General features: G+C 37.0%; 10 protein-coding genes across 11 annotated transcripts; 6 read left to right on the top strand and 4 right to left on the bottom strand.

Moving 5' to 3' along the window:
* Positions 2,708 to 6,510, top strand: LOC18776129 (probable protein S-acyltransferase 14). Its single transcript, XM_007209340.2, has 7 exons — positions 2,708 to 3,376; positions 4,091 to 4,310; positions 4,410 to 4,501; positions 4,623 to 4,746; positions 4,850 to 4,935; positions 5,025 to 5,090; positions 5,805 to 6,510. Exons 1-7 carry the CDS (start codon positions 3,188 to 3,190, stop codon positions 5,931 to 5,933), a joined length of 906 nt encoding a protein of 301 aa, XP_007209402.1. The 5' UTR covers positions 2,708 to 3,187; the 3' UTR covers positions 5,934 to 6,510.
* LOC18776429 (dnaJ homolog subfamily B member 6) lies at positions 8,063 to 11,241 on the top strand. The gene is made up of 7 exons (XM_007209200.2): positions 8,063 to 8,260; positions 8,782 to 9,299; positions 9,401 to 9,570; positions 9,650 to 9,730; positions 9,851 to 9,926; positions 10,027 to 10,119; positions 10,723 to 11,241. The coding sequence occupies exons 2-7, from the start codon at positions 8,801 to 8,803 to the stop codon at positions 10,917 to 10,919; spliced, it is 1,116 nt and encodes a 371-aa protein (XP_007209262.1). The 5' UTR covers positions 8,063 to 8,260; positions 8,782 to 8,800; the 3' UTR covers positions 10,920 to 11,241.
* Positions 11,539 to 14,223, top strand: LOC18776440 (peptidyl-tRNA hydrolase ICT1, mitochondrial). Its single transcript, XM_007209516.2, has 8 exons — positions 11,539 to 12,087; positions 12,357 to 12,416; positions 12,515 to 12,597; positions 13,094 to 13,158; positions 13,246 to 13,279; positions 13,435 to 13,505; positions 13,658 to 13,802; positions 13,920 to 14,223. Exons 1-7 carry the CDS (start codon positions 11,823 to 11,825, stop codon positions 13,746 to 13,748), a joined length of 669 nt encoding a protein of 222 aa, XP_007209578.1. The 5' UTR covers positions 11,539 to 11,822; the 3' UTR covers positions 13,749 to 13,802; positions 13,920 to 14,223.
* LOC18777997 lies at positions 14,392 to 15,683 on the bottom strand. The gene is made up of 2 exons (XM_007209528.2): positions 15,290 to 15,683; positions 14,392 to 15,172 (listed from the first exon to the last, which is right to left on the bottom strand). Exons 1-2 carry the CDS (start codon positions 15,347 to 15,349, stop codon positions 14,582 to 14,584), a joined length of 651 nt encoding a protein of 216 aa, XP_007209590.1. The 5' UTR covers positions 15,350 to 15,683; the 3' UTR covers positions 14,392 to 14,581.
* On the top strand, positions 20,479 to 23,272 carry LOC18777127 (putative transferase At4g12130, mitochondrial). Of its 2 annotated transcripts, none has more exons than XM_020563824.1 (5): positions 20,479 to 21,348; positions 21,947 to 22,200; positions 22,299 to 22,397; positions 22,678 to 22,836; positions 22,916 to 23,266. In XM_020563824.1, exons 1-5 carry the CDS (start codon positions 20,897 to 20,899, stop codon positions 23,155 to 23,157), a joined length of 1,206 nt encoding a protein of 401 aa, XP_020419413.1. In that variant the 5' UTR covers positions 20,479 to 20,896; the 3' UTR covers positions 23,158 to 23,266. The 2 variants fall into 2 exon arrangements, with proteins under 2 accessions (XP_020419413.1, XP_007211189.1); XM_007211127.2 differs by having other exon boundaries at positions 20,487 to 21,348; positions 22,913 to 23,272.
* Positions 23,393 to 27,294, bottom strand: LOC18776901 (probable LRR receptor-like serine/threonine-protein kinase At1g34110). The gene is made up of 4 exons (XM_007210244.2): positions 26,358 to 27,294; positions 25,651 to 25,911; positions 24,640 to 25,515; positions 23,393 to 24,309 (listed from the first exon to the last, which is right to left on the bottom strand). The coding sequence occupies exons 1-4, from the start codon at positions 26,785 to 26,787 to the stop codon at positions 23,828 to 23,830; spliced, it is 2,049 nt and encodes a 682-aa protein (XP_007210306.1). The 5' UTR covers positions 26,788 to 27,294; the 3' UTR covers positions 23,393 to 23,827.
* On the top strand, positions 36,314 to 37,258 carry LOC18776067 (probable calcium-binding protein CML13). Its single transcript, XM_007210016.2, has one exon. The coding sequence runs from the start codon at positions 36,572 to 36,574 to the stop codon at positions 37,013 to 37,015; it is 444 nt and encodes a 147-aa protein (XP_007210078.2). The 5' UTR covers positions 36,314 to 36,571; the 3' UTR covers positions 37,016 to 37,258.
* Positions 38,582 to 44,438, bottom strand: LOC18776144 (maspardin). Its single transcript, XM_007209132.2, has 8 exons — positions 44,128 to 44,438; positions 43,585 to 43,710; positions 42,660 to 42,758; positions 41,573 to 41,715; positions 40,495 to 40,603; positions 40,248 to 40,355; positions 39,455 to 39,595; positions 38,582 to 39,331 (listed from the first exon to the last, which is right to left on the bottom strand). The coding sequence occupies exons 1-8, from the start codon at positions 44,197 to 44,199 to the stop codon at positions 38,891 to 38,893; spliced, it is 1,239 nt and encodes a 412-aa protein (XP_007209194.1). The 5' UTR covers positions 44,200 to 44,438; the 3' UTR covers positions 38,582 to 38,890.
* On the top strand, positions 45,368 to 46,908 carry LOC18776041. Its single transcript, XM_007209216.2, has one exon. The coding sequence runs from the start codon at positions 45,610 to 45,612 to the stop codon at positions 46,699 to 46,701; it is 1,092 nt and encodes a 363-aa protein (XP_007209278.1). The 5' UTR covers positions 45,368 to 45,609; the 3' UTR covers positions 46,702 to 46,908.
* LOC18777305 (UDP-glucuronate 4-epimerase 3) lies at positions 48,920 to 51,191 on the bottom strand. Its single transcript, XM_020564614.1, has one exon. It carries the CDS (start codon positions 50,613 to 50,615, stop codon positions 49,305 to 49,307), a length of 1,311 nt encoding a protein of 436 aa, XP_020420203.1. The 5' UTR covers positions 50,616 to 51,191; the 3' UTR covers positions 48,920 to 49,304.

Below are 54,137 nucleotides of genomic sequence, written 5' to 3'. Positions count from 1 at the left end.
TGACTTTTCTTTGCATTTACTAATGCGTGTTCCGCATTAAAATTTATAATTCAATACTGGTGCAATCAATATGTAAATTGATTAAGGGAATAGTTAATGATCACATACTCGTTCTTCCTCTTCTCTATTCATGACATTCTCGATTTACAACTTTTTCATTGCAAATAAGTAAACATGAAATTAGGTTTTCGAATGGTAAAGCTTTTGTTTATGTACATAGGCTTCTAGTACAAATTGTTGTGAATTTAGGTTTTCCAATAGTAAGATGCATGAGAGGAAGGTAACTATGATATTCACAAACGGGAAAGATAAAAGTGTGAAACCATCTGGCGGGTCAAGATCAGAGAGCTCAGAAATATGGGAATGTGGGGAAAGTATTTTAAGAGAAGTTATGAAACAGCTAAAAAAGAAGACTCAATCAGAGTCGTGTATTTAAGACGATGTCTTTTGCAAGGTGTCAACATTTATTGCTACGTTAATTTCCCTCCTCTCAAGTCTCAGAACCCCAGCTACCCTCATTTATTGGGTTTTTTGATTTGATGGAGGCGAGGCAGGCGAGGCAGATGAGATTGGATTTTCTTTTTTTGGGTCTGAACGGACGAGATTTGGGTGAGCATGTGAAGTTAATAAATGAGACAGTGCGGCTGAGAGAAGTCATCGCCAAGTGGAGTGGTCCATGCATACGATAAGAAGGAGACTCATTCTCTCTCCCATTTGTGCCATCAAAGTTAGCCGCTGACTCGTGTCATCTATATGGTCTATCAACCTATAGCTGTAAAGAACCACGCGCAGGTAAACTCCACTCTCTTTCTTTATCTCAACCGTATTTAACACTCATTTAAATGAAGAAGGATCTCAAGTTCGACACTCCAAGAGAAATTCTCCTTTATTTAGTTGAATTTAACCCCAATATGGAGGTTTGTTGAAGTTAAGATGCCTTGGAGCCTTAAAGATTTCACCTTGATCTCTAAAGGCATATCATGTTTACTTAATTGGAAAGGGTGAGAGGAATGAGCTACCATTCTTGATTACTCCTTTGTTTACTTGCATATTGTGAATGAAAAATGACGCAAGACTCACATATAATTATGATTTTGATTCTTGATATAAGGGCAATTGCATTTCGAATGAGGGAGGTAGTATTGAGCATGGATGAATCGGAATGGACATTTTTTTATACCTAAATTACCCTAATATATTTTATGAAAACACCCCAAAAAAGAAAAAGTTGCTACCATTTTCTTGAACCTAAATATATTTAACTTAATCCTATATATTTAGATATAGAAGGAGTAATAATTAAACTTATAAAACATTGTTATTTTTATGAATATTAAATTGTATTTATCATTACCATATAAAAAGTTGTTTAAATTTTTTTGTTTTCGTCATAAAAGGTTTATTATTAGATTGCACAAATTTTGTCATTTGTGCTATGTAAATGTTTTTTTTTAAAACAAAAACTTATCATTGGAAAAATTGTGTAAGTAGTTGAAGAATTTGAATTTATTTTGTAAGGGCATTTTGGTAATCAAATTGGTTTTGATTCTGATTCTGATTCTTAACAATAATAAATGGTTTTAATGAGAATCGGTTTTGTTTTTATTTTGATTCCTGACAATTAGTAAACAACTTAATTGGAATGCTCGACTCTGATTCTTGAATACTCCAATTCATATTTATCTCGCTTTCTAATTAGTAAACATACTCTAAAAGTTATTGATAGAGACATAATTTAAAGACCACCATTATAGATGCTCTAAATTAATAGACGAAGGATGGTCTGATCCAACAACTCTTACCACAATTCTTAGATCTTCTTTTTTGATTCATGTGAGGACCAAATAGATGATGTAGGGCTCAATCCATAATCTTAGGTGTGGGAGGAAGCACTTTATTACTAACTAGACCTATAATAAGTGTCATCACAAGGGTGAAAGATACCTCTGTCATTTACTCATTTTGAACAACTTAGATTGAAATAGGAGTACGTTGTCTAACTTCTAATTTGTCCACACAACTGACATTCGTTCTCTTCTTCTAATCTAACTAATGCTTTCTCGTTCTATATAGCACACATTATCTTTTACTATGTTTTTACTTAATTGAGGGACGAAGAATTCAAATTTGAAACATCTATCAACTTTGAAAAGAAAAATTCTATTCAACTAAAAGAGCTAATTCGTTCTCTTTTACTACTTTAATTGCATCATTTTTGCACATGAAAGTGTGTACATGCACAGCCCCGCAATTTATTTATGATAATTCTAATTCAATTGATTAAATTACCCTTTGGAATTCTTAAAATATCCATCTAACCATTTAATTTAATTTTTTTTAATATGGTAACCATGGTCGCATAGTGTTGTTGGCCATGACAAAAACTAACACATTAGGCTGTGATAATTAAGCATGAACCAAAAACCATTCAAACTGATCAAATTTAATCAATTTGAGCAATTTGTCCAGTGTTTTATTTTAAAAAACTAGTAATATTGGACTGAAAGAAACCAAATCGCAAGTAATTTGGTTCGATTCAGTTTGATCTATTTGAAAACCATATGAACCGAATTAAATCATCAATATTATTATTATTTAAAACTATGCATTTTTATTAGTTATCACAATTTACAAGTTTATTTCATTTTGACACACTAATTAATTGTCTTGAGTGATAAAAAAACTCACTCAGGTTGGGAAGTGAACATCAATTTCAAAGTTGGGCTTGATGGATGACGAGAAGTGAACATCAAATTCTTTTTGTTATTTTAAGTAATCTTATTTGAGGACAATATCATAATTAAAAGTGGATGTGTTTGCTAATTATTCATCGTCTAATACACGTTTGCCCTGTCAACCAAGAAACCCATAATTCCTTCTTTTAAAAAAAAAAAATTTATAATAATTCTGTCCAAAGGAAAAAAAAAAAAACCAAACGAAAAGGAAAAAAAAACAAACAATAACAAATGTCCCTCCTTCTCAACGTGTTGAATTAGTCTCCCAACCCTTTGAATTCATCGTCAAATTTGAATCAAATTTCGTCAACGTTCCGTCTAAATCCCTATGGGGAACTGGAATTCCAATTCCCCAAACTCGTAGGAATTTTTTTATTTTAATTTTTTTTCTGATTTCCATGGTTTGATTCGTCTGTAAGGTCATACAAGGATCAGGAGGAGCAGCAGCAGCAATGGCGTGGAACGCGTTCAAGCTCTGTACGGCTCTGCGTGCACTCGGCTACATCATGGTCCTCGTGGTTCTCGTCATAGTCGGGCTCACCTACTACGCCGTCGTTTTGGCCAATTATTTGCCTGCTATCTTTGGCGGAGGCCTCAGTGCCGTCATTGCCTTCCCTCTCTTGATCTTGTTCCATTTTCTGGTAATTCCCATTCCCCTAAAGTTTTTATCTTTTTAAATTTTATGTTTAATTCAATTTGATTGGTTGTTAAATGCTCAAAATTTTCTCTTTCTAGAAATTATATGCTTACATAAATTCACATACGCATAGGTGATATGCAGATATTTGTAGTTGTATATTGAGCTAGAAAATAAACAGAAAGTAAAATGCTTTGAAATTTGTTATTGATGTTTTTGAGCCAAAGACAAGCACTTGGGTAACAAAGCTAGTGACTTGAGTTTTCAACTCTCAACAAGCTGGGTACTTGGCATTTATTGGACATTTTCTTTGCCACTTTGAATTAGAGGGAATGTTATTTCTAAAGGTGAAGTTATTAGGAGAAGAGCGAATCATGAATGTGAGGGTTGTGCTCGTAATTAAGAGGATTGTAGTTTGTACATTGCTCTTATCTTAATAATTTTTTTGCTGTGGCAATAAAGCTTTCCTTTGGGAAATGTTATCGCTGGAGATTTTGAATTGCTCTGGGAAATCTTATTGATGCATGTGAGTGTCGTAAATTGCTCTGGTGGGAGTAACAATTTAAACGCTGTCCATTTTATTTGGAACAAGCAACTGTAATTGGAGCTTTTAGAATTTCTTTTCCTGTTTCAAGATTTTGAATTTTCCCATTTTAAACACTTCAAATTAAGAAGGGTGACAAATTTAACATTGAAAGTATTGAGTTTGGTTATGTAGTTGGTGATGCTGTTGTGGAGCTACTTTAATGTTGTTCTAAATGATCCTGGGGTTGTTCCACCGAATTGGAGGCCTGCAAATGATGAGGAGGGAGGTGACGGAGCCCCATTGGTGGGATCGGACCAATCTACCCTGGTCAGTGACCCAGCAAATCAAAAAGTACGGTTCTGTCGGAAGTGCAACCACTTTAAACCACCTCGATGTCATCATTGTTCTGTTTGTGAGTACTTTTGAATCAAAGTTCCCTCTTTTGAATATGTATATCTGGTGGTATACAAAGAATGGAAGGTTCATTGTTTCATTTATGCATTGGTCTTAGGTGGGAGGTGCATATTGAAAATGGACCATCATTGTGTGTGGGTGGTCAACTGTGTTGGGGCATTGAATTACAAGTACTTCCTTCTCTTCTTGGTATGTTAGCGCACTATGTTGAGCATACACTTCTGTTGACTGGCAAGATAAGCGGTATTTACTCAAACTAAACTAGAGCTGATTTGATGAATGACTTGCTATGTTTGTTATATTTTTGCAGTTTTACACATTTCTTGAGACAACTCTCGTCACTTTATCATTATTCAAGTATTTTATGGCATTTTTTACTGAAGAAGAGGTAATTGGAACACTGGGCACTGTTGCAGCCAGTTTTATCACATTTGGTAAGTTTTTAGATGGCCAGTTTGATTTTTCCATTTTTCTTTTCTGAGAAAAAGAATCTTGGTATCATCTGTATTTTCAAATATCTGTAATTTCCATTTTCAGTTTTGAACTTCGCATTTGCTTTGAGCGTTTTTGGCTTCATGATCATGCACCTATCACTGGTAGCGTCCAATACCACCACTATTGAGGTGATGGCTTTTGTTATACTTTAAAAAAAAAAATATTACTAATAGCTGGCCTTACTGTATCTCTCACATGAGATTCTTGATTGCTTCAGGCATATGAGAAGAAAGCCACTCCTAAATGGCAGTATGACCTTGGTCGGAAGAAAAACTTTGAACAGGTTTACTTTTTGTTCTGTCTATTTTGGTTTTCTGTGTGGGCAGGTGTGTGTTAAGTAAATACTATAACTATCGCATTCTCATATTTTGATTGTTTTGCTAGATTCTTTGCCTTGCCTAAGCTTTTCTTAAGAAAATCAATTCTTAGAAGGAAAACATTAATAAGAAAAGTAGCGCCATATCCTCATGTTTAAGGTTAGAATGTAAGCTGGTACCTTCAGCTCATTTAACAGATATTACTGATGCAACTCCATATGCTCCTGCTGTAATTAGTTCCAACACTCATCTCCTCATGCTAAAGGTAGCCCTATCCTGGCAAAATAACCCAACTTATACAGCATTATAATAATGCAATATCTGAACCTGGCTTATGTCCATGAGGATGAATGAATTCCCCCTGTACCCACCTCCCTTTTCTAGGTGTATTCTATGCCTTGAAAACATGAAATCAGATCATTTTTGCAGATCCAACCCCCATAAATCACTTCAAAACCTTCATAGATGACCAGAGCTGAAAGTATACTTTGCTTGTGGTGGAAGTAGTGCTGATTTATTTTGTTCTTTAATTATATACAATATACTTTCGGTAAGCTTGTGATTAAATTGGAAAGTTATATTACAACCTAGCTGATCTAGTTGAAGTTCTGATGCAAGATGTAATGCACAGAATAATACGCTGTTGCTTGTTCTGGTGAATTCACCATTTATTTTGTTAGGTGTTTGGGACGGATAAGTGGTACTGGTTCATCCCTGCATATTCGGAGGAGGACTTAAGACAGATACCAGCTCTTCAGGGTATTGATTATCCAACAAGACCTGAGTTGAATGCACTCCAGCCGATATAAGTATTCATGGCGGCAAAAGGACAAGTTTGCAGTTCAAGTTTTGCAGCTCATCAATTCTGCATTAACCTGCATGCACAGGCATGAACTCAGGTCAGGCTTTTGCTTGGGAGACATCATAGCTGGAGTTTTGAAGGATCGACCCAGTTGGCGAATTTTCCTTGTATATGAATGCAGAATGTCATTTATAGGTGATGTCTAACGTTGTCAACGTCAATAGTTCATTTATACCCGCTATAGAAGCTGGGGTTTGCAAAGGTGCGTGGATTTGTCGGTCATTATACATTTTTTATAGAGATGCAATGTGTTAATATCAGAAGGAATGTGAGCATTTTATCATACAACTTGTTTTGTGACTTATGTCTTCGTTCCCAAGTTTTGTTTGCCTTTGCAGGCTTGTTGATCCTGTAAAATTTTGAAGTACCCCTGATTTGGGAAGATCGTACAGAAAAAGCTCTAGTTTTACTTGTGGTCATTGTTTTGTTAAACTTCTGTTTCCTTAACTTTACGTCTAAGATGTTTCAAATTCGGCATTTATTATCAATTAAAAAGGCATTGATTATGCTTAATATTATCGATACATGTTTCAAGTCTTGTGATTAGAGTACGGCTATATCACATTGTTAAAGTCTAGCAAGTAACGGGCAAGCCAACTATGGTGCCATTAAGTGTTAAAATATGATACCTTCAAAAATTAACCTAGCTATTGGTTGGCACCTCTCTTTCCAAATTCCAATGTTGAAAAATATCTCAAGTTTGAATCCCTACACTCTTTGATAAAAGGAAAAAAAAAAAACACTAGTACTTGACATCGGTGAATAAAAATTCGGGTAATAAATTTGACGTTAATAGGAAGAGCACCAGATTGTGTTACTAATTCACGTGTTATAATATTAATGTCCAATTTAGTTGATATTTCGTAGACCTACGGGAACGGGATAACATTTTCTTTCTTAAAGAAGACGTATGGTATAATATTAATAAATAAATACATGTATTATAACAAAAATGAGTTAAAAGCACCAAATAACAATCATAAGGCTATCTCTAGTCATGGTTAGGAGTGGACACTAAAACTCGCGCATCGAAAATCCGAGTCGAACAGCACCGAATCAAACCGGAAAAAAATCGAGTTGACCAAAAAGTCAACAACCGGTCAAAAACCAAATTGGACCAGTTTTGGATCCGGTTCCATATCTTCAAAAATCGGACTAGGCCGAACTGAACTGCTCAAATTTTAAAAAAAGTATAATTTTAATATATATTTATATTTAATGCTATATTTTTAATTTCACAAAAAAAAAACTAATATTTATCCAAGTTCAATTTCAAAATATCTTTTTTTCTAACTTTAATATTTATTTTTATATGAAATTGAATAATTTGTTAATTTTCAAGTAAAAAAAAAATATTTAAGTTGAGAATTGTATTTAAAAACAATTAATTTTTTTTAAAAAATAATTCGGTTCAAAATCGGACCAGCATCGGTTCAACTCGAATCAGACAGTTTTTGAAATTTTTTTATTAAAACAAGACCGAACCAAGCCAGATAAATAGTACCAAATCGGTTTTAATTTGAGGCAAAAATCTGTCCAACCCGAACCATGCCCACCCCTAGTCATGGTAGCCCATGATTATAATTTTGGGAGATTCATTATTATACCCAATATAGGAGCTCAAATTATAAATAAATAAAAAAAACTTATATAAAATGGACTTTAGAAATGCACCTAAACTCCATTTACAACATAACAAAGAGGCCTTCAACTTCTTATAAATTACAAAACTACCATCGATTTCTTAAAACAAGTCAAACCCCAACTGTCTTGGGTTTGTTTATAGAAATTAAATGGTGTAGGGTTATCTATATCATTAGTATTAATAATGAGTATATGACTAAATATCTCTATAATTTTAGCCCTCCAAAATATTTTTTTTTTAAAAATAGTATAGGGCTAAATTTTTCTATCTTCATATTTTATTATTTTGAGAAAATAGGTATAAAAAAAAAAATTCATTCTAATCCTTGGGGCCCCGCCAAAAAAAAAATTCAAGCCATGGCCTAGCGACACGTATCATGGAGCCAACAGTGATGTACAGACGTCTGATGACTATACTAGGACTTTCGATCAAATTGAACTCTCAATTTCTCTGTCTGTCTCTTTCTGTCTCTCTTCCCCCTTTGGAGAGTCGGTTAAACTAAACGCAACAACGCCCTTAACTTTGTGGCACCTGGAAAACCCTTTCATCAAAGCGTTTCGTGCTGAGGCGATTAGGGTTTTCTCTGGTTCCGATTCAGTTCGCTCCAAATTTCTATTTTCTTTTCTGAGGTACTCCCTTTTTCTTTTTTTTCGTTTGATTGCAGAAAAAACGAAAAAAAGCAAAAGAAGAAAAGATTCTATTTTATGATCATTGAATTGATGTGTAATAATTTGTTGTAGATTGTGATCGTTTTGTTTTGGTTTGATTCTTACATGAATATAGGGATTTACTTTGCTATAGTTGCAGGAAAAAGTTTCTAGGATTGGTTTTTATTGGGAAATGTTATTGCAACGTATGATTTTTCGTGTTTTTCTTATTGCGTGGCTATTAGTAACATAGTTTCGAATAAAAAAACGATGCATGATCTTTTGATTATGCAAATTTTTATACCATGATTGAGAAATTGTCTGCATCAATCAGTGGTGATTTGGTCTTCTATTTGCTGTCTAAACCACGTGCTTCTTGGACTCTTAGTTGTAAATTCGTTATAGTTTAATTCTGAATTTCAAGTTTTATGTCTGTAGAGTGTGGAAGGTACTTCTTACCATATATCTGTTAAAGTTTTGGTTTGCCTATTTTTATTTTTCAGGGGTTGTAGTGGTTAGAAGATGCAGGGGGGCAGAGGCGGTCCAGGTGGTAGGGGTCCTTTCTCTGATTTCAATGATCCGTTTGCTGGTTTTGGGGGGTTTGGTGGATTTGGGGGTCAGAGGAGTTTGATTTCTAACCTTTTTGGAGGAAGGGATCCATTTGATGACCCTTTCTTCACTCGCCCATTTGGAGGTATGTCCCCGTTGGGAGGTATGGCCCCGTTGGGAGGTATGTCCCCGTTTGGAGGTATGCCCCCGTTTGGAGGTATGCCCCCATTTGGAGGGATGTTGGAGTCGAGTTTTTTTGGTCCAGGTGGAGGCAATTTTCCAGATATGCAGCCAACTGGGTTCATTGAGCATCAGGCTCCAGAGCCTAAGAGACCAAGGGGCCCAATCATTGAGGAAATAGACTCTGATCATGAAAATGAAGATGCTGATAATGAGAAAAAAGAAAATCCTCGAAAACGCAGTGGACCGAGCAATGAACCTTATGTTGAGGATCCTGATGATGAAGTTGAAGGTAAGATGTTTTAAATAGTTGGTTGCTATTGACCTTGGTAATTACTGAATGTTTTTGTCTGAGTTTAAATAATTAGGAATGCTTTTCCCCCTTTTGTGCAGAGAAGAGCAGCAAGCATTTGCAGCATAGGGACAACTATAACCAGTATAATGCTATGCAATCCCAGCCTCAAGCTCAGAGCTTCACATTTCAGAGCTCCAGTGTCTCTTATGGTGGTGCCAATGGTGCATATTATACTTCATCCAAGACAAGAAGGATGGGGAGTGATGGGGTAAGTAATTGTGAAAGGTTTTCAATTTTTTTCCTTTCACAGTAGTCGTGTTTCTAATTTGCACTTGTTGTGTGAGCAGTTGGCTTTTGAAGAAAGTAAGGAAGCTGATACTACTTCTGGGAAGGCAACACACAGGGTATCTAAGGGGCTCCGCAATAAGGTATTTTTTGGGTTCCATCTAGTCTTGTTGCTGATGTGTCTTTTACCTTTTGGATTCGAATCTTGGATCATCAATTTCATGATGTCAGTAGAAAACTTACATTTAGTATTCTCCTTTTAGGGCCATTCAATTACTAGGAAGCTCAAAACAGACGGTAAGGTGGATACAATGCAGACCTTGCACAATCTTAACGAAGGTATGTAAACTTTATATGCAATGCTGTGCTTGTGCAAGAAGCTTTATAGAGTTGTTTTGGTATATAAACTAACTTGGAGCATCTGATTGGGAAATTTTAGATGAGATTTCCGGTTTTGAAGAAGCATGGAAAGGAACTGCTAAAAAACGTTTGCCTGGATGGACTGATAAATTTGGTGGTTACGAAAATCTAGGTGAGTTTGTAATGTTGACTTTTGACTCTGATATGAAAAATGGGTAAATATCATTTTTGCAGTTTGGTGTGTATATGAACCTTCTTCTGTTGACTGTATGTACCATTAAGTTGCAGATAATTCATTTTTGGTTCCTTGATGAATTCTTAAAAAGTTCTTGAGGCTTTTTCAGTGCCCGTGTGTCTATTTATATCTGTGTTTTGCAAGAGTTTCTTGTCTGCCTCATTTCTTTTAGGAACCTTAACTAATTTTAGGATAATGAGAGTGGTGGTTGTGCTTATGCTACAGAATGCATACTGGGGCGTGAACGTATTTGTAGGAGAGCATATACAGCTAGTGTGTTAGGTTTTATTGAATGTCGTGCCCTTTGGTGTGATACTTATTGGTAAATGCAGAAGTATGTTCTGCTGAACTGTACTTGGAAAACTGCCCACTTTGTTTAGATAACTGTGAGGTTGTATGCTTGAACTGAATGGATGTCAAGGTTAAGAATGAAAATTTCAACACATTATCTTGTCAAGGATGCCAACATCACAAATGAAGCAATGATTGACATTTTTGATGATTTTAATTCTTTGTGTTTTATGATTTGGTTGGTTCCAGGAGCTAGCAGCAGTGGACGTGAGGAGGCTAGTCGGGGAGGTTGGGCGCTTCCTTCCAACGAGAGTTCACAGAACCCTGGAAATATGATGTCAGCTGCCAAAGAGAAGGCAGGATCTTCTCGCTCGAACCAGTCTGGTAGGATGAGAGCAGATGTTAGGGACAAGAATGGTTATTCCCGTGGGAAAGCAAGAGATTAGAGCTAGCGCAACGGGGCTTATTATGTCTGTCTTCCGATCCTTGTTTTTACCTCCTAGTAGCATATTTTGAGCTCATAGCGGCAGGACGTCAGCTGGTAGTAGTGTGCTCTTGTATACTGTTTATTTTTAATTGATGCCATTTGAAATGGGATGATGGTTCTGTAGGCTTTAATATCCATCGAATGCCCTTGAATCTTGATTAAACGGGGACTTAACTGTCGCGGATTCTTGTAGTAATGCGAGCTGAGGTTTTGTCGCCAATTTTTGATGCATTTTAACGTCAATTCTTTAATGGCATCAAATTCCTGACTTCCCACGTTTACTATAATTTGCAAAAGTTGAGACTTTCGTCCGCCAAAGGTTTGTTGATCTACTAAGAGAATGACAATGAATTCTACATTTTTTTCTTTTATATTTTGGTAGGGTTTGAAAAATTATTATATGCTCTTTACAGTTTGGCTTTACATGCACGCTCAAATTCCAAAAACACCAAGTCAGTAATAAACATTTTCAATGTAAAAATTGAGAGCCTAACTATTTTACATTAGAATCATGGGGATCGAACTCGAGGGCAAGGAGCGGATACACTAACTTAGCAAACATTTCCCTATAGTATATGTATATAATTCCGTACTCAGTTTGGACTGATGATTTAGAGCCTCACTAAGACCCAATAATGTTATTAGTATTATTATTTTTCTAATGACGTGCTCTAAATTCCTTTTATAAAAAAAAAAATTAAAAATGAAGTGCTCTAAACCACAAAAACCCAGACCCAATATTTAATCCATTGGAACCCAAAGACAAAAGGCTGACCAGAAAAAAAAAAACAAAACAAAAAAAAAAAACAAAATCCGATAATTTAAATTTAAAACGTATTTTAGGGTTCCTTTTACAGCGAAAATGGCGGTTCTTAGAACGACAACGAACATGATTCTCACACACATCCTTCAACCATACCTGTCATTTCCTCCATCAATCCGTACGACTCTGATTCGCTCCTCCAATGGCGGAATCAGAATCGGCAGTGTCCGGTGCGCCGCGTCGAATTCGGGAAGTGGCGGGAACAAGGTGTCGGCTCGGCTCTCTCAGGTCAACCAACTCTTGCAAGCAGCCGAGGAGCGAGCTCTCTCCGCTGACACCCAGCCCCCTCCTAAGATCACTTTAGGTCTCTCACTCACTCTAAATATTTTTCCAAATTTGCATAATTTTTAAAAAATAAATTTATAGCATTATAGTAGTGACTCACTAGATTGAGGTACTGTAGATTATATCATAATTTCTTCCTTGATTCGTTTAATTAAGGAGTTCATGGTACAAAATTACTAGTGTAAAGCAGAAGGTTTGCATTTTCTGTGTTGTTGTGTTATATTTTAGCGTTCACATAAATGATGGATTTATTTGATCAAATTTTTTTTTTTCCATATATATATGAAGACCATGTAACTGTGAGTTTTGCAAGAAGTGGGGGACCTGGAGGTCAGAATGTCAACAAAGGTTTGTACATGTCTTTCTGTCTTCGTTGTGGGTTGGATTTTTTCTTCTTTTAACTTGTTAATGCCAAATTGTTGCCAATTTTGCTATTGATTTTACAGTGAATACCAAGGTGGACATGCGCTTCAATTTACAAAAGGCGTATTGGCTAAGCGAATGGATCAGGGAGAGGATTTTGCAAATGGTTTGTAGCTGTCATTTCTTATGGCCTTTTGTTCTTGATGAATAAGAAAAGCAAGAATTTCTGTGTAGGGAGGAGGGAAGTAGTGATCATTACATACCCCGTCATAGGTTTAAGATAGAGCGGGCACATAGAAGGGACCTCCGATGAGGAAATCTCTGCACTAGAATGTGCCTGGTTTGAAAGAGAACTGATTCCTTACCTATCAATATCTCATTTCGACTGGACATAGAGGACACTTCAAAATATCTGGATAGGAGAATTTTGTCAGTTCATCATTTTGCAAACAGATGATGTACTAAGAGGCCTCCCTGTTCTCTCATCAATCATAATGGTTATTGGTTTTCTAAAACTCTTGCAATCTGTGTCATGTTTACAACTGTATGCAGGATTATCTTGATTGTTATGGTTTCCATTTTTTTGTGAATAGCTGCTCGAATATTTTATCGTTCTTGTTTTATCTCATAATCTCTTCTTCATTTGTCTTGTTTATGAACAGGAGAAGAATCGGATTAACAAGGATGGGGAGCTTGTGATTTCTTCAACAAAGACTCGAACACAAAAGTAAAATTCTTTCCTCTTCTTTTTAAATTATCAATTTTTCTTTGTTTTTCCAATGCATTTGGTTTTGATGCAACCATTCTTCCTCAGGGGTAACATTGAAGATGCTCTTGAAAAACTCCAGGTACTAATAAAAATCAGTATTTCTCTTTCTGTTCTTGTGGAATGATATATTATGGCCAGTGCTTTGATGCTTAAACATAAATGGCTCAATTTTGGGAAAAGCATGTGCCTAGCTTTTGGCCATTCCCAAATTATTCTAATAAATTAGTGAAACAGGCAATCATTGATGCTGCTTCTTATGTCCCACCTCCTCCCTCAGAAGAGCAAAAGAAGAAGATTGCTAAAATGTGAGAACTCTTTATCTTGTGCATTTGCAAATGCTTTACCTTTGCTTTTGCCAACTGTCTCTCCACAATATCCTTTGTATTGTAAATTGTCCTTGTGTTCTGGATGGTGCGGGATCTGATTTTGTCTCAGTTATTGCCTCTGTATTTTGCAGGGCTGCTATTGGCGAACAAAAACGCCTTAAGAGCAAGAAGGTTCTTTCAGACAAAAAAGCATTCAGAAGAAGTCGAGACAGTTGGGACTGACCTACTCTACGTATGGTCAGACTCACAGTTTGTTGAGAATTTTTGTATATGTCGGTACGCTCTTTTCTCACTCACGATTCAGTGATTTATCATTCATTTGGTTGTTACTAGTTTGTTTTGCTGACTAAAATATCTTTCCTGCACTGCATCTTTACATTTATATCTATGTAGAGGAGAGGTCGATGCATTTGCGATTCCATGATCATATGGAGAAACAGTTCAAGTGATGGAATTTTATCAGACACCTTGGATTCAAGAGCAGACTGCTGAAGATACCAATTGTTGGACAGAATTAGTTCTTTTGATGTAAAATGACCATATGTCTATAGGCTTTCAAACAGAAAACATGATGACTGTTACTGGATGTACACAGATCAACTAATAGCTGCTCTGAAGATAAATCTTTTGTCACATTGTATGACATTCTCAATGTTTAGGGCTTTCAATTGGCATTGGTTGTTAATTGGTTTGCTAATCTGTACCCTTTTTTTTTTTTTTTCTTTTTCTGAGAGCAGACAGTCGGTTTTGAATTGATTGTGCAAAATGTTCTCTCTCTCCAATGTTCCAGAATCGAATTAAACACCTGAAAGGACATTATTGAAAGAAACAAAGTACTGAAATTAAAGTCATGTGGGGTATTGAATTTGGTTGTTAAATGATGAGCACATCTAATTCATTTTCATGAGAATCCAACTACATACAAGTTTAACCAAACACAAAGGAAAAAGAAAAACAATTGGGTCCAAGAGACAAATATGTATGTACACAGTTGGGTCCACAGACAAACTATGTAAAGGTTTAAAATAAAAAAAAAAGAAGTTATTTCAAGCAAATCACTTTCTGATAACATGTTCTTCCCCAGATTGTTGATCAAAATGCTTAACCCATCTATTCTCCCCCTTGCTTGACCCTAAATTCCCTCCACTGCTAGACACATGAGCCATATCCAGACCCTTCCCTACAGGCAAAAACACAGACCTAACCACACGTCTTGACCCACAATCAACAACACTTCTCCATCTGAAACTAGAAGCACTTCTTGAATTAGCATTTTTGCACACCAAAACTGCGCCCCTAGGGCTCAGCCTTGCCTGCCTCAAAACCCTAGCAAAGTCTTTGCGCTTAGAATCCACCACCAGAAAATCTATCCCCACAAGCCCGGCCATCACCTCCTCTGGCTCCCCAACAAGAACCTCCGGAGCCATCCCTGCCTCTTTCATTGCTGCCACAAATTCTGACCTTGACTGCTCATCTGGGACTACACACACGTGCCGTCCGCACGTGTGGCGGCTGGCGATTTCAAGCCCGATGCTTGTTGCAGTGACCCCTCCTTGCGACCATGTCTCAACGATGAACTCTGCGTTCCACCCGGCAGCCATGGCTGAAATGAGCTCTGCAACCCCAGATTCATGAAAAACCTCACACTGCAAACAAAACCCAGATCATAAGAATCAAGAAAAACAAACGAAACCCAATAAATTAAATTCATCGGCCATGAAATCAACTAAAAGCAAGAAACTTTTCAAGAAAGAATTGCTCACAGATCGAACGGTGTCGATGTAGGCCTTGGTTGCATTCTCAGGAGACCAAATCAGCTTCATTTCTGCCCAAATTCTCCTTCTGATTCTTCTTCTTCTTCTTCTTCTTCTTCTTCTTTTCGCTTTGGCTCAATTGGGGGGCGTTCCTTTTTTTTTCCCTTCAAATGGGGCTTTTTCCTATTTTGGCTCAAATGGGTGGTTGTTTTTCTTCTTCCTATATCTGTCCTCTCTGTTTTGAGGAAATGCTTTTCTTTGATGGCAAGCTAATAAAATCTGGGTTGTAAGAATGACAGTCCAAGTTGGCCTTTTTATTTGAGACGCAGACAGCAAAGGGTCTTACAAGAGGTTCTCGTGGACCGTTGACATTGCGCCCCTGCCGCGCATGACCAACGTGTAGATTGGTATTACATTTTTGCAATACAATGGATTTGAGTGTCTTTTTGTTTTTCCAACTGTTTTTGTTTATACACATCACACCAACCTGGTTTTCTGTGTCTTTTCCATTTTAATCCCTTTAAAATATATATATATATATATATATCGTATTAGTTGGTTGGAACCAAAGGTTTTGCCACTTGGTCACAAACCCATTTCTCCAGCCTCCATTTCTTCCTAATATTATGGGATTGAGCAATCGCTACACTAGCCAAAACATTTTATATCCCATCAGAAGTGTTTCATTTGTTCATATCCGAATTCATTTACGAGTTTCAAACGATAATTGTTTCATTTGTTCATATCCAAGTTTCTTTTTTATCTTCCGTCCAACTATTTACATCGTTGTACAATATCCGAAAAAGAAAAAAAAAAGGAAATAGAAATCCATCATTTTGCTTTAGAAATATGTATCTGGTAGTCTTTGATTTTTTTCTCATTTAAAATGATGGCATCACCACTAATCACTAATGCCTTAAATCTTAATGCCTGCCCCCACATACCCACAGCCCTCTTATCACAAACTTGATTTTATATATGAAAACAGAAAACTTTATACTTGTACGGCACTAAAACGCTGTTTCTCTTTCAATTATCAAATACCAAGTTGATAAAACAAGTGTTTTTTTTTTTTTTTAAAATAAAAATTTTGATTAGATGTTGAACCCATGACTTTACAATTGTTTTAAATTTTCAACGGGTTGTTAAACCTCCCAAAATTCTAACATAATTTGACCCACAAAACAAAATATAAATGAAAACACACACCAAGTTGCCTCAGCCAGCCATGATGGTACTCAAGGACGGACCCACAGTGGGGTCAATGGGGTCAAACGACCCCATGGAGTCCATGGAAGCAAGCTACAAGGTAGCTTTGAAATGGGGTATGACCCCATGAGAGAGGGGATCTGCAGACAAGAGGAAGAAGAAGATGAACAGGGGGCTGTGTTCTGTTTCAAAGGAGCTGGCCAAAACGGCGTCGTTTTGGACCAGCTTCTATTTTTTTTTTAAAAACAGACTGGCCAAAACGGCGTCGTTTTGGACTAAAACGCGCTGGCCAAAACGGCGTCGTTTTGGACCAGACGCGCGAATTTTTTTTTAAAACTCGCTGGCCAAAACGGCGTCGTTTTGGACCAGCGAATTTTTTTAAAAATCCGCTGGCCAAAACGCCGTCGTTTTGGACCAGCGAAATTTTTTTTTAAAAGACCTGGCCAAAACGACGTCGTTTTGGCCCAGGTGTTATAAAAAAAAAACACAGATCAGTTTCTCTTCTTCTTCCTCCCGAATTTTCTTCCCAAAACACCTATTTTCTAAACCCTCATACCTAAATCCCCAATCTCCACCCCCCACAACCTTTTACACTATGACCCCACGACACAAAATTCCTGGGTCCGTCCCTGATGGTACTAATATCCACTCTCATTTAACAAGACAAACAAAAAACAATGTAAAAAAATTAAAGAACATAGGATTTTAGTTAGGGATCGTGGTTTTCCTCTTTATATAAGCGATAATCTAAATTATTTTTGGTTAATTTAATTTATAGAAAGAGAGGCTCGAACTTGAATAAAAGGGATAAACTTAATGTTGTGACCAACTGGACGTGTGCATAATGCAATTGGAGATTGTGGTTTTATAAAAGGAGTCTATGCATAAATTAGTTTGTCCTTTAAATATGCAAAGCAGCAAATTCCAAAGTGTGAAATTACCGAAATACGGAAAGAAAGAGGATGATGAAGTCATTGCATTCATAAAGTAAGTGAAAAATATAGTTGGAATGGGAATAACAGTATTTTGCTATCTCAACTAATCACGTTATGTCATGTGCAATTCTAAATCTAATTACGGACGCATGTCATAGTTATAATGTTCTCGATTAAAAATAACAAAATAATGCAATAAAGAGGATGATGATGTCACTGCGTCGGTAAAGCAGCCTGTGAGGGCAATGAAGTCACCGCGTCCGTAAACGGCTGAGTACGAAACCCAAGAAGGCCAAAGTCAACGTCCTCCACCTGCCTTTGACGTCAAATCTTTATCACTTCATGCTTATTGGGCAGTGTGGCTGCCACGTCAAAAGTAGACCAGTTCTATCTGCTGAAGTTGATAAAACAAGTGTTTTTATTTGATTAGATGTTGAACCCATCAGTTTACAGTTGTTTTAAATGTTCAACGGGTTGTTAATCCTCCCAAATTCTAACGCAATTTGACCCACAAAACAAAATATAAATGAAAACATACACCAAGTTTCCTCAGCCAGCCATGATGGTACTAATGTCCACTCTCATTTAACAAGACAAATAAAAAATCATGTAAAAAAAAAATAAAGAACTTAGGATTTTAGTTAGGGACGGTGGTTTTCATTTTTATATAAACAATAATATAAATTATTCTAAGTTAATTTAATTTATAAAAAGAGGGACTGTAATTTGAGTATAAGGGGATAATTTTACTGTTGTGAACAATTGGTCTAACCCATGTGTAACGCATTAGAGATTGTGGTTGTATAAAAGAAGTCTCTGCATAAATTAGTTTGTCCTTTGAAATACGCAAGGCAGCAAAGTACAAGTGTGAAATTACTAAATAAGGAGAGAGAGAGGATGGTGAAGTAACTGCGTTCGTAAGAGAAAAACATAATTGCAATGGGTATAATATTATTTTGCTATCCAACTAATAATGTTATGTCACGTAAAAGTGTAATCAAATACACATTTCATAACATTATTGATTGAAAATAACAAAATAGTGCTATAGAAAGGATGATAAAGTCCCCGTGTACGTAAAGCAAAGCAGACTGTGAGGACGGTGAAGTCACGGCGTCCGTAAAGGGCCAATGTCAACGTCCTCAACCGGCCTTGGACGTCAAATCTTTATCACTTCATGCTTATTGGGTGGTGTGGAGTGAAAAAGGTCTGCGCTCCGCAGGTGGTGAAGGGTTTGGTTTTCTACTTGCATTGCTAAACTGTTTTTGTGTACTCAATTTCTTTTCAAATAAGGTGTCTGGATTCTCTGTGAAAAACCATGGCTTATTTTTCAAGTAAAAAAATTCTTTGTTTCCGAACAATCTTGAACCAACACAAAGGCGATAAGCCGGAGAATTTGATTCAAGGAAGGCCAACTCTCTAGATGTTCTTGAACCAGAAAGGACAAAAAGGGACCAGTGAAACTACTTCTTTGTGAATTATTCTCTCCAAACCTTTGTTGGTCTTTGTCTTCTTCAGTAAGTGTCCCCGAATTTACATATGTACCTAATAGTAATAATAAAATAAAATTTCATTTATGTGAGAAAGAAAGTTAGGTCATTTTTCAAGCTTGAGCTTGACCATTTAAAAAGAAGATATAATAAAAAATTCACCTTCCACAATTCTAAGGCAGGCTAGTTATATGATTAGCACGACTTAAAGTCGTTTGCCACCCAATTAATTAGGTGAACTTTTCTCCAAATTTATTAGTAAACAATAGAAGACATAACTTGGAGCACAATCAAATAGAAGATTCCGTTAAGCACAATAACTTGGCTAAGGATCCTCTTTTAGTCAACTCTAGCTTGATATGACCTCTAATATTAAATTAATCTCATGATTAGTATATAAGAGATAATCTAATCTTGTCCTTTTTTTAATTTATTCCGCCCTCCTAATCAAAGATTTAATATGGTGTTGATTTTTTTGAAAATTCTGAAGGGTGATCATAAGGTTGGTTTTGGTGAACGAATTAAAGGGGCGTGCGTGTTTCTTTTTTTAATTTCATTTTCTTTGTTTGTATCTCGTGATCATTGACGTAACCAAGTTAATGACTATGGTGGGCTGTAGCCTAGGATGTTTTTGGGTGGAAAGAAAATCAAACCTATTTATTTTGCTTGTTTTAAATAAAACCCAGTATATATTAATCTAATAAAGTCCAAAAAAGTTCAATTGTTTTATGAATTTAGTTGCAATGCAGCAATAAAAATACATATTGAAATAGGTACACTTTCAATTTTGTTGTTGACCATATTTTTATTTTGATAATATCTCTTTTTTTGTTGCATTTAATATGTATTTGTTTTATGTTAAATTTTATTAAAAATTAGTCAATAAAGTTATGATGTTTTGTATGATTTAATGTATACTTTTATTTTTACAAAGACTATAGAAATTGCAAGTTCAAAAAAAAAAAAGTTCATTAGATTTTACTCTAACCCTTTAGCTAGCCCACCTGTTGAAAAATTCCTAATTCCCTCCTTGCTCGTGATAGAATTCACGCATAATATTCTCTTTTTTTTCTTCAGAGATGACACTTATTTCATATTTTGTCACGTTTGAATTATGAGTTGACCGTTTTAGGCTTATATGATCTTATCTTGCTTCTATGGTTTTGAATAAAGGATCTTTCTCAAAAAGAAAAATATATTAATCAGTCAAACTATAATCATATTTCTTAGAGGTACTAAATACAACTCCTATTCCATATAGATTTTGGTGCATGAAGTTAGCACTGATTATCATCCAAGTTATCTGCTAGGAAATCGATATCCATTCCTCAAAATACGAGTCCACCATGCACTTTACATACATGGTCGCACATAAAACATGATCGCAGCTTGATATGCTTCCAAATAGATCTTCTTCTTTTTTCCTTCTAAATATGATCGATGGAGCAAGGTCTTATAGTTCAAGTGATTAATAATATTTATTTTTATATTCAAGGGCTTAGGTTTCGACTCTTCCTTCAATATCGCTTGTTTTAATATAAATAAATAAATAAAAACCATGGGCTTGAAAAATGAGGTCTAAAGAATAATCCTGAAGAAGCCCAGTTTGAACAGAGGTTTAACTTTTTGGGACTAATCTTACAGCCCAGTTATCCTGAGCACCACCATAGACCTTTATCTGTCTCATTCTAAAACCCAAAACCCTTTAAACGTGATCCATCTTCTTTCCCACTCCACGTCAATAATCCAACAACCGCCATCTGCCACGCCACCTAACCTGCGAACATCACTTTTAGCTCATTCAGGACTTTCATCGAACACATACAAATCACCACCTTAAATTATAGACACCGCCTAAAAGTACACGTGGAAAAAGCCCAGTACGCCTACAAGCACACGCGGCACCACTACCAGCGTAGCTCCCTCCTTCATCATCGTCAGAGCTCCTTCTCCAGAGCCACCCAGACTTACATAGACGAAGAATGCACCGTTTCAAGCTCTCCCTGCGGTTCCCCAAATCCATTTCCTCCAGTTACAGAGCCATCCACGACAAAACCCAGTTCGATAACGCTGGGCCCGTGGCTTCGGTCCTCAAGTCCCGGGCGGTGGTCCGGTTCCGAGGTCCAGACACGGTCAAGTTTCTTCAGGGTCTGTTGACCAACGATGTACGGAGGTTCGGTGAGGCCGTGGGTGAAAAGACCTCGACTTTGCCCACGCCCAATTTGCCCACTGCGTCTGAAGCGCCCATGTACGCCGCGCTGTTGACCCCCCAGGGGAGGTTCCTGTACGATTTCTTCTTGTACGCCCCGCCCAGGCCCGATACCAAGCTTGATAAGACCGGGTCGGGACCCGGGCCCGACCCAGATGAAGCGTTGGAGCTCTTTGCGGACGTGGATGCTTCGGTTTTGGATGAGCTCTTGAGCACCTTGAAGAAGTGAGTTATTTGCCCATCACATTCTCTCTAGCTTTCCTTCTCTTAATGGCGCTAACTTTGATGTTGGTTTTGTTTGAAAACGCCTTTTCTTTTCACTGTTGGGTTTTGTATAAGTTTTCAAGTTTTCATCTTTTTGGGGGTTAGGAAATTAAAATTTTGATTGAAATGTGCTATTAATGGATCATTTCTTTTGTCTTCAACCTTGCTTCTGTAACTAAGGAAACTCTGTCAAGAGGGTTTACCACCAGTTGTGGTTTCTTCATTATCAAGTTTTTGTAGTCTCTTGCTACATGCTCTATATGTGAACATTAGTAACTGATTAAGTAACAAATAAGCAATGCCATTTGTGCATCTCATGCTATGTAGGGACGCTGCTGTTGCTTAGTCTTGCTTAAATGGTTTAGAAATAAGATTCAAGCCATTGGTTTAATGTCTCTGTATTTTTACCCTCCCATGTCTGCCTTTTTTCAGAAATTAGACTGACCAAGTCTTCAAGATTGCTTTGAGAAGCAAATGTCTCCTTTCCTTTGTGTTACTCTGAATTTTGTAATACGGGTTGGCTTCTGTTTCCTTATTATTATTATTTTTTCCTTGGCAGATATCGTTTGAGGTCTAAGGTTGATATCGAGAATGTGGCAGAAGAGTTATATTGCTGGCAGCGTTTTGGGGGAAACCTCTCCGAAAAATCCTCCTCTGTGGAAGAACCGGAGGCTGCTAGTGTTGGCTGGGGTGCTGGTGTTGATCCTGCAGGAATGTCAGCTTCACATGGGGGTCCTCTTGGATGGCAGTGGTTTAAGGATCCTAGATTGGATTGCCTTGGTTTTAGGGGGATCTTCCCATCTAATACTACACGTGAGTTTTAACCCTTTGCTACATTTGAGCTTTGAATGTGTTTACAGCTTCCCAAACCTCCTTGTTGATTAAGCTGCATATATTTATTTTTATTGCAGCACCTTTGGTTGAAGCTGACAAAGAAACAGATGAGCAGAATTACTTTCTATGGAGAATAGAGAACGGAGTTGCAGAAGGCTCAACTGAGATCCCAAAAGGTGCATCTTTACTTCCTCTTTGATGGTATACGTTGGCTTTTCAGGATTTGCAGACCATCTATGTTACAATACAATATTCTTTTGTTCTCATTGTACTTGGTAAATTTTTGAAAAACTTTTTCAGTGTTGATGACAAGTTATTTTGCTTCAGTGATTCTATTGTGTCCTGGAGTTGTCTAGAATATCAAGTCTCTATATTTTACTGGTATGCTTGTGTTTTCCCATATCCTGCTTCTTGTTCTGTTTAAAGCAAGTCTGAAGTTGTTATTACCGTGTCTAGGTGAGGCAATTCCTCTTGAATATAATCTGGTGGGTCTCAATGCAATTAGCTTTGACAAAGGGTGTTATGTGGGCCAAGAGCTTGTAGCTCGCACACACCACCGAGGGGTGATTCGCAAGCGCTTGCTTCCTTTAAGATTTGTGAAGGACAGTGGAGAAGGTACTCCACCTTCTAAGTGAACTTTCATGCTTTTATTTGTTCAGTATATCCCAACTTAACCTTTCTGTTCTTTCAGAAGCGGAGCAGAAAGTTGCCCCGGGTTCCGAAGTGATTGATAGTGTATCCGAAAAGAAGGTTGGTACCATCACCACTCAACTTGGTTGTCGTGGGCTGGGTGTCTTGCGTTTGGACGAAGCCTTCAAGGGATCAAATACATTGAAAATACAAGGACAGAAAGATATAAAGGTTGAGGCTATTAGACCACATTGGTGGCCTGCCGAATGGCTTCAAGAGCCTCAACATCAAAGTGCAGCTGTTTAGAATGATATTGTCTCTGTGTTGACAATGATGTATTTCCATACATTCATTTATACATTTGTTTTTTTGTTGTTGAAAGAAAATAAAGAAAGAAAATACAGTAATGTGTTTCGAGAAAGATGATGTTGTATATCTAGTTTTCCCATTGATAGAACAAAAGGCGTTTTAAGACAGTTATGCCAAAAGTTGAGTTGATTTCTAACTCACTATGAGGAAACCATGACAATCCATCGCATAATTAAGCATGACAATCCATTGCATAATTAGTAGCTTAAGCAGCTTATATTTGTTATCGTCTAACTAAACAAATTATACATGACTAATCGTGCAATCAGCATCAGACACGCGGGCTAACAGCTGCAGAGACATCCCTAAAATGTATGAGACTAAGGGAAAGATGTTTCACAGATGTAATAACTAATCTTATTCTCTGGACCATCTTCAAGATGGCTGGTGCCGGCTTTTCGCATAGCTAAATATAGTTTACGATAATTGCAGGGAAGACTTGTACCCCAGAAATTTACTTTCCACCATATTCAATTTAGAGGAAGCTGATAAAACGTTCACATGCTCATTCAGCTGTACTTTGACAGGTGAAGCTCGATCGAGGCCTCACTTCCCAGGTCATAATCTGCAGCAGTTTCTTCCACATATGGAACTTAGAAGTGGGGCATCAGGAACTGGCTCTAAGGTTACTCAGCTCCAGAATTACTTCCTGCATTGTTGGCCTGTGGTCGGGAAGCTCGTGGGTGCATACAAGCGCGATTTTTGCCAGTGCAGCTGCTTCAGATTCTAAGAATTTCCCTTTCAGGTTGGTATCGATAAATTCTTCGTATCTGCATGCTTCTGCAGCCAATCGCATTGAACTACTGAGTTGTAGTTTTCCGGATAAAACTTGGAGGACAATGACTCCAAATGCATATACATCACTTTTCTCAGTGAAACGACCAGTAGTGATGTATTCAGGAGCTAGGTATCCCATGGCAGCACTTATTTTCAGAGTGGAGAAGACAACATCATCAGCTAGCAGCTTAGGAAGGCCAGGGTCCGAAATATATGGGTTAAAATGGTGATCAATGAGAACCTTCTCAACAGATATGTTTTGGTGAATTATGGCAGGTTTGTCTGCTTCACTGCTATGTAAATACCCAATACCTGGTCGGAAAAGAAAAACCAATATCAGAATAAACATACTGGAATGTGTACTCACAGAAACAGATCTTGGACCCTCAAAATAAGCCTTGTAACTCAATTTTCAAGGGATTTTGGGTGTTAATTTTCAAGGGTCTTGAAGAGAAACGGAAGAGAATAAAGAAAAAATTTAGTCTATTTGGAACAAAATTAAAATCAGAAAGGAACCAGTGCAAACTAAAATTTGTTTCAAGTGGCTTGTGCATCGACGCTAAAAATGAACAAACAGGAGCAGTGTGGCAGGGATTGAGGAAGTTAAATGATGAAGAGAAAATTTCAATGAAGATAAATTACCTTTTGCAATGCCGTTGACGATAGAGACTCTATTGGACCACTCAAGGACTTGGTTCCTTTCATCTTCTACATCAAGATACTGAGAGAGGTTTCCCATGGGAATGAAATCATAGATAAGAAAACATTCACCCCTGCCCCTAGAGCAGCAGAAGCCTTTTAGCTTGACAACATTTTCATGCCTCAGTGAAAATAATAAGTCTAGTCCCTTCACAAATTCAGCTTCTTCAGACTTGCAGCTGGTCACATTAATAATCCTAACAGCCACAAGAGAACCATCTCTTAGAACTCCTTTGTAAACAGAAGAGAACTTGCTCCTCCCCAATAAATTCACCTCAGAGAAGTATTGTGTTGCAGACTCTACATCTTCCATGTTGAACCAATACTTACTCAGATACTCCTGGGAGAAAGCAATGCCATTTCGACCATCAGCCAATGGATCCCATCCATTAGAGTACTCAAGACTCACAAGTGGAGACGCAGTTTTCCTATAGAAATCCTTGGCCTGATCAGTACTAAGCCGACCATCAGAAGGATCTGATGTATTGCTAACCTTTTGTTTGTGACGCCTGTAACGGATAAGGGCCAGAAATACTGCCGCCGCCAAAGTAACAGAGAGGGAAATAACTCCTGCAACAACTGCAGCTTGTGGAAGTTTGGTCGACTTTGTGCAATGGGTCTGGCTGCAAGGTGCTTTGAAATCTGCAGGCTTAGGGTTGGCTTTTGGAGGAGAATCAGTTATGTTTGGTCCAAGTGGTAGTCCGTCGACATTCACCTTGTCCATGTCAAAAGCTGTGCAAGCTCTCAATGTAGAAAACCCAACTCCACATAGGTGTGGGTTGTTCTTGCACTGGAATCTTTCTTTTAATCTTTTCAAATCTTCCATTTCAAAGTAGTGAAAGATGTAATCAGAATGGGTAAAAAAAAAAAAAAAGCACAGTAAATTCCAAGGAAAGAAAATTGAAATATCAAACAATTCATGGAAATAAGTGAGGATTGAATAAGTAGGCATACCAAGAGGGGCAACTCCAGACAAAGAATTGCTTTGAATATCTAGGACTTCCAAAGATGGAACACTGGCTAGTTTTGCAGGAATTGTACCGAAGAACTTATTGAAGCTCAAATCAAGCCTTTTAAGCATCCCCAAGTCCCCCAAGCTTGCAGGAATTTGACCAGTTAGCTTGTTGTGCTGCAAAGCAAGAACACTTAGCCTCTTTAAAAATCCCATCTGTGTAGGTATATTTCCCGTCAGCTGGTTACAACACAGCTGTAAAACTACAAAAACCAAACAGACAACGAGAAAGAAAATTATATACGGGGATTAAAGCCAAGAACGCCAATAATGTTAAATGAACAATCGGAAATGAAACACAAAATGACATAAATCCAAGAGCATGGACTGAGCTAAATCATGGCCATATAACTATATAGCAAACTAAAATGCATCTTTACAACAGGAAGAAAAACAGGAGACAGTGATCTTCATTTGTTTGGACGGCAGTAGCAAATATGATACAAAAAGGAGCCAGTTATGCTAATTCAAATCACGAAATTAAACTACTTTTCCACGAAAAATCGGAGCTTTCACTAGTACAATCAGCTATCTTAGACAGTAATCATCCAATTATACCAATAAACCAAAAAAGGCACTCCAACCAGAAAGACAAGAAAATGTACTTTTCTCCAGAAACTGGACATTTGATCCGAAGAAAATTACCAACCTTGAAGACTAGTCATGTCCCCAATCTCAGAAGGTATGCCCCCAGAGAGATTATTGACGTTGAGATAGAGATCATTGAGTTCGGTGAGATACGAAATCTCTTTGGGAATCTCTCCTGACAAGTTGTTGTAGTGCAGATACAGACCCGACAAGCATTTGAGCTCAGCCACTGCTGGTGAGACCTCACCATAGAGACCCTTCCCCTGCAAGGAAATATTGGCAACTTTGCGGTGCTCATTGCACGCCACGCCTTCGAACAAGCCACTACAAGGGTCCCCTTCTTTGGTCCATGACTTCAAAAGCCTGTCTTCCGGGTCCAGAGAGGACTTCAACTTCATCAGAGCTTCAAGCTCCGCGTTTCCACGAACATGTGGTGGGAGAGAAAATGCGAGCAAAATAAACAGAGAGACGAGAAACTGAATCAAACCCATTTGTGATCTTGGGTCAAAACTCAGTCTTGCTCTGAAATTCCTGCTCCTTGGTGCTCATTGAGAGAAACCCATGTCTTTGTTTCTAAAAGTCGGTGGAAGCCCTGTGTATCTTTTTTGTCAGCTAATGTATTTCTGTGTCGAGAACTGATGTTAAGTGGACAAGGAGAGAGAAAAGGAGAGGAGGAAGAACAAAGGGCAGATGCAGTTTTTTCAAACATAGAGTACAATGACTGCAACTTTTTGAGTTGCTGACAGTTTCACATTTGGATTTGCGATTAGATTTATTTTTTACAGTTGTCCTTGATGGCTTTGACGATTGGCGCATTTGCTATCGTAGAAGAAAGGTAGATCATTTTGTCTGTGAACCCACATTTCTATGTAGAAAAGCTTTAGTGATTTGCAGATGGTAATTCGAAGAACGAAGAATTCATTCGGAATATTTATTCAAGGGAGCATAATGAATTTAAGAAAGGTAACTTTTTCTTTTTGGGAAAACAATCCATGGAGAAAATTATGAAAGTCAAATAATACAATCAATGGAGAAAATTAGGAAGTTAAGCAATTAACCAAATAAGAAATCAAAGTTAAGGAAATAAACAAGGTATGCATTAAGCATGATGAGTGATAATGAAGATTGTTTAGAGTATTTAACAGCAGACGTTGTCTAGTTAGAACTTACCATATTTTTTTATTTTTTTTCAGTCAAAAGGCATAGCATTTTATTCGAAGAGAATGATGAAACAAGTACAAAAAACGGACTATGTCTTAGAGGATTAGGCAAATGTCTCTACATTCAATGAGCATTTTAGTCTTCAGCTACGAAGTAGCTTACTCTCTCAACCGCAAGCGGTAGTATATGTTGTTTGACATTATAAATTAAATCATGTACTTGGCATGTGGCCATTTTAGACAATAAAATAGGCAGACTTCACGAAATAACGAGAAACATAATTTAAAAGCCAAAACAGTCATTATTAAAATTTAAGAATAAAAATTCAAATCGAGGTATATTTGAGGGATTACAATAACCTAATGTCATCATGATCATGCTATTGTAGGAATGGCAATCTCACATTATCACATGAAAGTTTTTTCGACACGTCCAAGTCTTTCCCGGGCTAAAATGCGAACAAGTTACTAATTTTGAGCTACCTCCAATTTCAAAACATAAAGCAATCATTGGTACATTGTCCTTTTGGACTTAGGTTCTTGGTGAGCTGGTCCTTGTTCCATTTCTATTTTAAATATTCTTGCTTGAACGACTTGGAATTAAATAATAAAGATAGTCTGGTGGGTGGACTAACGTTCTTTTCCAATTTGAATAGTCTTGTGCTCACTGCCTCAATAGTCAAATGAATCGGAAACCTAATTCACACAACATGATTTTTGCACTTGGCTTGGGGTCATGGTCTCATGAGTCATTGGTGGATTCAAAAAACACTTATCATGCCCATTTTATTTGTACTTTGTTGAAAGAGATTCTGAGTACAAATCTCACCGACTCGTTAATAAATTAAGTAAAACTATTTTAGATGACGAAATTAAAACGATAAGTTGACGTAATTATTATTAAATTTTCTTCTACACAACACATTATCGCATAGTGTTTTCAATATAAATCCAAAATTTCTTTTCAACTTAGGTGATACATGGTGTTCTAGGTCCCAGCAAACAGATAATTTATACTTTTCAATAGTGTTAGGACAAATAAATTTCTGTTCAATTAACCTTGGATACTATTTAATCATAGATTATAGATAGCACATACAAAAAGTGTGATCAGAGTTCAATTTAATATAAAATCTATAAAGGTGCAACCCGACAAATCTGTAGCACTCATCCCGTTGGACTGATGAAGACATCATCTTCGATCATCTTCTTTTTTATTTTTTATTTTTATTTATATTTATGAGAAGAATTAATCATCTTCATCATCTATAGATAAAAAGATTTGTGTCATTAAATGCAGCAACAGCCAACAGACAGACAGGGAAATAGGTAGGAACGATCGAGTTTTGAATGTTTGTTGGTGTAAGTTATGATCAGTCAAAGTTGGAACGTTTGGATGGACAAGTTCTCTAATTGTAACCTAAGTATAGTCAGTGTGGATGGAACATTTTCCAACAATAAGTTTGAGAAATTGAATCGATGAGCTACAAAAATCTAATAGGTAGCATATTACAATAGTGTTTTGCACTGAGGGTACAACAATACTACTCCGTACGGCTCCAAATTTTTTATTAAAATTGGATAACACCTTTACGTCTATAATTACGTAATGAGAGAAATCAATATAAAAGTTCATGAAAGTTTTTATTTTCTTACCCAAAAAAACTTAGAGTTAGCAGTCATTTTAACCTTATTTTTGTCGAGTTTCATTTCAACTGTGGCATACTAACTAGAAGATGCTAATATTCGAATTTTGATATTGAATGTGAGGATATGTAGTGTATGAGTGACGTAATCTACCACTAGAGCTACAAATTTTTTTAAAAACAGACTTTTTTCTTTTATATCCATACAATTTTAAAGTGGATGGTGTCATTTATTTCTTCAATCATGAACCAAAGAAAGAATTTAAAAAAAAAAATTCATGACCCAAAGTATACTCGAGTAGGTTTAGATCTTTGAACATGGATGCCAATTGCAAAGTTCTTTTTTCCTTTATCGTACCGTCACTTTCAATGATCTAACCTTTTAACATCCACTTAGCATTGTTCCATATAAATTATAAATGGCAGAGCAAGAAAGTTTTAGGCTAGGTGGTGACCGTTGTCCTGTTGCCAAGAAAATAGTGTCATTTGATTGAGATGTATGTATATTATGATACTGCATTCAAAACTCCTCCGCGATTTGCGACATGATTAATGAGATGGAAAAGGAGAGGGCAGGCAAATTCCATTTCTACCCTTGATAGAAAAAAGGACATTTGGTTTTGAATTCTTGGGTCTTGGCTGCGTTTGATTTACGGGGAAAAAAAAAACTTGGGAATGAGAAATGGAAGCTTCTCAATAAGGAATTCAAATTCTTGTATCAATACATGGTACATGATAAATTTATTTCAAGGATTGTTTGGTAGGGAGAAGACTAGACAATTAGAACAATGCCAGCATTTTATGTGCATTTAATGCATAATATGGATATGTTGTCTAACTTGGAAGAAGAATGAGGACTATCTATATTAGATTGATGACTAAAACTTATCTCTCCTAATTCCCGTTGAAATTGATAGAATTATAAGCAATAAGTTTTAGTCATCAACCTCATATGAATAGTCATCCTTCATCCTCCAAATTAAACACTATATCCATATTTTTACTAGTCTAGTTTTGTCCTCCTTAACAAATGAGGCCTTAGAATATAGACGGATATTTTGAGTTATATGAATTTTTGTAGGAAAAAAAAACAGGTGGCAGAATGACTAGGTGGATGAGATAAGCAAATGCTGCAGAGATTTTCAAAGACTTTGTTGAAATTTACTTTGGGCCACCAATAGATATTCAAAGATCTTATCTTGGCATTTTGTGAATTGGCCCAACTGAATGACATACAAGTCCAAAATAAGGGGATCGTACCATATCAGTACTTTTTTTTAAACCTAAAGATGTAAAAACAGGGCCATCAATTTACTTAGTTTAATTATATGTTTTGTGCATCAAACAATGATTAATTATATATTGAATAAACTATTGAACCCAGAAAGATTCTTAGCACTATTGTACAAAAAAGAAAAGGTACAAATGCACCCAGAAAGATTCTTAGCACTATTGAACGATCATGCTAGGTATGTTGGGATAAACTAGGGACACATAATTCATCTTTTTGGCATGATTTTTTTTTCATTTTTCAACATGATCTCAAACTATAAATGTACAAGAAGAAAGCTAGGTATGTGGGAATAAACTATGGAAACATAATTCATTTTTTAAGCATGAATTTTTCATTTTTGAACATGATATTAAACTAGAAATGCACAAGAAGAAAGCTCTCTAATTACATTTACATATATGTCAAATTAAGCTTAAAGTAAGATATTGGATGAAATTAATGTAATTCTATACTAGGCTTTCATAACTAACACTAACCTTGGTAAGACATCTTGGCTTCTAAGAGGATCTTCTTCTCTATGCAACTCTGTTAAGCAGTTTCTCTAGATGGGGTGAGAGCTATATTGTGCTTGCTTTGTTGCTAGAGAAGGGACCTCTATATATATGCATCACTTGAAAGTCTTGCCCATTAAGGATCTGTCAAGTGTTCTGGTTGCATTGAATTAGGTTGTTTAATCCATATGGAATTAGGAATTCTATTATCTCTTGTACTTCAATTAGAATAGCTTATGTACAAGAATAATGCGATAAGTCTAAGTCTATTTCTTAATCATGCCAACCTCTTGAGTCCTCATTTGATTAGAAGACCACAATTCATGGTTAAGACAAAAGATTGTCTTACAATTAAAGATATTTTTGTTGGGATACGTGTAAAGAGACTAGTTTTTTTTGGGTCGAGAAAACGCTATTCATAGAGAGCGAAAGGAGGGGCGGCAAAGCCATACCTAGGAATGCAAAAGTGCTGAAAACATTGCAGTTGCATTGCTCTGCAATCAATCGATGTCGCAACATGCGTTGCTTGATTTAAATTACGAGGGATCCACATCCACTTCCATTTCACCTCGTCTAGAGATGAGCTCATTCTCCTTAATTCATCCGGAATAAGGAATATAGTCCAAGCACGATTCCTTACACTACCAGACACTCCTTCAATTAGAACCTTTGAGTTGGATTCCATAATTACTCTTCCGAAACCCCTATTGACCACCATAGACAAAGCTTCACCTGTAGCTGTAGCCACTTGTACAACTAATACACATCATCTTTTGCCATTAACGTCAAATTAATTTTTTAGATGGCCGTTAACACCAAATCAATTGTTTCAAATGTGTGGGCAGCAAAGCAAATAGATCTCGTCCTTTTGATTATAAAAAAATGCGCAAACCAATTTCTTTCTTAGTCACCGGGCGATTGGTGAAGGGCATAAGAGAAGATTACCCTCCCCGTTAAGGTAGTTTACTTGCTTACTTGTTAGAGTAAGGAAGAGAGGAATATGGTGTTGTCAAAAATTTACAAAACAGTAAAAAGAAAAATTTATAACTTCTCATATTCATAGCCTGGTTGGGTTAGAAGTTGTTGGGCCACTTGCGCCTAACTTCATATCGACTGAAACCATTGGCTTTGAATTGTAAAGGGCCACTCTTTTGGGTTAGAAGTTGGGCAAATCTTTCATTTTAAGCTAAGGGCCCGTTTCATAACTATTTCTAGTTTAAATTATTTTTTTTACTCATCCTCATCCTTACTTTTATTTTCCTCTATACTCTAACACAAAAAATTGAAATAATTATCAAACGGACAAATTTTAAAAATGCTTATTATACATTAATAAAATAGAAAAAATTGAACGGATAACAATCTTACTCATGCACATCAAAATTTTTTTTTACCGTTGGAGCGTGAATTACATGCACCAACGGTAAAAAAAATTTGATTTTCGCGCGCTGACGTCAGCCCTGACAAAATCCAATGGGCATGTGCCACGTGTCACCACGGAGACGCTTCGATCTTTTTCTAGAAATTCGATGGTCCTCGTTTTTTTGGCTAAAAAAATTCAAAAAAATTCCGAAATTTTTTTAAAAAAATACCAAAAAATTATGTATTTTTTCCCTATAAATACCCAACGATTTTATTTACTTTCCACACCTAATCTTTATACAATTCTTCTCCATCCAATATTTTTTACTCTCCACTCACATTATTCACTTTCCACACCAATTCTCCATACAAACTCTTCTCCTTCCAATGTTTTTTACTCTCCACTCACATTTTTCACTTCCCACATCAATTCTCCATACAAACTCTTCTCCTTTCAATATTTTTTACTCTCCAATCACATTTTCCTACTACTTTCCATTTGTATAAAAAAAACAAATGGCATCTTCTGTCGAAACCGGAGGTTCGTGGTCAACTCAGGAAGATATTGCGTTGTGTTAGTCTTGGGTGAACATTAGTCATGACCCTATCATAGGAAATGAGATGAAGTTCCATCATATGTGGAGCAAAATTCATGGAGAATTTTGTCAAAGATCGGGTTCCATTCGGACCGAAATGGCCTTGTCTAGTAGATGGAAACTTCTGAATAATGAGTTAGGGAAATGGAGAAATGTCTTGACAAAAGCAAGGGAGAACATTCGAAAGCGGTCAAAATCTATCCAATGAGGTAAAATATTTATAATTGCCATTTTAATCAATTTAATGTAACTTTTTTTTTATTACATTTTCTTTTTCTTTTTCTTGCATAATCTTTCTTTTTTTTCTTTTTGCATTTCCAATTTGCCTATATTTTCTTGCATAATCAATTTTATTCTTGCATTTCAAAATAGTTTATATTTTCTTGCATAATAAATTTTTTTTCTTGCACTTCCAATTATTTATTTTTAATAGATCATACAAGCACAAATGTGGTTTGGTGCCATGGGGTAAGGCAAAAAAAGTTTCATGCATTTCCAATGTTGGGAAGTTGTGAAGGATTGTTCGAGATTCAAAATTATTCCCACTGGTCCGCCGGTTGTGTTGAATGAGACACCGCTCCACGATTCACCATCAACCGATTCGCCGTTGGACTCCCCAATGGAAACGGAGTCACCACTCCCACGTCTGCCGAGACCTATTGGGAGAAAGGTGGCAAAGGCCAAGAGAGAGGGCAGTTCGAACAATGAATGTGTACAATTATTGGAGCAAATAGCTAAGAACACCTCACTAAGAATTGAGAGAGACTTGAAAAGAGATGAAGCAGACAAGGCATGAGAGGAAGCATTTGCAATTCAACAGCAGTAGGCACAAGAAAAAGACATGGATGATAGAGAGATGAAAATCATGGCCATGGATACGAGCCATATGTCTCTTGAAACAAAGGTCTGTTGGAAGCATAGACGAAGGGATGTGATGAGAAGAAAATTTTTCCATGACGATAGACCTAGCAATATGGATTGGTTAAATGATGAAAACCATTAGGTTGTATTGAAACACCTTTGCCATATGTTGTATTGAAACACCTTTGCCATATGTTGTATTGTTGTATTGTTGTATTATCTTTTAATTTGTTGTATTGTTTTCTTTTCATTAAATAAAAAAAGCATTAAATAATATGACTATTTATTAAAAATATTTGAGCATCAAAAAGGATTAATTAAAAACAAACCTTAATTTATTGCAAACAACACACAAAACAAACCATACATAAAAGCATAATAAAAAAAAAGCATAATTTCAAAAAACACCACACACAAAATAAAGCATAATTAAAAACAAAACATAATTCCAAACAAAGCACTAATCTTGACTTCATCCATTGTGATTGCCTTTCATCTCCCACAAGTGCTCGATCAAGTCAACTTGATGTCTCTCATGAACATATGAAGATTGCATTTCTTGATAAAGATCAATAATGGGGTTGTTGAATCGACCATCTGGAAGTAACAGTTTGGGCTCCATTGGTAGTCAATTTGATCCCATCGGCCTTTCATATGTTCTTGTCAACGCCTTGTTCATGGGATCGGGTTCAAACACCTCTAGAGCATCATAGTCATACTCATCCTCCACAATCATGTTGTGGAGGATGATACAAGTCATCATAATACTCTGCAGCACCTCCTCATCTAGCATCAGAGCAGCACCCCTAATAATTGCCCAACGAGCTTGTAAGATACCGAAACACCTTTCCACGTTTTTCCTGTAACCTTCTTGAAAGAAAGCAAAACTTCTTTCCTTCTCGGATTGGGGATTCGGAATTATTTTCATGAATGTCGTCCACCTAGGATAAATTCCGTCGGCAAGGTAGTACGCACCTGGGATACGATATTGTTGATTTTGTACGTGACCTGGGGGGAATGACCTCGCAATACCTCGTCGAACACCGGGGATTGACGAGGGACATTGAGGTCATTCTGAGATCCGGCAACCCCGAAGAAGGCATGCCAAACCCAATAGTCGAATGAAGCTATGGCCTCCAAAATTATACTTTTTTGGCCCTTCTGATTCCCGTACTCTCCTTGCCAAGCAGTAGGACAATTCTTCCACTGCTAGTGCATGCAATTGATGCTTCCAATCATTCCTGGGAAACTTCGAGCCTTGCCTTTTTGTAGAAGCCTTTACAGGTCCCTCAGCGTGGGTTTGCGAAGGTACTCCCTCGTATACAAATTTTTCACTGCATCACAGAATCTCACCAAGCACTCTAGGATAGTAGACTTTCCCATCCTTGCAATCTCATCCACCAGATCTGTAGATGCCTGATAAGCAAGCATCAGCAAAGCAGCTGTAAGTTTTTGCTCCGGGATAAGACCCAAAACTCCAACAGCATTATGCTTTTGAATGAAGTATGTGTCGTAATTACAAATATCATGCATGATTTTTTGGAACAAATGTGGCTGCAACCTATATCTCTCTCGAAATTTAGAAACATAATATAACGAATTTGGGATAAAGTAATCCTTCAAGAGATTCTTGCCCCGAGAGTCCCTATGTCTGTCCACATTCGGGGCACGACGAAGACGGTGTTACCTTGATTGATTAAGCATACACACCACTGCTGCAAGCATTTGTTCCTCTTCTTCATCGGCGTCCTAATCTTCTTCAGCACGTCTACGCCAGATTTCTTCCCTTTCTTTATGTTGCCTCTCCAACACCCTCCTCAAGTTTGACATTGAGAGTAGAATGTGTTTTGTAAAATTTGAGAAATGAAGGAATAGATAAGAGATGGTGTGAGAGGTATGAGTTGATGGTGTAGTTTTATAGAGGGATTCAGAAGATAGAGATGACACGTGACACAATTTTAGAGGGTGAAAATCTTATCTGAAATATGAGATTATAATTTTTTAAAAATATCTGAAAATCTTATCTGACAGAGATGACATGTGGCACAATTTTAGAGGATGAAAATCTTATCTGAAATATGAGATTATAATTTTTTTTAATATCTGAAAATCTTATCTGACATGAGACACATGGCACAATTTTAGAGGGTGAAAATTTTATCTGAAATATGAGATTATAATTTTTTTTAATGAATATCCGAAAATTTAATCTGGAATAAGACACGTGGCAACCGAGATTCTCATCCGAAAATCTTTTCTGAAAAATAATGGACACGTGACAACAAAAAATCTTATTCAAAAATTTAACAAAAGATTATCAAAATTAATGGTTTAAAATATAAAAAAATAGGAGATAAAGTACAATGAATAATATTTGCCTTAGACTTGCCCTAGACTTAGCTCTCATGGGTGGAACCACAAATGACAAGGCTGCCACTATTCACATGAATAGTGGCAGCCCTTGTCCTAAACTTAGCCCTTATAGGTGGAGTTGCTCTTAGGTTCAATTTCCCCCTATATCGCTTATATAAAAACTAATAATAATTATAAAAAAAAAAAAAAAAAACCAACAACAACAAACAAACGTTCGAATAGTTGGTTTTGAATGGTACCAAAGAAATGAAATCTTAAAATAAAATTTTGTTTGATGAGCAAAAGACCTGAACGGTCAAAACGACATTATTACTCAGTTGGTCTAATCTCACAAAACGACGCCGCGTGTAGCGCTCGCCCAATTATTTCGTCTCCTTTGTTCAAAATCCGAAAGTCCCTTCCACCATTTCTCCATCTCCGAGAGACAAATCAAAGAGAAGCAAACCAGTTTCACAGAGAGAGACCCGAAAACCCGAATCCAACCCGGAAAAAATGGGCAAGGATCTGAGCGACGACCAAGTATCGTCAATGAAGGAGGCATTCACTCTCTTCGACACCGACAACGACGGCAAGATCGCTCCTTCGGAACTGGGGATCCTAATGCGATCGCTCGGAGGCAACCCGACCCAGGCCCAACTCAAATCCATAGTCGCCGAGGAGAATCTCACGGCCCCCTTCGACTTCCCTCGCTTCCTCGCCCTCATGGGCAAGCACATGAAGCCCGAGCCCTTCGATCGCCAGCTCCGCGACGCCTTCAAGGTCCTCGACAAGGACTCCACCGGCTTCGTCTCGGTCTCGGAGCTCCGGCATATCCTCACCAGCATCGGCGAGAAATTGGAACCATCCGAGTTCGACGAGTGGATCCGGGAGGTCGATGTCGGGTCCGATGGGAAGATCAAATACGAGGACTTCATTGCCAGAATGGTGGCCAAATGAGAATCGAAACGGTGTGTTTTGACTGATTAAGTGGTTTGTGGAAGTAATTTGGAGCTAATGTATGTTTTTCTTTTTCTTTTTTTGGTGATATGATTTTAGGGTTTGTTTGTTTTGGTTTTTGTTTGTGATGAATTGAATTGTCTCAGTACTGGTAAATTTCAAGGTGTTTGGGATGTAAGTGTTGATGGTTTCATGGAATGTAATCTGGATTTGCTAGATCATTTTGTCGGTTCTTGTGCTCAATCTTTGTTTTCTGTTGGGAATTGCTCTTGATTTTTGGATTGCATTTGCATGTCAAGCCTAACAAATGACAAGTGAGAAACATTTGAGGCAACCCTTCATCATTTGTACACTTCATGTCTCAAATTCAAACAATTTTCTGGTAACAGGACTTAGATGCATGGAGTTTTACGTCAGTCATTAGTGCTGCAGATTCTCAGTTCTGGATTTATTTTATGCATGTGGACTGTTATTGCTTATTAGATATTTTGATGACAGAATTAGACACATCATTATGGTTTAGTGGGGTTTTTGTTTTTTTGTGTGGACTGATTCTGCCCAGATAAAACTTGGATGTTCTTTCTTTGGTTATTCTAGAGTTCATGATCAATTTGGTAGAAGGTTTGTCCTTGTGAAGATGGCATTGGTATCATTCTCTTGCCAGATTATCAATTAGGATCATACAATCAAATGAAACTTGCCTAACTAATGGTTTAGAAGAAACTTCTCTTGGTTTTGAATGTTTTCGAATGACTCGACTCGACCAACCTGAATGTGGCACATGAAACTGGTGCAGTGATTTCTGTGTTAGTTTACTACATTCTATGCCTTGAATGTAATGCATGTGAATATTTGATGCACTGGAAGAGTGAAGGATTATGCAGGTGAGTCTTTTACCTGGAGAATGGTATGGTTAGTTTAGAAATCAGGAAACAAATGTAAAAGGTCCTTCAAATAACAGTTCACAATTTGAAACTTGAGGTATTGAATCAAATGATCGTGTTCATCTAAAAAAATTGCATGCATAGAATGTCGGGATATTGTGGCGTAGTCAGGGGCAATGTTTTCGTGGCTTGATGTTATTCGGCTCAATAGCTCATATAATTAGGGAATACCATTTTTCCCTCAGTTTTTTGTTATCACAAATTGATATCATGTGTCTTTAAAGAGTAGCCTCATGTTGGTTGGTGTAGGTTGCTTTAGCTTTGATCTCGTTGGGAACGTTGAACTTTTCTATATACTTAAAAGCACTCTTGCTTTAAGCCACCAACAAAAATTGCAACAAATCACTGTATATAAGCCTAACTTTCTTATATGGCTTTGAATGCGGTTCCAAGGCTTTAAGACCCTGCAAAGGCTGGTTATGAATCTGAATAACAAAAGCGCTTGGCTTTAAGTTGATTTGGACTCAGTCGTAACCCAATTCACAAGTTTGCTTAGAAAAAGAAATAGAAGAGAAAACTAATATGCTAGAGTTATGTTTGAGCATAGACCAATCGTTACCAATTGGACCAAGAAAATTAATATGCTTGCGAGTAAGTTCTGAGAGATCTTACAACTCCTAAATAGAACAATATTGCGCAAAACAGAGCATTTTAATGGATCAACACTTTCAATCCTAACAACATTTTGCAATACCTCCTACATTCAGGACTTTCAAGATTTTCCTCTTCGGAGGATTCCAATCCGTACAAATCTCTCCAGAATATATAAGTTCAACCTTTGCCTGTGAACATGAGATTCCCCCAAAAGCAAATAATCAAACTACTGAAAATGGAGAGGGCGCAAGACAAGAAAGAAGTGCTGAAACATCTATGAGACTCGCACTCAATTTTGAACAATTACACAAGCAAGAAACAACAATGTCAAGACACTTTACACGACTTGTCCGACCCTCCGATTACAGTTCAAACTAATGTACAATGATCCCACATAAAAAGAAAGGAACTGAAGAGCAATTATTTCCGCACAAAGTCGCATAACAGTTTCAGTGGGTATAGTATGCTGATTCTTCAAGAATCCCAAATGCAAAGAAACCATCATGTCTACATTACTGAAATGGCAAACTATTGCATTGCTGACAAGCTGGTCATCTAAGCTATGAGATTGTGAACTTTCTGGAGCATGAGGTAGCTGACTTTCTGCCAAAGGATTGTCTGAGCTTCCCCTATCATCGTTGGCTGGATCTTCATCCTTGGCTGGATCTTCTGGATCTTTTTTCTCATTCTCTTCACTAGAACTCCCACCACTACCCCCCTTTGGAATGCCTGGAACCAAATCAGGTCGAGCCTCCACACCAACCCGTCTTAGATGTAGCTGACCACATTGCAAACACCAGTTGGAATAAAGGTCTTTTAATCATACATAAATCTACAACAAGAAGTAAACCAAATATTACAAACAAAAGATTCGTAGAAGAAAAATGGAAATACCATTTACCTGAAGATGTAAGTTTACTTCATCTGGCCGTGAAAGGAATGGAAAATCTCCCCCCGTCTTCAATTGTGCTCGCCTTGCACCAGGGTACCTCTCACTCACTTCATCTTTGAGTTGTTGAGGAATCGCACTGTAGTCATTTGTCTTCATGTATATGTGTTGAGAAGAAATTTTTTGACCAGTCAGCTTAGACTTTTAAACTTCCCCATTAAGCTTAGCTAAATGATAAGAGTCTTGTAATGGAAATACTCATATTGCAAGAAACGTCCAGAAGGGATTCAGACATATGAACAGACATGCAAAACTAAAGCCATCAACTTAGGATGAAGAAGTCAAATAATTCCAAACCTATAAAGATTGTTGGGAAGATGCTAGCAACATTTATCAAGTGATTTGCCATGTTAGCCGCTTTTTCGCTGTATATGAGATATGAATGCAGTGTGACAACCTTACTAAGAACTTGCATATAAAAAAGTTATCAACACACTTAAAAAGGGAGCTGAACTATGAAAACTTTCGGGTGACTTTGTAAAGCTGCTCCCAGAATTTGGCATAAAACTGGCACGATCATCCAAAAAGATATAGAAAATGAAATATTTTTTTAGTGAAGTGGTGAAAATTTTGGAAAAAGTTGCTAAAAGAGAATAAGAAATTAGAATAAAGTTAGATCCAAGGGATGCAATACCTAAATAAACACTTGTTTCTGGAGGCATTATTAGTATATCAAACTTGATAAACATTTAATTGGTGTATTCATATGCATCAACGTAGACCAAATTAAATCCAGAATACATACATCCATTATAGTAATGAATGAGTCTGTAAGCAACAGAGGTCCAACTGAGGCAGCATCAGCTGTTAAAGTTAACCTGGAGGCCAGGTCTTCTCTTGAGAGCGTTTCAACCTGATTTACCACAGTTTAGAGTCAGAAATTAGAACAGCTTGCACTGCTATCCAGGTTTTATAAAATAAAAAAAAAATTTGTTCTTTTTGGATAAGGACAGCCATAATGAGCAGATGGTAAAGGCTTTCACAGGCTCTACCTGAGAAACAACGAAGTCCACCGAATCAGCAATAAATGGCTCATGGGGGCCATCACGAATTCCGGTCAAGACATATCTTTTCAGCAAAAAAGAAGGGGTCCAACTAACGCTGCATAAGACAGTACCATAATCAGGCAAGTTGTTTGGTAGAAACAAAAGAAAACTGGAAGCGAATTCAAGAACTCTGAGCCAAAAACTATATAAGTCTAGTACACAACTTGTAACAATAAAAAGAGAATGCAAAATCCCAAGGAACATTATATCACATCCAATCAACAGTTTCAACCCACACACACACCGTAACCCATTTTATTTAAAAAGTGAAGTCACTGCAGAACCTTGCGGTAAATAATTTATTTTTAACATCGAACAAAAATAGCCACGAGGAAGGGTGGATAAATAGTTCCAACAAACATGATCCCTTAAGTTGATCCTCTTTCTAATTGGAATACAAACGAGTCGATGGAAGGAAGAAGTTTAGGCGAAATATCATGTGGGATTTCATAATTGGTGTGCCTGAGTGCACCTTATTGTTATCAGCAGCACATTTATAAGGTAAGACATGAATCTAATTGATGTCAAATTATATAATTAACGAATCTAGGGAAGATACTATCATGAAAAGTTTTTCTATTCACTCTTCCTCAAATAGAAGAGTCATTCTTAATTCCAGCAACCATAGCATCATTTGTTTTTTTTAAAGTTCCTTATAACTATTTCAACAACAAAAAAAAAAGAAGGAAAAAGAGAGAGAGAAATGAACTCTAAAAAGCTAATCAAGAAACATCAAGCAGTAGCAAAGACCATTACAACCCTTTCCAGGTCAATGCAAGGTCTAAGAACTTATAAAGAAGCACACTGTGCAACACAATGCAGAAGTAAGTAGCTTAACCACCAACCTGTTGTGAGACAACTTAACAGAATTACCATCTAATCCATTTTTGGATTTCTCACAAAAAATAACAGCATGTTTGTAGTTTTATCAATGTTCCAAGTAATGGGACCCACCAAAGTACTAAATATCTGATTATCGCCATCTATACTGATTAGTGCTTAAGTACAAATACAACAAACATACATGGGAGCCCATGGCATTGCTGCAGAGAAACTGCGCGTGTCCAAAAATGTGTTTGATAGTATCAATGATCGAACTCGTCTTGGACGATGCTGAGCAAAAAGTTGAGCCAAGAAGCCCCCAAGGGATGTACCATAAATATGTATCTGTTAGAAAGAGATCGATCAGATCACTGAAAAAAGTACTAAGTTATTATTAACTCCACAAATATGAGAAGATGTGTTAATATTGATTAGACAATCTCACACTTTGTTCAAGTTATATATCAAGCATCTATATTCACTGTTACAAAGCACATTCTTCAAGTAACTGATCTAAATTGTCATGGACAGCATGTTTCATCTTTCCCCACAATAATCTCTGATCACATTTCATCCATTTGGATATGCATTCCATTTACAGAAAATCAGCTATTATTCAATGATCTAATCTAAAAGTAAAAATAAAAAAATATAAAGGTGCCAGAACAGTGGTTTTCTTTGAGGATCAGTTATTTACATCAATGTACTGTCTCTACAAGCAATTTATTGATCTTGATGTATAATGCGGTGTAAATTATTGCAGTGTAAGAAATTTACTGTCTCTTATATGGCGGCCTAGACACCGAGAAAATCTTTAATGTAGACCTGGAATCATATCCTACCCAACTACCCACAAGCTAGAAATCAGAGAACTACTTAATAGTTCATCTGTGAGAGGAGGGCATGTGACAAAATGCAATCAGAATGTGATATTTTCCATCTTGCAAATAAGCTGTAGCCTGATAGTCTCAACATCACTGGAGAGTGTTGATTCGTGAAGCGTCGGACCTTAACCGAACAAGTGCTAACAGTATAACTAGAAGGGGCATCTTTCTCGAACTCAAATATCATAAAGTATAATTAAGTACAGATAAAGTGTCATTATTCACATACTGAAAGCTATATGTAGCACTTGGGTAGCTCCTAAAGAAATTTACAATTTAGAACGTAAAAGCTATTTGTGCTTTAAGAAAATTAGCAATTCCTTTAGTGCAACCAAATAGAGATACTGACCAATTAGAATGATAATGGCATGAGTAAAGTACACTGTCCAAAAATGGAGTGCTTACATGATGAACATCGATAGCATCCAAGAATTTCTCAAATGCTTGGACCCACTCATGATGATTCCATACACGTGGAATATCAACAGAAATCACCCGATAACCCTGCAAATTTTATAAATTTATTAAATTAATGTATGAATTCATTAAGTAAAACTTGAGAAGAGTTACCAGGTACAACTGTAAAGGCAACACAATAAAAGTTAAGGCTTAAATGTCCTGTTGAACAACTGACTTATCCACTTAAAGGAAACAAAAGGAAATCAGTAGCTAAACAAGAAAATTTTCAAGTATATGAGATCAAACATATTCAACAGACACCAAAACATAAAGTCTGAAGTCTAGCTGAAGAAGTAACTCATCCACATGCAGAAGGAAAAAAATGGAAATTAGTAACCAAAAAACTGAATTTCGTACATATGGTAGGAGAGGTCAAACATATTCCTCATAGATTCCCATATGTAAGATGAACTACGTATAGGAGCTCCCTTCTTCCATGAATAAGAAGTTATTTATCAGTACAGGGAAAGTTAACTGGTATATTCAACGTCACAACTGTGATAATCTGATGGTCGTTAATCTCAGCTGAGACAATCAAGGCCCAACAGTTTTACCTATATGTGAGCTTGTTTCTTCTTACTCTTCTTACTCATTTGGGAAGCACAATCCTGGGAATAAAAATATTTCTCATATAATATATGCACAGAATCAAAATTTTCACCCCAAAACATCGCCACTACATGAAAGTTAATGATTCCAGGAAAAAGAAAACAACTAAACAGCCAAAATGTAAGTCCTATGGACCATGAAAACTTCACACTAAAATCTAAGTGCGTACCAAGGAAAAGAAAATCAAGATCAAAGTATTTCATGTTTTTCCAAGACTTTTGTGATAGATACAATGAAGAAAACATAAAAGCCAACCAACTACCTTCATGGACAACGACATGATCTGCTTGTAGCAGACATCAGCTGTCCCTGCTGTTCCGGGAAGACAAATAAGTGGAGGTACTGCTTTTGGGCCAAAATCATAGTATCGCCACTGTTTTGTGCCAATCTGCATACAAATTACTTCAATATAAACTCCATTCATTAAATAATAAGAAACAGACAGACAGCTACTTATCAGCACCCCTACAGTTGATTAAGCACAAAGCTTCATAGCTGAAAAAAGAAAGGGATACATACACAAGAAGCTCCGCATGCAAAACCCACAATTGAGAAAAATAATTACACACACATCAAAATTCACAAACTTTACAAAACCCATGTCCCACAGTGCTGACAATTTCAAAACTACGCACAAAATAAGCAACTATTTTATAATTGATTTTAAAAAAGTGACACTAAACCCAGAACAATTAAAAACCCAGCTGTAAAATGAACCTAATGAATCAAACTCAAGGACAAAATCATAAGAAATGGGAAAAAAAATCGAAAGTGGAATTGAGAAGTAGAGGTAAACAGAACGTACTGGGATCTTGTGAAGAGGGACCTGGGACTTGAAGTAGATGTAATCTCCGGGCGCCGAGTAGACGCCTTTCATTGCTAGTTTCTGTGCTCAAACCCTCCCATATCACATACCCATTATTCGATTTGATCTTATTGATCGATCTCTCTGCCTATTTTTCTATAATTATTCCTTTTATTATTATTATTATTTTCTGTGTATTTGGTATGGTTGTTTGTCCTGGTTGTTCTTTCGAATTTCTTCGAAATTTAATTTTGGGATTGACCAGTAGGAGATGAGATGGAGAGCCACGTGGATGGGCCCCTTTATGACAGTCAATGGTTGATCATCTTTCAACTGCTCGTCAAGGTCATTTAAGTATTAGGCATGATTGGTGGTTGTGGTTGGTTTTTTCTTTTTAGTAAATTTAGGTTTTACCCATAAAAAAACTTTCACTTTTGGAAAAAGCCAAAGCTTTTTCAAAAAAGACAGAAAAATCTCTCAACTTTCAAACCAAAGACATGCAAATGTAAAGGATTCCTTAGGAAATCAAAAAATAAATAAGGGCAATTTTGTCCATTTCGACTTCTTTTAAAATTTTTCTCTCTCCTTTGGGCTTTTCCAAAGTCTCCCTTTCTTTTTTTGGTTCTTGGTTTTTAAATGAATTCTTGTTGTTTTTCTTAATCTCATTTCTTTTAAAATTTTATTTTGCTTGTGTCCTATTTTTTTAATTTTATTTATACAAAAGATATTAGAGGAGGGAGAAATTGAATCTATCTTACCAAAAAAATAATTCATTTTAAAAAACTGGAAAATATAAGATGAAAAACACATTTAAAACAAATTTCTTGCAAACAATAGATCAACATACCTAACAATAAAACACAACCAATGAGGACAACCACGTCCTAACTTTGGCGAAAAACGAATCTATAATCTGTAAATTAATTCTAGAAGATTGTCAACCAAAAGTAGGGATCAATTTAGTAAAAGCTTTTTTATAAAAGAATTTTTCTATCCAGTTCAAGCAATACAATTCCTTCCTTTACACACATGGAATGTCTGCCTAGTCGCTTTTCTGTATTTAGAGAAAAAAAAAAAAAAAAAAAACTCATCTTTGCTTAAAGAAAAATGAAATCTAAACAACATTTTCTATTATTTATTTATTTATTATTATTATTATTATTATTATTTTGGGTTTAGAGAGGAACAGATAGAAGGGAATATAAAATTTTATTATATTTGAGTCTTAAAATGTAAATTTGTACAATGGGGTTTTAAAAATCATGTTTACCGATAGAAAGGAAAAACCCGCTGAAAACCCAGCGACTTTCATACGAGCCGAACTCGGCGACCTCTTGCAATCGAACCGTTGCCGGCAGCGCCCTCTTGCAATCAAACCGTTGAGGCTAGAAATCGCCTCTCTTGAATCTGACTCGACAATCACAGTGGTCAAGCGTTGTTGTCTTGCAAATTTGCACCCTCCAATATTTGAAACCACTGGCAATGCTTAAACATCTCAAATTTACCCAAAGGTTAGAAACCCTAAACCCATTTACCCTATTGATTAGATATTGCCATTTTCAATCGAAGCTGTGTTTTAATTCTTCGAGCCCATCATCGTGTTTGGCACCCCCGAAAATTGTAGAAAACAGTGTTGCGATTTTATGGGATTTGGATACCAAACCACCCAAATCAGTGTCGCCCTACGAAGCCGCCGTCAAGCTCAAGAGGGCGGCTTCGTCTTTTGGGCTCGTTCGCCATATGATAGCGTATGCGAACCGGCATGCGCTTAATTATGTTCCACAGGTTGTCAGAGAAAGGAAAGAGAGGAACAGGGTTGTGATTAGGGATGGTGAATTGAACGTTTGTAGGGTTTGCGGGAGGAGATTTTATACTAATGAGAAGCTTTTGAATCATTTCAAGATTCATGAGAGGGAGCATGCGAAGAGGTTGAACCAGATTGAGTCTGCTAGAGGGAGCAGGAGGGTGAAGCTGGTGGGCAAGTATTCAATGAAGATGGAGAAGTATAAGAACGGTGCAAGGGATGTCTTGACACCCAAGGCGGGGCGGGGTTTGGCAGACGAGGTGAAGCGTGCAGGGTTTTGGGTTCGGAGCGTGATGGATAACCCTCAGAGGGTGGATGCTGCATTGAGGAATCACATTGTGGATATGATGGATCACAAGAGAGCTGAGTGTTTGATGCTTGTGTCAGATGATTCGGATTTTGTGGATGTTGTGATGGAGGCCAAGCTGAGATGTCTCAAGACGGTGGTTGTGGGGGATTTTGGTGACGGGGCTCTGAAGAGGGCTGCGGATTCGGGGTTTTCTTGGAATGAAATTCTAATCGGGAAGGCGAAGAAGGAGGCGGTGTCAGTTGTGGGGAAATGGAAAGACCGTGATGTGTTGAAGAGATTGGAGTGGACATACAAGCCAGATGAGGAGCAAAGTGTGAATAGCTGGGATGATGAGGTTGATGGTGAAAGCGAGGATGAGGAAATTGAAGGTATTGTTGATGGAGTGAATGACAATTTAGGGAAGGATGTTAGTGGCAGATGGTGGGAGCTTGACTCTGATGCTGATTCCTCTAAATGTTGATCTTTTGGTGATTGAGTGAAAAAGTCAATTTAAAAAGGGAGGAGCATTTGATGAGAGAGAGAGAGAGAGAGAGAGCAAAGCCCTGTATCATGTATTCTGCTGATTGTTTTGTATATTTCCCCCCTTTTGTGGGGCAGTAGCTTGTTTCGATTATATCCTGTCACTCTGTTGGAAAATTAAATGATACCGACACAGAGATTAGAATTCCATTTGGGTTAAACTTTAAGCTGGTAATGGAGAAAAAGAATAGAGATTGGAGATTAGAATGCCATTTGGGTTTTGGTTTAATACTTCTGAAACTTTTCAGTTTAAATTGTTTAATGTCAGATTAGTAGCCAACGAGATATGCTCAAAACCCATGTTGATCTTCAGTACCTGTTTCTCTCAAGCCAAAATGATAGCAGTAGCAAGCCAAAAGAGAATGAAAAAGACGTTATGTTCCCTCCTCACCAGGGTGAGAAAATGGAAAGGAAGTTATGTTCTTTAAAGCTAACTACATGATCAGCAACTTCTAACAAGCCCTAGCACACCAACCTAAAACCCCGAACAACAGGGCGAAAACGTAAAAGCACTTCTTTTTTGGGTCTGGAAAAACTGAAAGCACTTAAACGCTGCAATGTTCACTCATAATAAGGTATCAGGTACATACATGAGTGTCACTCGTAAGGATATAAAATTGAAAGACAATCCAGACAAATTTCAAACTTGTGGGAGTCATCTACCAATACTATTGTTTGTACAGAATGTAAGAGCTTAGAAAGGGGAAAACTAGTGTGCTATCCGTCCAAGAAAAAGTGAGTATCATAGATGGAACATACTTGAGCAATGTGCTCAGCAATTTATGAAAAGAGAATAATAGATGTCCAATATGTTTTCAAGTTTAAAAAGATATCAAAAAAATTTCAAGATCCGGGTACTTGACCAAGGATCCATGACCTGCAAAACCCTCTCCCTCTCCCTCTCCCAAGCCAACTTACACAACCGACAAACACCGCATTCTTTCATGATTTTGAGGAAATTTTACCTTCTGTTGCGAACTAGGACCTCCTCCTATATGTTATTCGGTGCCTAGATAGGCTTGGAATTGCCCATCCAATTATCATTCATAAACAGCTTTCAGTGAGCTTCAATTACTTTCTAATAAATCTGACCGAATTCTACCCATCTAGAAATACACAAGGAGGCTGCACAATAGATCAATATTCTTACATAACTGTCAAGGAATAGAAAGAAATCCAAGGAATATATCCTAATCCTCAAAGCCATCCACCCAGCATGCAACTTCAAATTAATAAACTTGGTAAACGAATGGCGACCACAAGCATTAGCCCAATTGGTTGTCACACCTTTCCTCCAAATAGGTTGTCCCTGGTTCAAATCCCTCCTTCCCAAATATTGTAGATGACCAAAAAACTTGGTTTGAAAAATAAACAGGGGAAACAAGAAATCTGTAGATTGAGAATTCCAACCAAATATTTGTTAAGACCCCCGTCCTCTGGTTGTAAATGCACCAGAGCGTTGCCTAACCTCTGAAACGATACTTTCTCAACTTCCCAAGACAATTCTTTTGCACTGTACTTCTAATAAATTTCAATGTACGTTTTGTTTTTGTTTTTGTTGAGCAGTAAGCTCCTCTACTTTATCTCTACTCATTAGTTCCTGTAACAAAGTGGCGGGATTGATGGGTTTAAATTTAAATACTGGCAGGATAGAGAATATAACCTACATAACTGTAAAGGAATAGAAAGAAATCCAAGGACACAACGAAATCCTTTCTACAAGAGTGAAGAACAAGCAAACTGCATATAAACTGCTAAGCAGACAATGAAGTAGCTGAGTATGAGCTGTGAGGCTGTGCAAGAGAGAACCTCAAGACCATTTTTCTATACACTAGCAATGACAATACACATCGATCACCCCTAATGCCATAGGACACAATGCCACAATTGCATGAGCTCTAGTATAGCAGGAGAATCAAATGCATTATCATCCATACCAGTGTGAAAGTAAATCCAACAACATCAATGTGAAACTGTATCACATCCAATTACAGTAGTTCCATTTAGTAAGCAGGCACAAAATAATATCACTCAACATTAGGAGCAAGAATACAAGAGAAACACTTGGTATCAAATATTTCCAAATCATGACCAGAAACCATTCTGAATTAAAAAAAAAAACTGGAGGTGAAACTGAAATGTCAAACAACTAATAAATATAATTCAAAAGCCCAATGCATGAATGTTTTTATTTATTGAAATCATTAAAAGGCAAAAATAAAGTCCACCAATCAGCAAATTGCTTTGATCTATGAGTCAAGGGCTGTACAGCGAAAACTAAAAATGAACAACCTAAAGAAACAAATGAACCAACATGTGGAAAAACAATTGAGGTGCCTCCAGTTTTTTTTCTCGGTACAACTCAGGTAGACCCTGCAAGGGAAAGCCCTCAACTAACAAACGAAACCATCAACGAATAACATCCATCTTCTTATAATAGTATCACGAGCGATGGTGCCAAGATTGCAAAACGGGTAGAGACATATGTAAATGAATGCTAAGAACAAATACAGTGACTTAAAAGCACAATATGAAGCAGAAAATTCACCAGGAACTTTTCTTTCCGGACCCGGGATAATAACTCAGGTACCACCGCACAAACTTCTTCAGCCCTGTCTCCAAATCAGTCCCTGGTTTGTACCTGAGCTCCTTGTGTGCTAAGCTTATATTGGCATGTGTAAACTTGACATCCCCATTTCGCGGCATTGGCAATACCTTCCTCTTAGCCTTGACCTTCAAAAGCTTCTCTAAAATGTTCACCAGCTCACTCACTGGCACCGGCGACGTGTTCCCCAAATTGAATATCCTCAATTGAGCCGGACCCTTCTTCTTCCCACCACTCCCTGTACTCTTCTTCGCTGTGTCCAATGCCGCCACGCAGCCCTTTACAACATCGTCAATGTAGGTAAAATCTCGGGCCACAGAACCATGATCAGACGCTTCAAAGATGGTAATTGTCTTCCCTTTCAAAATATCCTTAGTGAAAAAGAAGTAAGCCATGTCAGGCCTTCCCCAAGGTCCATAAACTGTGAAAAACCGCAACCCAGTAATCGAAAGCCCGTAAATATGGTTATAAGTATGTGCGATCTCCTCTCCAGCCTTCTTGGTAGCCGCATAGAGACTGGCTGGCTGGTCAGTTCGATCCTTCTCCGAAAAGGGTACCTTGGAATTGAGCCCATAAACCGAACTAGAAGAAGCCCAGACAATCGCCGGTTGTGGATTCACTGATTTACAGACTTCCAAAATGTTCACAAACCCAGCAATGTTGCTGTGAACATAAGACCCTGGATTCTGCATTGCGTATCGAACCCCGGCTTGTGCAGCAAGGTGCATTATGTGACTAAAAGCCACAACATCGAAGAGCTTCTTGAGCAACGACGAGTCGTTGATATCCCCTTCAACGACAAATACTCCATTGCGTTCTAGAAGCTTCTGGCGGTCGCGCTTGAGCCGAGGCTCGTAGTAGTGGTTGAAGTTATCAAGACCCAAAACCCCGTCGCCTCGGCGCTTCAGAGCGATCGAAACGTGGGTCCCGACAAAGCCTGCAGCGCCGGTAACAAGGACGGTGAGTCCATGGCTCGATCGCCTCTGGGCCGAGCGGGTGACCCGTTTTTCCCAACTCGGGCCGCCCCAAGAGTCGTTTAGGGATCGGCGAGAAGGCAGAGAAGGTGAAGGCGACGAGAGAACGTAGTAGAAGAGAATGAAGACGAGAAAGAACGAGGACCAAAGAGTGAGCTTGGAGAGCGAGGTGTGAAACCTGAGGCGGTGAATGTAGGGCTGGGATTTTTCAAGCTTGAACTTTCCGGGAGTGGAGGGTATGTTATCAAGGTGTGAGATTGGCTTCAGCTGTGACATTGCCCAATTCGCCAAAAAAACCCTAATTTTCTCTTTTTCTCTGCAGGGGGTGGGATTAGGGTTAGGGTTTGTATTTTGGGGTGGAAATGGGGAATATGTAAAGGCTATGCAGGGGAGTTTGTTTTGTGGTTTTCTGTTTTTCCGGGGAGAAAATCAAGGGGTTTTGAAGAAGAAAAAGATTGGTTTTCTTTTTCTCTCTCAGGATGGAAGGAGGTGGAGAGAGGGGTTTAATTATACAGGTCGGTCGGTTCGGTGGTGGGAAAGTTGGGAACTCTGAGGAGAGATTTTGCCAAATAAAGAAGAGAGGAGGGAGAAGGATATGACGGGTATTTTGAAGATTGATTTGGTGGGTTTTGGACTTTTTGACCTCCCTTTGACGTTTCTATTTTCTAGTCATCATCATCTAGAAAAAATGTCTTTTTCATTTTATTTTTTCTTTTATTGACCAGGTCCAACTAAACTTTTATTTTTATTTTTAATATTCGGATAAATAGTAAATCATTAATGGTTGAATGATTTGTTTTGGAGATAAATCTTGGAAATTAAAAGATATATCGAGAAATACAAATATATAGTAAGTATATATGACGTGTGAAATGTGATTTGGTTACCATACTGTTACTTGGATTCAAATCTCGTAATGTTCGGAATTTTTTGTATTTGGATGCCAACTGAAACTGTTTTCTCGGTAGCCTATGAATTCATTTCAGCAATGTGTGTGGGTATATTCGATTTCATATGCTTGATATGTTGTATTTGGCTATTTTGGAAACCATGATTTTGGCGCATGGCAAGAAAAATTCTTTGTATGACAAGCTGATGAGTTTGCCTTTTACAAAAATGATGAATCAACTTGTATTCGTGACGGACGGAATCCTAAATTTTTTTCAACTAGTTTTTTGGTTTCGTTGTAGTTGTTTTTTACTTGATTAAGTTAGATTTTAGGGTACTCATATAAATTCAATATTGGTTCGTGATTGGCGTTGTTATAATAACGTAATTTTGTTCCAAGTGAGTTATATCCCATTGTAAATATTCTCGCTCCAAGGGCATACATTTAGCTGGCTTGGTGACCTACTTTCCTTTAGCACAATCACCATCTTGGGAAAACACTAATAATTATTGTTGGCCATTATTTCCTAATTGATTCATCATTAATTACACAAATTAATATGGATAAATTACATGCTGTGAGCCAGCGTGAGGTCCAATAATAATATCACTGTCTAGTCTCTCCAGAGTAGGATTTTGAGCTGTTTAGGTTATGTAGCCGCGTTTCTTATTTGTGTAGTTTCTCACCTAACAAGCTTCTGTTCATAAAAATGAGTGAGTGAAGAGTTTTCACCTACAACTTGCTTGGACAGCTATAGAGCTCTAATTAAAGAAATAATTAGGTTGTTGTTTTACTAGTTTCGAAAAAATAATATTTGTATTTGTCGATTGTATATAACTTTCCACTCATAACATGCACGTATATGTCTATATACCTATATTTACAACATGCATATACGTAGAGAAAAAGATTAAATATATATAACAAGTCATCGGTGCATGCATTAAATTTTCCCCAAGTAGAAGGTGTAATTTTGGGAAATTTGGATTTTTTTATTAAACACAGCTAAGACTTTTAGTCTCCTTTTCAAGATGTTTTTTTATATATATATAAATATAGACTTCTCGACCAATGCTTGAACCCCCATAAAATGATAAATTTTTAGTGTGATGATCACACTGTCACATGATACTAAAAAAATTCTTATGAATTTTTAGCACATCAGAACTCTCTGTAAAGGGAAAAAAAAAAGAATCAAAGCAGTGCTTTGGTTATATTTATAACTTTAGTTTAGGGTTATCTTCGTATGCACACAGTTTGCATGTGAAAAATAAAATAAAAAATACAGGTGATAATTGAGAAATTAACAAGAGATGATATGGATGGCGAGATGGATTAATATTAATATACAGTTAGTTCCTTCAGTAGCAAAGGGTGACGAGGGGTGGGGCAAACTTCAAAAGAAGGCAATCTCTCTATAACATTATTATTGAGATATCTTGTTTTCTAATTCAAGTTAGGTCGTCCTCTTTATTGTTTTAGCTGCTAATTGATGAATCACAAAGAAGTAGAACTCACCTAATTTACTTTACTGTAAACTCATCATGCCTGTCATGAAGATTTAAGTTGAAGAAATATTTAGGGACACACATATATATATGTATGTATTAATTCTCGGACACACATATATATGTATGTATGTATTAATTCTTGGTTTTATGTTAGCAATAATCAAAATATAGATTCTTTGCTCGTCTAAAATGACTTCACTTTTAATTTGAGAACAGTGTGTTATAAATTGCTAGGGAGTTATAAGGTGTGCATTAGTGGAGATTGAATATGCACACCTTCAATAAAAATAAAAGTACAAGAAATTAATTATGTTGAGCGAACAATCGTATAAGTATGTTACACGCTCGCATATATATGAAAAACAAACAATTAAGCATTGCCAAATACCAATAACATAAAAGATTGGCTCTTTAGAGAATAGAATAGCAAGAAACAAATGAACAAAAAGGGTCACGACGCATGCACCAACAATGACTTGGGACCTTTGTGTTTTGCTTTTATAAAGTCACATAGACATCTTGTGGAAATAATGTGCCTGATAAATGTGTCGCATCATCGATCACTGATATGGTATGGTCGCATCACATGTATCCACCGCCAATCATCTTATTCAACTCTTCAGGCTTTTTTTTTTTCTTTTTTTTATTCCCCGAAAAGAAAATGTGTATATAAATATTGTGGCAGTTTTTCTCATTCTTATAGGACCTGAAATCAATTGTTTTCTTAGAGCACTTCCAACGAAAAACTGTGGTCCAAGCAGGAGAGGGCCCAAGCCCCAAGCAGAGGTTCCAGGGCACAAATGCAGCTTGGGCAGCTGGTGGGCTCCACAAGCCCAGTGTCATGGGCAGTGGCGGATCCAGAAATTTTTCAGCGAAGGTGCAATTTTTAAAAGGATAAAAGCTCTTTAAAAAAAAACTATTTCAAATGCTCTTAATCTAACCAAAATCAATACCAATTAATCTAATCAAAATCAATACCAATTAATCTAATCAAAATGCATATCAAATTCTCAATTAAATAAATGAATCATAATTGATCATATCTCGAGTCGCGCATAGTCACTTTCTGCTTAAATTTGCTATTGATCATACAAATACAAAGAGCTAAATCAGAAAAATAAAAATAAAAATAACATTTAGAAAAACTCTAAAGACCATTTAAAGATTACAGTGTGCCCCTTGTAGACTTGAAAGAAAAATCCGAAAAGCCTTAAATTAAATAAATAAATAAATCCGAAGAGCCTTTTGCTACTGAAGAAGAAAAACAAAACCAGACCTTTTTGTTGTTGTTGGGTTTGCTTTGCCTTTGCTGAACAAGAAAAGTAAAAACAAGATATTTGTACTTTTTATTTAGAAATTTGTTTGATATCAGCATATTTGTGCAGAGATTGTTGCGAG

The sequence above is a fragment of the Prunus persica genome, chromosome G5, assembly GCF_000346465.2.
Source record: "Prunus persica cultivar Lovell chromosome G5, Prunus_persica_NCBIv2, whole genome shotgun sequence".
In the NCBI taxonomy this organism is placed as follows: domain Eukaryota; kingdom Viridiplantae; phylum Streptophyta; class Magnoliopsida; order Rosales; family Rosaceae; genus Prunus; species Prunus persica.
Note: the sequence above shows the minus strand (reverse complement) of the source record. Positions and strands in the feature narration are given on the sequence as shown.

Excerpts from the sequence above, each read along its gene's own strand:
- LOC18776129 (XM_007209340.2), top strand. The coding sequence starts at position 3,188 with ATGGCGTGGAACGCGTTCAAGCTCTGTACGGCTCTGCGTGCACTCGGC. Across the intron at positions 4,311-4,409 it reads ATGTCATCATTGTTCTGTTT|GTGGGAGGTGCATATTGAAA; the intron begins GTGAGTACTTTT and ends CATTGGTCTTAG. Across the intron at positions 5,091-5,804 it reads GGAAGAAAAACTTTGAACAG|GTGTTTGGGACGGATAAGTG; the intron begins GTTTACTTTTTG and ends TTATTTTGTTAG.
- LOC18776429 (XM_007209200.2), top strand. The coding sequence starts at position 8,801 with ATGCAGGGGGGCAGAGGCGGTCCAGGTGGTAGGGGTCCTTTCTCTGAT. Across the intron at positions 9,731-9,850 it reads CTAAGGGGCTCCGCAATAAG|GGCCATTCAATTACTAGGAA; the intron begins GTATTTTTTGGG and ends TTCTCCTTTTAG. Across the intron at positions 9,927-10,026 it reads CTTGCACAATCTTAACGAAG|ATGAGATTTCCGGTTTTGAA; the intron begins GTATGTAAACTT and ends GGGAAATTTTAG.
- LOC18776440 (XM_007209516.2), top strand. The coding sequence starts at position 11,823 with ATGGCGGTTCTTAGAACGACAACGAACATGATTCTCACACACATCCTT. Across the intron at positions 12,417-12,514 it reads AGGTCAGAATGTCAACAAAG|TGAATACCAAGGTGGACATG; the intron begins GTTTGTACATGT and ends TTGATTTTACAG. Across the intron at positions 12,598-13,093 it reads GGGAGAGGATTTTGCAAATG|GAGAAGAATCGGATTAACAA; the intron begins GTTTGTAGCTGT and ends GTTTATGAACAG.
- LOC18777997 (XM_007209528.2), bottom strand. The coding sequence starts at position 15,349 with ATGAAGCTGATTTGGTCTCCTGAGAATGCAACCAAGGCCTACATCGAC. Across the intron at positions 15,173-15,289 it reads ACATCGACACCGTTCGATCT|TGTGAGGTTTTTCATGAATC; the intron begins GTGAGCAATTCT and ends TTTTGTTTGCAG.
- LOC18777127 (XM_007211127.2), top strand. The coding sequence starts at position 20,897 with ATGCACCGTTTCAAGCTCTCCCTGCGGTTCCCCAAATCCATTTCCTCC. Across the intron at positions 22,201-22,298 it reads CTTCCCATCTAATACTACAC|CACCTTTGGTTGAAGCTGAC; the intron begins GTGAGTTTTAAC and ends TTTTTATTGCAG. Across the intron at positions 22,398-22,677 it reads CTCAACTGAGATCCCAAAAG|GTGAGGCAATTCCTCTTGAA; the intron begins GTGCATCTTTAC and ends TACCGTGTCTAG.
- LOC18776901 (XM_007210244.2), bottom strand. The coding sequence starts at position 26,787 with ATGGGTTTGATTCAGTTTCTCGTCTCTCTGTTTATTTTGCTCGCATTT. Across the intron at positions 25,912-26,357 it reads GGACATGACTAGTCTTCAAG|TTTTACAGCTGTGTTGTAAC; the intron begins GTTGGTAATTTT and ends TGGTTTTTGTAG. Across the intron at positions 24,310-24,639 it reads CGTCAACGGCATTGCAAAAG|GTATTGGGTATTTACATAGC; the intron begins GTAATTTATCTT and ends TTTTCCGACCAG.
- LOC18776067 (XM_007210016.2), top strand. The coding sequence starts at position 36,572 with ATGGGCAAGGATCTGAGCGACGACCAAGTATCGTCAATGAAGGAGGCA.
- LOC18776144 (XM_007209132.2), bottom strand. The coding sequence starts at position 44,199 with ATGAAAGGCGTCTACTCGGCGCCCGGAGATTACATCTACTTCAAGTCC. Across the intron at positions 43,711-44,127 it reads TCCCTCTTCACAAGATCCCA|ATTGGCACAAAACAGTGGCG; the intron begins GTACGTTCTGTT and ends ATTTGTATGCAG. Across the intron at positions 39,596-40,247 it reads CATTCATTACTATAATGGAT|ACAAATGACTACAGTGCGAT; the intron begins GTATGTATTCTG and ends ATATACATGAAG.
- LOC18776041 (XM_007209216.2), top strand. The coding sequence starts at position 45,610 with ATGCTTAAACATCTCAAATTTACCCAAAGGTTAGAAACCCTAAACCCA.
- LOC18777305 (XM_020564614.1), bottom strand. The coding sequence starts at position 50,615 with ATGTCACAGCTGAAGCCAATCTCACACCTTGATAACATACCCTCCACT.